General features: G+C 27.1%; 2 protein-coding genes across 6 annotated transcripts; one reads left to right on the top strand and one right to left on the bottom strand.

The window, feature by feature from the left end:
• Positions 1–10,711: 10,711 nt before the first annotated feature.
• Positions 10,712–35,965, bottom strand: LOC145832745 (uncharacterized). Of its 5 annotated transcripts, XM_082940075.1 has the most exons (37): positions 35,903–35,965; positions 35,230–35,340; positions 34,575–34,724; positions 34,169–34,318; positions 33,492–33,629; positions 32,916–33,062; positions 32,241–32,396; positions 31,540–31,695; positions 30,876–31,025; positions 30,051–30,170; positions 29,620–29,778; positions 29,301–29,450; positions 28,831–28,968; positions 28,485–28,625; positions 28,123–28,260; positions 27,552–27,689; positions 27,029–27,172; positions 26,637–26,774; positions 25,935–26,072; positions 23,723–23,860; positions 23,346–23,486; positions 23,041–23,178; positions 20,656–20,793; positions 20,334–20,474; positions 18,947–19,084; positions 18,397–18,537; positions 17,133–17,289; positions 16,442–16,566; positions 15,562–15,717; positions 14,999–15,151; positions 14,545–14,661; positions 14,107–14,270; positions 13,280–13,362; positions 12,684–12,846; positions 11,856–11,970; positions 11,332–11,495; positions 10,712–10,927 (listed from the first exon to the last, which is right to left on the bottom strand). In XM_082940075.1, exons 1-37 carry the CDS (start codon positions 35,958–35,960, stop codon positions 10,724–10,726), a joined length of 5,196 nt encoding a protein of 1,731 aa, XP_082796201.1. In that variant the 5' UTR covers positions 35,961–35,965; the 3' UTR covers positions 10,712–10,723. The 5 variants fall into 5 exon arrangements, with proteins under 5 accessions (XP_082796201.1, XP_082796202.1, XP_082796203.1 ...); XM_082940076.1 differs by lacking the exon at positions 23,041–23,178; XM_082940077.1 differs by lacking the exons at positions 25,935–26,072; positions 26,637–26,774.
• A 2,975-nt stretch (positions 35,966–38,940) lies between these two features.
• LOC145831638 (zinc transporter ZIP4-like) lies at positions 38,941–48,750 on the top strand. Its single transcript, XM_082938948.1, has 11 exons — positions 38,941–39,089; positions 40,187–40,367; positions 40,544–40,632; positions 41,066–41,213; positions 41,424–41,599; positions 41,971–42,111; positions 42,740–42,865; positions 42,923–42,989; positions 43,460–43,612; positions 47,576–47,763; positions 48,178–48,750. Exons 1-11 carry the CDS (start codon positions 38,994–38,996, stop codon positions 48,346–48,348), a joined length of 1,536 nt encoding a protein of 511 aa, XP_082795074.1. The 5' UTR covers positions 38,941–38,993; the 3' UTR covers positions 48,349–48,750.
• The last annotated feature ends 16,252 nt before the right edge of the window (positions 48,751–65,002 follow it).

Below are 65,002 nucleotides of genomic sequence, written 5' to 3'. Positions count from 1 at the left end.
AAATAAAAGCTTATTTCATTAACTTTTAGAGGTTACTGTTTATAAATATTTTTTCAAACGAGAAAACTAAAAACAATAATCCTTTTGCACTCAAAGTGTCATGTCAAAATACTATTTAATCAACTTTAAATAAGCTAGTGAACTCTACTCATTCTTCCTTAGTATGAGATATGATATGTAATTTTGTACTAAACCCTTAAATAACTAAGACTTAGTTAAAAAAAAACTAAAAACCTACGGTGGTTCACCATTTAGCATATTCTAAAAATTTTAAGTATCTGTATTTAAGACTACAAAGCATCGAAAAATCCTGAACATCACATTTTCAAGCAAGTATTCACTAACAGCTTTTATTAATCAGCTACATTGAATTAAGATTAAGTCAACAACTTTACTTAAAGAATTTCAAAATTTTATTTAAAGAAGTGATTGAATATAAGTACATTATATCAAAAACTTTAATAAGTTTTTAAAGAAACGTTAACCTATCTGAATTAAAAAAATTTTTTTTTGTTAAATTTAAATCGTTTTTATTAAAGTCTTAATAATTACCTTCTCTAAAAAACATGGAGTGTTTTAACTTTTAATCTAGATAAGAATAACAAGAATTAACAAAAACTTTAAAATCTAGTATGTACCCGATGAGAAAATATCACTAGATAATGTTCAAGCGTTTAAATGTAAACAAGTTTAGAAGAAAAACTCGAACAAATAGTAATTTAATTGTGTGTATTTTACCTTATAGCGGAACAACACAAACTAAACTAGTATTGTGGCTTCATTTCCGAAAATTAAAATTAAGAAATAATTTAAACAGTTTCGATTTTGTTTAAAATCTTTACAGCTGGTTAGGGGGCCATAAGCAGCAAAAGGGTCAGAGAGGAATCATGAGTAGTAAAGGGGCCATAATTTGAAACTTACACTAGATATTCTAGATTTGATGGTGAAGAGCAAAAAGAAAAAAAAAGTTTTAGAGTGAATTTAAGGGTAACTTTTGAAGTTATATTAGATGTTATGGGATAACATTTTCAGAAGTTTAGGGGACCATAAGCTGTAAAAGGGGGAGCCATGAGACCAGAATGTGAAACTTACACTAGATTTTCTGGAGTTGATGGTGAATAGCCAAAAAAAAGTCTTAGGAGTACTAAAGGAAAGTTTTTGAGAAATCTTGTGGAAGGGGCGCCATAGCTTTTATTATTTCTTTAAAGGGGGCCTTATGAGAAAAAAAGTTTGGGAAACCCTGGTTAAAATAATTTAAAATAAGTATTTTTTACAAAACTACAACATCCTTCTGTGTAGAATCTTATTATAAAAACCTAAATCTATATAACAACTGATGTAAGTAGCGTATTTTATTCTAAAGATTTATAAGACAAAGTTATTAAGAAAGTTAAATTTATAATAATGTGTATTTCCTACCTTGAGATTATGTAATTAAATAACAACCCCGTTTTTTTAACATATTTATTTTACAACTGGTAATAATTGATATATAATTTAAATAAAAAAAAGCTAAAGATTAAAATCTATAGGCTATAGCAAGCTTTTAATCCAGTGTACTTTATGAAAAGCTTTTAAATGGTAGAGAGATAGACTGCACTAATTTGCAATAAGTACTTTAGTTTTTAAAAGTAAATTAAACGTTTTTTTTCTGGATTAATAACTGTAAGACTTGAAATTTATTAAACTTAATAAAACGCACTAAATAAAATTTGAAAAATCAAACTGCTAAAATTTTCAAATTTTACAACTCATAGCTTTTAGTACTTTTTTAAACATTAGATCTTATTATTATCTAACTTATTATTAATAACTATTGCACACAAGCAAAAAACAATTAACAAGTTAAGTGCATCTCACAACCATCCATACCTTCAAATACAACTTGATAAAAAGAAAAAATATGTAATTGCAATTATAAAAAGCAATAAAGTCTGCATATTAACAAACTACGAAGGTAAAACAAACTACTATGATTTAAAATGTAATTAATTTATCAAATTAAATGTTTAAAGGTTTTATAAGAAAAAAAAAGAATAGTTTGTAACACAATTACAATAATAGCATATTATTACATATTGCTTAATAATTAGTTAATGAAGTACATATCTGATTAATTGGTAGATCACAAAAGAGTAATGAACAATAATAAATTTGTTGCATCAAAAAAATAAAAACAGTTGTAATGTAAAAAAATCAAAACATATTTACCAACTCTTGTTAAACACGTTTAAAATACTAGCTAAAAAATTACGATTAAAAAATATCTTAACTATTTAACAATTTGTACTAGGCTTAAAGACAATAAATTTCTCAACAAACTCTAATTGAAGTATAAAAGCTATAGTACTAAAAACTAAATTTAGTACAATACTTAATTATGAAATACTATTCTAACATCAATTACACCAAAAAAAAAATGCCTAAAAATTTATACAAACAACAACAAGCACAGTTAGTTTGAAGTTTTTATTACTAGTTTTTTTTCTGATTGCTTGGTTCTCGCGCAGTTATACACAAGTGTGTTTGAAACATTATATTCAAACAACTCTTGAGGTTGGTTATTGCTCGTTTTATCCTAATCTAGCAAAGTATCGACCTTTACCTAAACAACACACTCTTAGAGATGATTGACTGTTTCTAAAGCGTTTAACATCTATTAAAACAATTTTTGTTTTCCTACCATTGATTATGTCATCCATGGGTGATCCAAAATTTGTTGCAGTTTAAATCTTCTATGTCTTTTTTTATACAGTGCTCCTTGGATGAGGCATTTTAAATTGTACGTCAATGGCTTGTACAGAGGCAACTTCTTACGCATGACCTCATCAGCTGTTTTGAACGGATCATATACACACTCCACAATTTTATACAGGACTAACGATGCTCCCCAGAAATCCAGCTGTTCACCGTTGTAACATCTTGTTTTGAAATATTCAGGCGGATAACACAACTCCGTTCCACTCAGTACAGTGAAATCGGCAGACTGCGAAAAAAATGTTTGTGAAACTTATGACCTGCCATTGGCTAGATAATATCAATACAGTAGTTTATAATCTTAGGGTTTTATTTATTAAATTTGTAGCTGCTTTCTTTGTGATAATAAATTAATAACAATGTTTTTTTTTATATAATGAAACCTAACAAATCTTTTCAAAATCAAATAAACAAGCTTATTTAAATAGAAGTTTCTGTAAACCACAACTACACAATTACAAAAATACCTGTTTAAACGCCGCACATCCGAAGTCGATTATTTTAACATTCATAGTAAACGGATCAATAAGGATATTCTCAAGTTTAATGTCGCGATGGACAATCCCATTCGAATGTATGATTTGTAAACTTCTTATCAGCTGTTAAAATTAACTAAATCAAAAAGAACTGAAATTGTGTTTTCAAATCGTGTTTAGAAACTGTGCAAATAAACTCACGCTTTTAAACACCTTCTTAGCACAGTTTTCCGGCATTGCTCCATATTTGTGAGGGTAGTCGAACAAGCTGATGAATCCCTCAGGTTTCTCCATCACAATCAGAAACACATCCTGGTATTCAAACCAGTCTACCAAGTGCACGATACCTGTAAAAATCATGTATTTATAAAACATATATACTGTAACTGTGTTTTTTAATGACGTGCAATTGCCGCGACAAAGACTCTTGCCCCTTAAGTGGCAAGTGCTTGCAGGAGAATGTTGTTTATAAGGCGACAATCTTTAGTCAGATCGAAACCAAGGAATATATAGGATCCACAGGAGGTCAACTAAAAAAGAGATGGTATGTATACATTAGTGATATTAGGAATGAAAATAACAAAGGAACAGAACTTTCCAAGTACATTTGGAGATTAAAAAACAATGGCACTAGCTACGAAATAAGGTGGAACATCATGCATAAAGTTAGAGAAATAAAAAATATAGGTAAAATCTGCAAAACTTGCAACCTGGTAAAAATTGAAATAGCACTTGCTAATAAGAAACGAAACTTATACAAAAGACAAGAGCTCTTTTACACCTGCCAGCACTTCAAGAATTTTGTTTTAAAACTTGCCGTATTCGAAACTCGTATTACTTATTTTTGTTTTTGCTTGTACCCTTATTTGTTAAAAGCCATTTTGTTTTGTATTGTTATAAGCTAAATCTAAATTTGTATAAAGCGTATTAATTATTGTAAGTATAAATGCCATTTAAAATTTATTATATGTATTTTTGTTTTTACTTTTGTTAATTTAATTATTTAGTAATAATACTATATTGATATAGTGATTTTTAATTTAGTTTTAATTTGATTATAATGTCTTGCATTATTATATATTTTTTTAGTTATCCATCGTCTTATTTTTAATTTACTTTGCAGACCTGAAGATCCCTTAGGGGTGAAACGTCGTTGCCTTTGTGTAAATAAATAAATTTAGTAGTAGTTTTTTTATAAGAAACTAAAGTTTATTTAAGCGTTGATATTTAACAAAACAATTTTTGTTCGTATTTAAAAAAACTTGTTAACTTTAATTATAGCTTATAGGTAGTAGAGCGTCACAAATGTAGTATCGTTTAGCTTACAAAGCATATAGCTCGTCTTAAAATGAAAGCAACGCATTTTTTTAAAACTAACAATAACAGTTAAACAATTTAATGAATTTAATCCTGATGAAAAGCTAAAGAATAAAACTTCTAAATACTTAAAACTTTAAAAGCTTTAACCAAACAACAACCTTCTAATTGTTTCCCGCCAGTTGCCTGGTAATGATATACTAGCTCCTCAGGTAGTTGTTGCCCACAAAATTTAATTTCATTGTAGCATCCTCTCTCCAGCACTTTTACTGCAAATTCCCTTCCATCGTTACGTTTAGCTGAAACAATTTAAGAGTTGATAAGCTTATTTTATAACTAGAATAAGCTACATATACAATTAAAGGAAAAAAAACAAAAAAAAGGTAAATTAAAAACTAAAATAAAGCTATTTAAAACAAAAATACAAGCTTTTGTTTTCAGTAAAAAATAACGTTAAAACAATAAAAACGTTAAAACCAAATTCGAATAAAAGAAACGTAACAAAAACATCTTAAATGACATAAAAATTACATAAAATAGTCAATTTAAATTGTTTAAAGGTGTTAAAAAGAGTAAAACTATATTTGTTTTAATTACAGTCTAAATTAAAATAGTACTCTAGTTTAAAATACCTTAATTTACTTAATAAAAACATAAAAATACTTAATAATAAAAAACATGAAAAATATTCAAGTCTTAATTCTGAATTGAGAAAATTTTAAACGAACAAATCAAACCTGTGTAAACACTTCCCTGTCCGCCTCTTCCTATCTCCTCGCCAATTTTATAAAAATCCTCAAACTTGTATCCGAACCTCGACGAAACCAACCGTTTTCCATTTTCCCTCAAAAAATCTTGTCTCATTTGCTCCAACTGTCGCTGCATCATTTGCTGCTGCATCTGCTGTTGCATTCGAACCATCTCTTGCTCATGCAGCCTCTGCTGCTCTTCTTGGATGAGCTGCTCTTGTCGCTGTTGCAAACAGTTATTTTCCTTCACGATGGCGTCTAACACCTGCTCTAGCTGATTTTTCATGTCTAACACTTTCGCGTACTCTCCCAATAAAAACTCGGCGTTTTTCAGGTTTCGGTTTACTATCTCGTTCAAGTTTTGGTCCAAAAAGTTTCTTTGAGCAAACCCAACGCAGTTGTCATTCACAAAATTCGCTTCCTCTGGTCTTACTTGTGGTTTGTTATACAAGTTGAAATTAATGTGCTGGTTGTTTTCTCTTGCAGCTTTGCGAGGAACATTGTTGTTTTGCTCACCAGCACACCTTTTCAAAACTTCACAGTAATTCGGTTTGCCTTTTACTTTTTTCACGGGTGAAAAAGTAGGTTTGAATTGTTGGTTGTGACAAATCTTGTTGTTGTTTTGGTCAATGTTCTTTTTTGGCGCGTGGTAGAAATTCGGTAGTATGGTTTGTTGAATTTTTACGTCCCCAGATGGTAGTTGGTTGATGTTGGTGTTGAGGTTATTGTTGTACATATTGCTAATTGTGAATATCTTATTTAGTAATAAATTATGTTAAGATGTTTGTTATTAAGATGTTTTAGCTCATAAAATTTTAAATTGTAAAATAATTTGTTGTTATGTATTGAATAACGCAAGGGCTGAATTTTAAATAAACTGTTATTTTCTTAACTATATTTTCAAATTTATGAATAAGTGTTGTACAATGTACATGTTTATTTTTGACAGGTACTTTAAACAAAAACTACTTATATTAACTTATTTTAAATACAACTGCTTTTAATTAACGATTAGTTTGTAAACTTGCAATTTAATAACCTTTTTCTAAATAGTTTTACTATGAGTACTAATTTAAATTTTATAAGTAACTAATAAAAACATACTGACTTTAAAAATATGTATAATTGCTAATTACTACTGTTATTACAAGCTCAAGTTGTTTTTTTTATATACTAACTTTATAATAAGAACAATATAGTTAGTATCTTAAGACTAAATGTATTACTTTGAACTATGAACTATTATATTGTTTACTTAAACAATTTACAAGATAAACTTATTGTTGTTTATCGCTTAAACAGCATTGCACACTTATTTAAAAAAAAATCTCTTTAAACGATTAAAAAAATCTTGTTTCTAACAACTACATTTAATAATTAAAATTATGTTTTATATAATTAGTGTTTGTTTTTAGAACATTATATTTTTATTCTTATAAAACCAACAATAAATAATTTGAAATTTAATTTTTATAACCTACTTGACTTTGACACTATTCACAGCATAAAAAAACTCATATATTTAAAGTTGTTAATAAAAAAAATTATCTCAACATTTCTTTAAGTATTGCTCCAAAAAAACTTCTTAATGTTTGACAATACAACTCGATATAAACTTAAGTTAAAAAAAAAAACTTCAAAATAAGTAATACATTTCAAAACACTTTTAGCTAGTCTATGTATTTCAAAAACTAAAAGTTTTTTTTTTAAGTTATACTAATTCAGAATTATTCTCATATATGATATGCCTAATACCTTTTTTTTTGTAGTTTTAATTGCTATTTTTAATTAACAAAAGTTCTATGTTGTTTATATTAAGTTACAAAAAATTATCAAAACCATTAAGTCCAAAATTTAAACAAAAATTCAATTGTGTTTAAAAACTTAATGTATCTAACTCTTACTAGGTATGAAGGTTTTGGCTAAACTAAAACTTTTAGAAAAAATAAATAATATATAGTTTAATACTATTAGTAAGACTATCTTTAGTCAAATATGTTCATTAAACTTAAAATATAAAAGTTTATATAAACTCATGAAAACTGTTTGAGTACTATTTGAAGAGCATAAAATCTAAGAACTACAATCGCGTTAAAGTTATAAGTTTATTTTCAATAACCTTGAATGATTTAGCATATATTTCTTGGCTTGTAATAATCCTTTGAACAGTAAGGAAAAATTTTTTTATTGTTCCAGTTTTTAAATAGCTTGATACTTATGTTTTATTATATGATTAATAACTTAATACATGAAACATTGATTACATTAAAAACTGAAATTTGGTTTGTAATCACAATCTTTATTTTACTTTAAATAGGTTTTAAGGACCCTATTATAGCTTCTAACCTTAATTTTTCTTTAACGTCTTTTTTTAATTTACTACATCTACTTTGCACACTTTTATTTATGCAGTTTTTACTTGGTACACTCATACTTTGAAATAGTTATTTTTGCATAGACTTTAACAAGTTACTAAGTTATTAAGTTAAACATCTTACTTACAAACACTTAAAAACTATTAGTAAACAGTTTAACTTAATAGTTTAGAAAATATATAAACTTATGCTTGCAGACTATTTTTTTATACTATATCTAATTTTTATCTAAAAAGAATTCTATAAAGAAACAGTAAAAAATAAGTAAATGAATATTTAAGATATGTTCATAAAAACCTGTAGTCTTTGTAAAGTATTGAACATATTTTTTTTTGTTTTTAAAGCTTTAGGTAACTAATGTAATAAATAAAATGTAAGTAAGACTAATTAAGCAACCAAAAACCATTACAAATAATAAAGTTAAAAACATACTTTTTTTTTGTAGACTAAAAAAACTTTATAAAATTCAATAGCGTATTTAGTTTTCTTTTATACACTTTTACTATTTACAAGGTGAAAAATAAAATTATTGATTTTGTATATAACAACTTGAATAAGTTGTAATAATCAAAACTTTAATATAGGCTATTAAAAAACACAACTTTTTACGTTTAAACAATTGTAAAAAAAAGTTTAAATCAAAATTTTACAAATAAATGAGGGATAAGTTGTGTTTAGTTTACTTATAGTGTATATTCTACCAAAATTATTCAGTTTGTATAAAATTAATAATAATTAATAAAAAAAAATAAATTGTTTAACTAAAAATTTAAATTGACTTAAATACTTAAGATTTAGACTTTTAAACGTTTGCTATAATTTCCCTCAACTAAGTTTGTACTAAATGTTATACTTATTCAAGAATTGTTTACAAAAATAGCTCGTATTTATACTCTTGACAAGTTTAAAACTTGATATAAACTCTCCGGATTCGTTTGATATTCTTGTTTAAATATGCTTAGTAAATCTTATTTTTTAATAAATAAAAGTTCTAAGTTATCTTTGTTAAGTTGCAAAATTTTAAATAAAAGTTTACAATATTTAAAAAGTTTGTGCTTTTATCTCTAGCTAGATATAAAAGTTTAAACTAATATTTGTTAAAAAGTACATGATTTAAAGGTTAATGCTATAAGTAAGACTTTTTTCATCTCCATATGTTTGTTAAACTTTAAGTAATGAAAATCATTTGAGTATTACATTAAGAACTTAAAACAAAAAATTTTCAATCGAGCTAAAGTTTATACTTTATTCCAACAACCTTCTATAATTAAACTTAATTACTTGGCCTTTAAAAACGTTTAAAGTCTTTTTAGTATCAGGTTTTATAATATTACAGATTTTAAGCTAACTTAATAATTACATTTTGTTATAAAATAATGAATCATCCACATGAAAAATTGAGTTAGTTAAAAGTAAAGATTTTGCTTGTAATCCAGAAAAGTTTTATTAATGCCAACTAACTTTTAAGGACCTTATAGCTTTTAAACTTTATTTTACGGTCATTTTGTTTTTCAAAATTCTGCCTACATCTAGTTAACACTTTCTTTTTCTACCACATTTATAACTTGATATAACTGATTTTGTATAAACTTATAAAGGCTACTAGTTGGGTCTTTATTAAAGCTCTTTTTAACATTAAATGTTTTCAATAAAAAGTATAGTTAAGAACGAATTAAGTCACTTTAAAACTTTTTCTGCAAAAAAATATTTTAACTGATATTTAACAATTTTTTCTATAAATAAGCAGTTGCAAAATTGAGTAAGTTATTAAATATTAAACTCATTTTAGTATTTTGTACGTATGTTCATAAATTTGTAATAAAGTATTACATAGCTTTGTATATAATTACATTGCAATTTGTAAGCTTTAGGCAACTAAGGTAACAAATATAGTGCAAAAAATACTGGTCCAGCAACAAAACGAAATAATTGATATTGTCAGACTACAAGTTTCAAAAAAGTATTATAAAACCAAGTAGCATGTAAAACTATTTTGACAATAAAATTGTATTCAAGGTTTATTAGATTTTTGTAACTTTAACAAAACAATCAAAACTTTAAGTTATTAATATTATCTGGAATATATCATTTTAAATGTTTAAACACAAAATTTTAAAGTACTAATAACCTTTTATGCATAGTTAAGATACACAACTTAAAAAATTAAAAAATATAATTAAGTTTTAGAAAAGTTCATACAAAAAGTGAAAACTATTTTTTAAATGAAGTTAAAAACTTTGGGTCTTCATTAACAATTGACTTACTAATATAACATTATTAGAATCAATAAAATACTATAACGGCTTGAATGATAAAGAAAATAAACAATAAGTTACTAAAAAGAATAATTCTTTCGAAAACTTTACTTTAATTAAAATGATTAACATTTAAAACTCTGAGATTTAGCAAGTTTTTGTTTAGAAATTCTGTAAAATAGAATTTATACATATTTATGTTCTTTTCATTTTGTACACTTAATGTAAGATTTTCAATATTTATGATATAAAATTCAGAAAAATATATTATTTAGTTGTAAAATAAATAAAAACTTTTTTAACAGTTGTAAAGCTTTATATATATAATTACATAATAATAACTTAAAGCAAAATTTTTTTAAACTAATAAAAATTAGATTATAATTAGAAAACTTTTCAAAACTACTATATATTTTCAATAATTAATTGGTAAAAAAAGTTTAAATGTAACAATTAGTTTAACATCATTTGTTTTTGTATTGTACACTTTATGAGAGGAGTATAATAAATTTCTAAATCTCGATATAACCGTAAAAACTAGATCAAACAAATAAAACATATTTTTTTTTAAACATAACTACATAACAATATAGAAAATTTATGAAATAAACTCCTTTAATCTTTAACCTTTTAAGTTGCATTTTCAAGTTAGCCGCAGCTTTCTAAACTTTTCAATAAATTGAATTTGAAATAGTGTATTGATTAGATTTAAAAAAAATTCAAGCATGTAAAACTACGCACAATTATCTAAAATGAGCATTTTTTGAATTATTTTTTCAAAAACTAAACAGTTTCTAAATAGACTCGCAACTCTGGTAATTGCCGGAAGCCACCTGCGACCCGGTCTTTTCGTTGATCCACGACGAGAAGGCGCCCACCCTGGCGTATATTCCCGGGTAGCTCTCCCTGGCGCACTCCTTGCCCCAGCTCACCACCCCCTGCAGCGTCCACTCGCACGACCCGCACCTCTGGCACATCAGCGGTCCTCCGCTGTCTCCCTGTCAATTGTTTTTAAGTTATAAGTTTTATTATTTGCTTTTCAAAATACAATATTGTTGTTATATTTTGAAATTGTTGTCGTTGCTGTTATTATAGATGGTGATGAGTTTAGTGTTTAAACGTTTTACAGTATTTAGCTTTGAAAAACAATAAGTGTCAACGAGAAATAAACGATTTTAGTCAAATTTAATTTAAAATATAATTTAACAGCAATTGATCAAAGATACGACATCTATATTTCAATTCAATCAACATAACTCACAATAAAGGCTAATTAGAATTTTGATATAAACCAGATCATTTATTTACTTTTTTAAACATGTTTAAATTTATTAGTAGACTTAAATAAATTGTAAAAATAAATCTTACACCAATAGAAATTATAAGAAAACTGAAAAGAAACCTGGCAAGCGTCAACGCCTCCCCTAATGAAGCCGGCGCAAATCATGGTGTCCTTGTTGAAGTTGTAGCTTTCGTAGCTCCCCCTCGCCAGGCAAATCTTCGGATCCAGTATCCTTATCTCCGCCTGCATCAGCTGCGACGGTATGCTGTTAGATCCAAACTTTTCTGTACGAGTAAGAACATTTCGATTATACTTATTAAAAAAGATGAAAAAATTGTTACTTCTCAGCACTTGATACAATTTCTTTATTTACAAAAATGAGGGGCTTGGTGTGTTTCTGTGTTATTAATAATGTTGTTAAGAACACACAGTTTGTTTAAATTCAGTAAAAAAGATGATAAAAAGGTTTTTGTTAATTCGCAGTTCTTTGTACTAATGATTAGCAAAACCTAAAAGTTTTAAACATTTTTTTTAAACTGGAGGACCGTGCCTGCATAACAAACAATACATTTTTTGTTTTAAAGAGTGTTCTGAAAAGGTACCTTGATAATGATAAACTTTACAAATTGATAACTTTTACTTACGAGTACCCCACCCAGCGACGAAACACTTTGTATCTGGCGGCATAATTTCACCTTTGGGCAGGCAAATTGTCCTTATTGTTTCTGTTTCCTCGTCAGCCTCAACTGGATTGGAAAGCTAAAATAGTATTAATTATATTAAAAAATATGGATTGTTAATCAAAATTAGTTGAAAATACTAAATGTAATAAGGGTAAAAGTCTGATGTATGGCTTTTTTCAACGATATACTGTGTATAAGTTTTTAAAATGCTTTGGTTAAACCAAGTAATTGCCAAACAAGGCTCAATTAGATTAGAAGTTATTCATAACTAAATGTTTTTGAAAAGCATAATAATGGTTATGTATTGAATTATTAGTATAATGTTATTTATGGTCACTAGTTAGTGAAGCAGTTTAAATTAGAAGTTATTGCATATATTGCTTTTAATAAACTTTACTAATTATAATTGAGTTTTAAAGTTAACAAAAAAGTAAATTTTATAGTTTCAAACTTTATTTTAAAGTCAATTAATCAATATAAATAACAAAGATTAATAAATTCTACAATAACAACATCACTTAACCAATATATCATAACCAAATTATATAATTTTGATAGTGTGGATCATCTAAATAACAACTTAGAACACGATAAAGTGATTTTAGCTGCTCATGCAGAACTTTAAAAACTTTACAATTTTGCTAACTTTTAAGGAAAAGTACAGAAACTAGATGCTAACTTTTTTCACTAAAAAACAAAACTAACAAAATAAGTTCAAAATTTTTATACAAAAACGAAACCTGAGCAGGATTTAAAAACTTTTAGGAGATACAAAAAATATATAAAAACCCTCAACAGAGCGATGTCGTTTTGCGGGAACTTGTAGTTGTCTGGTATGTGAGCTTCCCTCACGTAGCTGTAGTGCGCATCCGGGAACTTGTCCATTTCAATGTCTCCTTCTTCCGACGGATCCACTCCGAACCTCAGTTTCATATTGAACACTGACATGCCCCTGTTTGTTAATTTATAAAATAAAAAACACTTTAAACAAGCATTAAGGGAGTAGGGGGGTTACCTCGATCTTATTTTGAAGAGTTTTAACTGGCTAAAAGTTTCTTTTCAAGACTTATGGTATTCAAACAATTTTTTAAAATATAATCAGTTAAAGTCGGAGACTAGAATAGGTTCTCTATAGGACGTGAAAACTAAAAGCGAAAAAAGACTGTTTCACTTTAAGTTTTTCTCCTTTAAGTGTTTCTGCGATAAATACCTCTAACTTTCAGGAAATGTTTTTTTGGAATGTTTAGAAAATAGAATAGTTTAAGTTAGTAAAAAAGTTAAAAATTAAATATTTTATGATTAAAAACACAAAATATTTTTTTGTTTTTCTACATAATTTCCTTAACTTAAAAAAAATATTAATCACAAGTATGACAATTGCTTACTGAACGCAGTGAGCTGCAGTCAACGCCCATTCGGGACTGATGAGAGTGGCAGCGCATCCAGCTCTTCCTATTTTGAACAATCCCTGTTAATATTAAATTTTGAACAATCCCTGTTAATATTAAATTTTGAGCAATCCCTGTTTATATTTAAAGTTTGAACAATCCCTGTTTATATTTAAAGTTTGAACAATCCCTGTTTGTATTTAAAGTTTGAACAATCCCTGTTTATATTTAAAGTTTGAACAATCCCTGTTAACATTAAATTTTGAACAAACCCTGTTAGTATTAATTTTTGAACAATCCCTGTTTATATTAAATTTTAAACAATCCATGTTAACATTAAACTTTGAACAATCCCTGTTAACATTAAATTTTGAACAATTCTTGTTAATATTAAATTTTGAACAATCCCTGTTAATATTATATTGTATTCTGAACAATCCTTGTTATCATTATATTATTTTCGATAAATCCCAGTTAATATTATTTTAGCTTGATTCAAGTTAGTTGTAATCCCACCATTGATACATATTTTTAAATTTGAAGTAAAAAAAAGAAGAAAACAAATACTGATCTAAATATGTAAGTATAACTAAAAGTTTCATAAAAAAAATATTAAAACTTGTTTACAAAGTTGTTTACAGTTACAATAAAGTTTTCTTTCAGGTTTTAAGACAAAACCACTTTTAATTTTTTAATTTCAACTTTATGAATTATACTAAAAAACGTTCTTTTTTTTTGAATAAACATATATTTTTTATTAAAGTATATAAAAACTTAGTGTTTGTTATTATCATTTTTATAACTTTTATTAATACAAAACAAACAATCCAGGGCCAGGTGGTGGACTGGGCCTTGGTCCCTCCCACGATGCGGCCCCCCTGCAAGTTCACCCCGCATTTTCCCGGGGCGTATTCGACCTTCCTGCAGCACGTTTCCGACTTGTACTGGTTGCTGTGGTAACGATTGTTCAACGGCGGTTTGCATGTTGCTGTGCAGAACATTCAGTGTAAAGTATTAAAAACTTATCTAAACAAAGAAGTTAATTCAAATTATGTTTTTTAAGTTTTTTGTGGATGAGGTAGGTTTTAAAAATTAAATGTCAATTTGCTAAAATCCTAAAATGAAGTACAAAATAGTTTAAAGTACATTAGGAAATGTACTTTACAACCACCGATCTATAAAAATCTTACCATTAAACGAAAACGGGCAACGGAGAAATTTGTAAAAAGAATAATTCACAATACTTTAACAATTTTACTGACGAGTTTCACAATCGTTGCTGCAGTCGCGGTAGTCCTGGATCGGTGGATACATTTGTCCCGTCATCCTCACTTCCGTGCCAAGACCGCATCTCTTCGAACAAGCGCTCCATCCGTTTACTAAGGGAGTTGTTTAACTTATTTATTCTAAACATTTTTATTTTAACATACATTTTCATGCATATATCAATGAACATTTGATAAATTTTTCTGAAATAACATGAGTATTTTAAGCATAAATAAAATAAAATAAATTTTTTTGTAAAAAAGCTTGTTAAATTTGCTTATTTTATTTTGTACTTGCAAATTCTTAAACTGTCTAAACTATACGTATGCACAATAGTTGTAACATACGTATAGTTTAAATATATCATTTTGTTGTTCTACTCTAGGCTCTTTGAACGAAAATCAAACACCTCATTCTAAACACCACACACACACATATATTTCAAACAACCTTGGCAGTTCCCTTTGAAGCATGATTTCTTTTCAACCTCGGCTTCCAAGCAAGACCCGTCAATTGGGCTGTACCCTGGACACTTTCTGCCCCTGGTGATCGTTCCCGGCCCGCAGGTGGTCGAACAAGAAGACCACGAACTCCACTCGCCACCTATAAAAAGTAAATACTAAAAAAAGTTATAACAGGTGTTATTATTGTTAATATGATGATAGCTATTAAAACATCATTGCTTAGAGCACTCTAACACTTGTTTAGTTAGTGTACAGCAGGGTTTCCTTAAGTGGTCCATGTGCCCCCATCTTAACAAGTCAGGAAGTAATAATCTGTAAAGGGCAGTGACTGTTTATGGGGCTATAATAAGGTACTAAGGTATATTTCAAGAGAAATTTGAAACTCACACTAGATATTCCTGGGTTTGTAATAACTGGGGGTAATCATCTTTTAACTTTTTGAAAAAGGGGCGCTTGTAAAAATAAATTGGAGAAACCTTATATACAGTCAAAAAAAAATTAGCTATTTAAATCAAAACTAAAAGATAAGTAATTAAAGACAGTTCTTACCAATTGGAGTGATTACAGTTTCACATTGGGGTAATCCCGGACATTTTCTAATTTCTTCGAGCGCCCAGTTGCAGATTTGGTTGTTTCCGCAAGGTCTGTTCCGACTCTGAGTTCCCTCTCCGCAAGTAGCACTGCATATGGACCATTCTGACCAATCTGTGGAAAGCATAGAATTATACGGAGTTATAGTTATTATATACATAGTTTTTGCTTTTAATTTGTCCAGTTTTGTTAAAAAAATAGCTAAATTTTGATATCTATTACAACAGTTCTTCTAATTTACTTCAGATATATAATTTTCTTTTTTTTTTTTGCTGCAATATCAAGGCACTTCGAATTGGCTGATATTTGATTTCTGTTTGTTTTAAATTTTAATTTTCAGAATATAACTTACTTTATTTTTAGTTTTAGTTTTATTTTTTTAGTTATATGTTTGAGTAAGTTTGTTTAGAAGTAGTGGTATAGATGTAAAACTTTTGGTAAAATGGGTTAGGTACAAAGGTTTAAATGCTTTTAATGTTCTGTTGCATTATTACCTTACTTCATCTGCATAATGTAACAAATAAAAAAGATAAAATCTTACTACTGCAGCTGATCCTTTTTTAATGTATCAAATATAATTTTTTAATTTTAATTTTTTAAAAAATTACTAAGAACATTTATAAAAAAAAAAACAAGATATGCTTTAGAATTATACTTTTGTTTTGAGATTGAAAAAAAATCATAATTTTTTTGAAATAATGTTCCAAAAAAATTTAGTTAAAAAAAGGAAAATTTATGAAAAGTAATTGAAACATATAGAACTAAATATGGTTACAAGTTGTATGCAAACTGTAATTCATATATACTGGTACGTAATATACATTATGCACAAACTAACTGCATGAGCAACAGACGTTACATGTTTTTCGGCAGTAGCTTGAGTAGAAATTGCACACAACATCTCTGGAAGCAGTTGCACATTGGGGAAAGTTGTTAACACATGAAGAATCCTGGCACGTACACCTGTTTTAAATAAACTTATTGAAATATGTTATGGTTTTTATGAAAAATAAATATTTTGCCCTTGAGTACATTATAGTTTGGTAGAAATTTAAAAGAATTAAAAAATTAAAAGTCTTACTTCTAATTGAAAACTGATCATTGTACAAAAAAATATTTACTAACTAGTATCGTTATACAATAAAAACGATTTTATCAACATATAATCTTTTCTTTTTAATTTGCCTCTGTAATACAGCTGTAGCTAATAATACACACAGCTAAAAACTTATTTTGTTTTTAAATTTTTTTTATTACTCATTATTTCCAATTCTAATATAAAAAAATTACATAGTTTTGTTATTTGACTTTAAGTGGGTATACTTTTACAGGTAATTTACTTTAAGTAATCTTAAATCAAGTGTATTTCTTTATGGGCTCTTTCAAGATATATTAAGATTCAGTCTACACTTTTCATGATCTTCAAAAGAGCCTTTAGCCTACTTTAGTTTAAGTATTTTAAAAACAAATTTTAATTATCTCAACTGAACAGCTGATTAAAAAAAAATATATTTCAATCAGAAACTGACGGTCTGTTATCAACATTGCAGGCTTGCGTGTTGCAAGTTTCCGTCTGCTGCAACTCCCCCTCGCATTTTCCCGCCACTGAACACGTCCTGGTGCGCTCTCGGTTGCCACCACCGCAAGTGGCCGAACACTGCCCCCACTGCGACCAAGTGGACAGCTCTGTTGCAATGACAAACGCGCGTTAAAACGTGCTAAAAGTATAACAGGTCAAATTTGTAGTTACTGTAAAACACTTTTGATGATTAAACACTTAAGTCTTACTTAACTTACTTAATTTTTTTTGTGCTATATAGGATTTAAAACTTATATGAAGTATTATTACATGTTTTGGTTTTAAGAAAACAAATAGAGAGATCTCAACTACTGGAGGAGAAATATTGAGTTTATTTTTTCAAAAATTTATTTTACAAACTAAGTTTCGGTCAAATACCTCGTCAGTGCTTAAATAAATTTAAGAAAGATATGTGACAGTCAAGGAAAATAGCATTTAAACAATTAAATTAAAATAAAACCAAATTTTTACTCAAAATTTTTACATAGGAAACTAAACAAATCAAATTTTAATATTAAGACTGAGTTTTAGGTAAATTTTAATTCTTTTTTGGTGTTCTTCTTTGATTTTTAAACTTAACTAAAATTTAAACTTTGCCACAAATTCAAACATAGTATTATAATTTAACTTGTTTTGTGTTTAGACAAAAATTTTTTTTTAATTATAAGTTTTTATATAAAGCATTTGAGTGGGATTTCAAATTTTCATAGCGATTACAAGCACAAGATTGTTTTAATTTTCAATAGTTACGTCACAATTAATTTCAACTCAATTTTAAGCTTACTTTATTAATTAAATTTTTGCTTAAGCAATGTTTACTCTGTAAATAAACTAGAAAAAAAAAGGTACATACAGCTTTTTTCATTATTATTATTATTGTTATATTGAATTTAAAACTTAACTAAAATTTAAAACTTACCTAAAACTCAGTCTTAATATTAAAAATTGATTATTTAGTTTCTTAAGTAAAAATTTTGAGTAAAAATTTGGTTTTATTTTAATTTAATTGTTTAAATGCTATAATCCATGACTGTCACATATCTTTTTTAGACTTATTTAAGCACTGACGAGGTATTTGACCAAAACTTAGTTTGTAAAATAAATTTTAGAAAAAATAAACTTATAAGAAGTATCTCAGTATAATGTGTAATTTAACGAATTTTTATAAATTTTAGACTTTCTAACTTCATATTGCATTACTTGGTTCAACCCACCTGGACAGACATCTTTTGTGCATTTTTCAGTTCTGGTGAGCAAGCTCTGATCACAAGATCCCTCGAGACATTTTCTTGTGTCTTCTCTTGTTCCTTCACCACAAGTAACTGAACATTCACCTAACTCCCAGCTACCGTATACTGTAAAAATTAATAAACTTTCTGACTCAACTTCAAATAATCATGGGTAGTGATTTTGAGATAACAAACTATTTAATTCAGTTTTAAGTTTATTTATATCAAATTTTCCAAAATTGTCTGATATACAACCTTGGAGGAGATTTTGGTTATTAGAGGGAAATATCTAGTAAAGAGTAAAAAGTTAGCTGCTAAGAGGCGATATCTTATAACAGGGGCATTTATTTTGTAAATTTCTGCAAAGTAAACGTTTTTGAAATTTATTTTGGGAAATTTTAATCTTATTCTTTAAACCATTTTTTTAACTATGTAGATTTGGAAGTGTTTCAAGGACAAAGCTGCCGGAACGCAACTAAACGCATCATTGGTATAAATGTCGAATGCGTATTAAAATGCAATCTAAAATTAGTACCTGCACAAGTAGCTTCTTCGCAACCTTCAGTTTTGGTACTTTCCCCAACACAACTTCCTTGCAAGCAACTTCTTGTATAAGTGACAGTTCCTACTCCACAGGTGACACTACATTCACCTTTTACCCATTCTGACCAAACTGTTGAGATTAATACAGCTTTTTAAAAATAAAGCTGTACATTTTTACGTTCTTGAATTAGTAAACTATCTCTAATTTGACACTATAGTACTAAGTTTTAGTTTAAAAGTACGAAAACAAAGTAGCAAGAAAAAATTTTAACGTAAAAAAGGCAATACTATTAGTTTTTAACTCTTTTGTTTTAAAACTTTTCAAAACTTGAATTTTTTTTCTAATATTTTTATCTTAATAATTAGGCTGCGAAAAATCTAAATTAGTACATAACAAACAATGTGACCGCTACTTAAACCCATTCTACAACGTTTTTGTTCAAAAATTCATAGCTTTTTGTAACACAATTGTTTTGTCATCGAGATTAAATTTATTTAAACTTTCAAAATGATTCTAAATACTAAAAAAACATTTCGCAACTCCAGTACACTTACAAATAAAGTTGAAAACTTAATAATTTAAAACTACTTAAACATGTTAGATGTTTTCAGCCTCATTAAGTACATCACATGCATATCATAAATTCTTAAAACAAACAAGCAGACTATATACATAACAGTAAGTTAAGCGTTATCTATAAATAAAGCAGCCTAACGACAACACTATTGTAATATACAAAAAATTTATGATACATAAAGTTATTTTATTTAAATAATAGCTTATATAGTTGTTAGTTTGTAGTTAGTACCACATGGTCATTCTAATAAAGCAAAAATTGACAGGAAATATTGAGTTTTTATATATCTACAGTTCACATACTAACTGTAATCAATTAAATTTAGTTACAAAGTCCTTAATTACCAAACATATAGATAAAGTTATACAATCCATGAATACTGTGAGAACCATTATACCAGAAAAAATAAAGTTTATTTATTTTAGTCAACATTAAGTTGATTTCATTACACTTAATTGTTGCCACGCTTAGAGGCAAAAGAGTCAGCCTGAATGACCAAAAATTAGCCTGAGTTTATAAAAAAACAACAAAAAATCTAGTAAAGTGAGAATCAGAAAAATTACTACCAATACTCAAGCTAGAACATTGACGAAGCATATTGATAACAAAAGAAATTATGACCATGAAAAAAAAAAGATTTTAAAGCCTTAAAAACTAGCCTCAGATTTAGGAAAAAAAACAATAAACAAGCCTGTATTAGCCTGAGTCTGTCAAATAATCTGAAAAAATACAAACTATAGTGAGTAATTTTAGTGCGTGGCAACTTTGACAAAATGAAAATTACCATGTTGTCTCACCAACCTGGGCAGATGTTTTTTGTGCATTTTTCAGTTCTGGTGAGCAAGCTCTGATCACATGATCCTTGGAGACATTTTCTTGTGTCTTCTCTTGTCCCTTCACCACAAGTAACTGAACAATCACCTAACTCCCAGCTACCGTATACTGTGTTTTTGAGATTAAGAGGCTGTTTAAATTTATTTTGGTTTATTTGAATTACTTTAAATGTGAATTAGTGTAGATTTTAGAATTGTTACAAGAAAAAAACTAAAAGATCGATGCTAATAGTACCATTATAGGAAAATAAATGCTGCAGACATTTAAGAATATAATCTAAAATTAGTACCTGCACAAGTAGCTTCTTCGCAACCTTCAGTTTTGGTACTTTCCCCAACACAACTTCCTTGCAAGCAGCTTCTTGTATAAGTGACAGTTCCCACTCCACAGGTGACACTACATTCACCTTTCACCCATTCTGACCAAACTGTTCGGAAAAATTTCATTAAATAAAGATTATCTTCAAGCAAGCTGTTACAAATACTAAAACACTCCTTGTATAGTTGTTCTGAAAATGAGTTTTGGATAATTAAAAAAAAAAAACAATAGTGTTTTGAAAATATATACTTTTTCATAAAAAACTAAATTTACTAGTGTATGAATTTACTTCGAAGATACTTCTAACGCATACAGAATTACAACTTTAATTGTACTTCCAAGTTAAACTTCAAGGGTTTATTAGATTTTAAGCAGCCTCTCTCTTTAAAACAGGGTTTCCCAAAGTGAGCCAAGTGGCCCCTTAGGGGCCATTACAGAAATTTAGGGCACCATTAGCAGTAAAGGGCCACAGAATTAGGTCAGAGTTAGAAACTTATTCTAGATATACTGGAGTTGATGATAAAGAGCAAAAAAAAGGTCTCTGTCATTTTTAATGGTAGCTGTGTGAGAAATATTGTTGGAGGGGGCCATAGCTTTTTTAATAACTTAAAGGGGGCTTTAAAAAAAAAAGGTAAACCTTGAGTTTAAAGTAACAAAGGTTTTATAAAATATTTGAGCGTGTTTAGTTTTACCACAATATTTGTTACAACTATCATTAAATATGCTTGTATACTAACGACCTAAACAGAAGTTATAAAATATAACTTCATGAATATGTAAGAAAATTTATAAGTGATTTTTTAATACAATTCTTTATTTTACTTAAAATTTTTAAATAATATCTTATGATTATAGAATAAAAAAGTTTATAAAAAGGGACTTGCAGAAAGTCGGAAGGTTCGATTTTTGTTATCTAAATTGATAACTATTTAATGAAACTATATAACAATTAAACACTGGTTGGTACAGTAGCTAAAGAAAAAAAAATAATATTTTAATAAAAACAAAACATAATTTTCTATTAACTGATTAGCTTAGAGGAAATTACAATTCTGATGAAACCGTTCAGTAAGCATAATAATACAATTTTTAAGCAAAAATTATTTTTTAAGTTTATTTTTGACTTAAAAGTTAATTCTTAAAATAGTTCTTGTATAGACTAACGACTGATAATTGTTTATTTTTATTGTGTTTTTTGAAATTTGACTTAAACTTATCTTTTTACTGATGTTTTAAAACCTAAAATGTTTTTGAAAAAACTTCATGCACTTAAATTTTCTTGAGCCATTATCAAAAAAATCATTTAAAAAACGCTGATTTTAAGAATTAACAATTCTACTTAAATTGATTAAGCTTTAGTTTAAAAGTAATTTCTGCAAATTTTAGAAGTTTATCTTTAAACATAAAAGATAAAGTTTTTATAACATTTTTAGATACACCACTCCATATATAAATTGATAATTAATATAAAAAACAAGTATTTAAGAAAAACATATTAAAATTTTCAAGCTTAAAAAGTGTAAACATTTAAGTGTACAACACACCCTCAGTTTACGAAATAGACTGTCCATTTTCAAACTAAGTTAATTTGCAGGTTAATCTAAACCAAAGTTTCTCAAACTGGGTCAAGTTTACAGAAGTTAAGGGGGCCAAAGAGGAGCCACGAAATCATCAATTAAAACTTACACTAAATATTTTGGAGTTGATGGTGAAGAACAAAAAAAAGTTCTTAGGCGTTTTTAATGGGAGTTTTGAAACTTACAGTAGATATTATGGAAACATTTAGAAAATCTAGGGGGCCACAAGCCGTAAAAGGGGGAGCTACAACACCATAAATTGAAACTAACACTAGATATTCTGGAGTTGATGAGGAGATGCAAAAAAAAAAATTTAGCAGTTTTAATGGTAGTTTTTAGAGAAATCTTGTTTAAGGGTGCCATAGCTTTTTAAATTTCTTTACAGGGGGTCTTTTTGAAAATGTTTGAGAAATTCTGATCTAAACAGATCATAGTCATTATAAACGAAGCTACTAATTACAGCATTGAATGCTTTAAAGTGTTTTTAATTTAGTTTGTTAACGCTAGGCGCATACCAATCTAATTGTAAAAAATATATAGTACTTACAAAAGCTAAGTATACAAAAATTTAGATTATGTATATTCATTTGCTGCAAATTATGATAACACTGCTGCTAAATCTACTGAAAATCATACGACGTAAATTGTTGAGAATCTTAAAAATTATTACCAAAGTGTGAGATAAAAAAAGCAGTTTTATTCTCAATTTCATCAAAAATTTATACTTATAGAAACATTAACGCTTTTTATACAAAAAAAAGATTATAAGTAATTTCTACCTGGGCAAACTACTTCTTCACAATCTTCAGTTTTGGTACTTTCCCCAACACAACTTCCTTCTAAGCAACTTCTTGTATAAGTGACAGTTCCTTTTCCACAGGTGACACTACATTCACCTTTCACCCAATCTGACCAAACTGTTAAAACAATAAAACAAACTATTTTTTTCACCATGATCCCATTACAAAATGTTAATTTGTCAACTATGAGTTTATTTCTGTGTTAAAATAAATAAGTTTACGTTGTAAACTAAGATAATAACCATTTGTATTGTAATTAAATTTATATTTTTTGTCTCACCAACCTGGGCAGATGTCTTTTGTGCATTTTTCAGTTCTAGTGAGCAAGCTCTGATCACATGATCCTTGGAGACAATTTCTTTTGTCTTCTCTTGTTCCTTCACCACAAGTAACTGAACAATCACCTAACTCCCAGCTTCCGTATACTGTAATTACATAAAAATTATCTAACTAAACTGCTCTTTTATTGAACAAAAAAGTATAGGTTTTATGTCAAAAACTTTACGATGAAAATGTTTATTCAAAACAACTTTGAAATTTGTTAAATCTACCAAAAACAATTCTTTAAGGGATTCACAAAACAGTGAGTTAGACTAACATAGAAAACAGCAATTTAAACTGCAACTTAACTAAAAGTTACAAAAATTTATACAAAATTCACCTGCACAAGTAGCTTCTTCACAATCTTCAGTTTTGGTACTTTCCCCAACACAACTTCCTTGCAAGCAACTTCTTGTATAAGTGACAGTTCCTTTTCCACAGGTAACACTACATTCACCTTTCACCCATTCTGACCAAACTGTTAAAATAATAAAGTTTAAAAAAAGTTTTTTTTTGTAAAAACATAGTACATTGATTCCACGCTTATCAAGGCCTTGCTTATCCGTTTCCTCGCTAATCCGGCCAGTTTCAGTCCAAAAGTTAATTTTTTAATTAATTCAGAAAAAACAATGTTTCCACATAAAACTTAAAGCCAATAATTCAATTGTTCAAAGTGTGATTTGTTCTTGTTAAATTGTTTTTAGACTGTATAAAAGTTCTGTTTTGGTTATTTTTAGTTTGTTTAATTTTTTAGCTTGTTGAAAAAAACTGAAATATTTAAATTTAACAAAACAAAATTAGAGTGCATTTTATTATAAGCATATCTAAACATAAGAGAGGTAGACAGTTTAAAGAAAAAATGATGGTTTTTTTATTTGCCAAAGGCTAATCTAGCCATAATTAAAAAAAAGGATTAGGAGAAAGCACTGTATTCACTTATTAGCTTATACCTTTTAAGTAAGACAATTTTTTTGTAAATACTAATGATAAAAAGTAAAAAAAAGGGTTTTTCAGCAAATATAGCAGTAGATATAAGAATAAAAATTTTACTGCTTGCTAATATATCAAATAAAAAAACACTAATCTGCTTATCAGTTAAGTTTTTATATATTAAAAGGCTTCAAAGTGTTTAATCATATAATAGTGCATAAAACTCAAAATTACAGTTTATAGATGCAATTAATGACTTTGAGTGTCACTTTAAACTAGTCCAGCTGTATTCAAAAATGGCTAAAACATATAGCTTAAGTTAATAGTTAGGTTGATTTTTTTTGCAACCTAAGCATTGTTTTCTTAAACCTCTAACAAGCAATATGTTTACTAAATATCACATATAAAGTATATGACTTCATTATGAGTATAATGTTTACATGTAGCTTTTATGTAGTATCAAAGGTACTTTAAAACAGTTTTTTAATTAATTTTCTTGTTACTTGTCCATAAACTAAATGTTTTTAAAATTATAAACTAAGAATCATTGGCTGTAAATTTTTACTACTTTGGTTATTTTAACTAACTATAAAAAACTTGGTTGAAGACAATGTAAAATTAGAATCAATTACCTCAGCACTGGTATTACAAACTATAAAACTTGAAAAATAACAAAATCTTCACAGCTTTAACAAAACAACTGAGTAAAACATTTGATGTCCTAACTTCACTAAATATTAAATACAAGCTAACTTACTCTTCTTTTTAGAATATAGTTCTGGTTGAAAACTGAAACCTTAATTTTTTCAAAGTTACCCAACTTATAAAATAACAAAAACAAACAAAGTTTATTTATAAAATTTAAGTTATAGTATGTACTCTTAAGGGGAATCGGTCAAATATGCACGGAGACTTTTTTGCACAAAGGGGTCAAATATGCACAAAGAGATGCTTTTGCACTAAGTAACATTTTTGAACAAAGACACACTTTTACACAAAGGGTCATTTTTGCACGAGAATACTACCAACTCTTTTAAATTAAAGTTGAAGTAAATTCACCTGTTATTTATTGAATAAAACCAAAAAAGTTAATAATCTAAAATATAAAAACTTAACTATTCTTCATGGTTTATTGATTTAAAGTCAATCTATAGAGATAAAGCCTGTATCTGTGGGTGGATTTAGTAATTAGGATATCATATTTAGAAAGGAAAGTTTCACAAACTTACAGAATTAACAATTGTTTATTAATTAACTTGAAGTAAGATTAGGCTTCAAAAAAGTCTTCAATAGTAAACATACAAACTTTCATTACTATATGTACTGTACAGTAACTTTTCTAAAAATAAGGTTATAATTCAAAACTGCACTCTAACTGTCCTCAAATATAACGTTTATAAAACTAGCATGAGTTTTTAAATGAATTTTAACAAGTTCATAGATGTATCTATACAAATTGGAATGTCCTGAGTTGTTGCTTTACTAAAATATTTAGAAAATAAACAATTATATATTATTTTTCTAATTTAAATTAAACCACCTTAAAATAAAATTTATTACTAACACTCTAGTTAAAAACATTATTTTTTATAAAAAGAATTCAAAAAGAAACATTTTACTACCTGGACAAACTTCTTCTTCACAGCTTTCAGTTTTTGTACTGTCTCCAACACAACTTCCTTGCAAACAGCTTCTTGTAAAAGTGACAGTTCCCGATCCACAGGTGACACTACAATCACCCTCTGACCATTCTGACCAAACTGATGAGTAATATTTTTAAATATTCAATGTGAAAAAGAAAATAATAATTAAGATTAACATTCTTTTCACAAAAACTTGAAATAGTTATTTTATAAATTCTTAAAGTATGAACTCAATTTTTTTTTCTAACCAAATATTTTCAACTAACTTTAAAGAAAGATAATGACAGTTTTTTAAAGAAGCTTTAAATTAAAACTAAAAAATGTATATGTAGAACAATTTATTAATTTTTGTAAAAATTTTAAAGTTTAAAAATAATTTACCGTCATGATTGGGTTTTGAGCAAACGGCCTCAAATATTGAAATAATATTTTGGTAATTTCTTAGCCAAAAAAATTCCTATTTTTGGTAATTTCCTACCCATAAGTTTTAGTTTAAAAAATCAAAAGAATAATGGTTTTAAGAAAAACAAAAGTACTTTTGTTATTCAGTTTAATTTCAATACAAGTGTTCAGTTTGATAGATTTTTAATATAACAGAATAAAGTCAACAAAAATATCTTAAATTACAAAATTGTATTACTTTAATTTAACAATTTAATTTTATATTTGAGTTGAATTAACCTGGGCAAACTACTTCTTCACAATCTTCAGTTTTGGTACTTTCCCCAACGCAACTTCCTTGCAAGCAACTTCTTGTAAAAGTGACAGTTCCTTTTCCACAGGTGACACTACATTCACCTTTCACCCATTCTGACCAAACTGATTTATACAAGATGTTAGCTAAGCTGATACTCGTTCTTAACTTTTATTTTTAAATAAAACAAAAAAGTATAAAAATATCATTAGTGCCACGCATAACACGTTTATACATCTTCATATAACATTTGATTAACTTATTCAGATAAAATAAAAGTCTTACCAATTAACAATTTACTATCCAAAATAAAAATCACATAGTTCTTATACTAAACAAATAAGAGTTAAATTTAAAACAGATTTGTTCTCAAACGAACCAGGACATAGATCAAGTTGGCAGTCGACAGTCCTGGTTGTTTCTCCTTCGCAATCTCCACTGATGCATGATCTGGTGTCGGTTCTCACAGCCTGCCCACAAGTGGCAGAACATTGTCCCAGCTCCCATTTGCCCCAAACTGCATCTGCAACACAAAAGCGAACTAGAAAAAGGATTTTCTTTTTTGAATTTAGATTTATAATACAGTACAGGCACAAGTCGTAAAACTTTAAAGTAAAAGTGCTTACTAATTTTGCTTAAAAGGTCTTAAAGTTAAAGTAAACACATTTAATTTGAAATAAAAAATATTTTTGTTTCAAAATGTTTCATCACGTTTTACCTATTTGACTACTAGTTTAGACCTTTTGTTTTTTCCAGTGTTTGCTACACGTATTACTTATCTAGTTTAGAAAGTAAAGGTTCAAACAATTTAGTCTCAACACTAATTACAACCGTTGGTTACAGTATCTTTTAAAAAAGAAACAAATTATTTAGTTTTAGCTTTTTTTTTTCAAATTTCTAACCCGGGCAATCGGCCTCGTAGCAGTCTTCAGTTTTTTTGATCTGTCCCTCGCAAGATCCCTGCAAACAGTTCCTGGTGGCCTCTTTGGTTCCCGGTCCGCAAGTTACGCTGCACGGTCCGTACATCCACGCGCCCCAAACTAAAGCACATATATATATATATATATATATAGTTGCTGAATCATATATAGTTGTACTAATGATTGAGGTTAGTTTTTATACAGTTGTTAACGATATATATTTAAGCTAAAAGATAACTTGTAATACTAACTTTAGCTTTTTTTAAAGACGAACTAAAAACATTTTAATGTTACGGTTTATTGGACTACAGCTGTTTTACTACTTTAGAACTAAGCCGATTAGAAGAATTAAAACATTAACATCATCGGAGTCTAATCAACAGTACTGATTAATACTGATTTTTTTTAAATTTAAATCCTTTCTATGAACTAAAACCTTTTTGAATACAATTAAAAGTTACTAAAAAGTTTCTTTATACTTTATAAAACTTAAAGTAAAACTACAACAACCATTGAAAGAATTTTGATCACAATAAAACGCATTAAAACCAACCTGGGCAAACTATTTCTTCGCAATCTTCAGTTTTTGTACTTTCTCCAACACAACTACCTTCTAAGCAACTTCTTGTAAAAGTGACAGTTCCTTTTCCACAGGTGACACTACATTCACCTTTTACCCATTCTGACCAAACTGTTAAAAAGTTTGCTGATACCTACAACTAACGTTAACTAGTTAGATTTATTTCTTTTTTCAGAAGTTTTGCGCAGGTTTGTATTGCGTTTGTTAGTTGCTAAAATATTTACTAACAAAAATTGCCTGAGTATAACTTTTGCTATTTCTAGCAACTTAATTCGCTTAATTTACCATGCAAAAATAGCAATCATCAAATATTTATAATTTGTCTTCTCGCCAACCTGGGCAGATGTCTTTTGTGCATTTTTCAGTTCTAGTGAGCAAGCTCTGATCACATGATCCTTGGAGACAATTTCTTTTGTCTTCTCTAGTTCCTTCACCACAAGTAACTGAACAATCACCTAACTCCCAGCTACCGTACACTGTTTTTGTTGTTTGTGTATCGCTTTTTTTTTCAATTTAAAAACATATTACATTAACCTACAAAAATAAAGTCCTAATTTATTAATTTACTATAAATAAAATAAAATTTAAATTTAATAAAGGTTAAAGAGTGTTTTAATTCTTTTTTTTATAATCACTATGAAAAATTGATTCTTACTTTTGTAAAAAGTTTTTATTACAAACCTGCGCAAGCCCCTTGTTCACAATTTTCAGTCTTGGTGCTTTCCCCAACACAGTTACCCTGCAAGCAGGTCCTAGTTGAAGTTTTGGTACCTTGTCCGCAAGTCACACTGCAATCCCCTTCTTCCCATTCTGACCAAACTGTAATTGAACAGTGCGTTGATTGGATTTAACGAAAACTATTTTATAAGTTTCACACTAAGACTTACACTGCAGAATTAATAGTTTTTAGTTTGAAATGTTTATTCATTAAATAGAGTAGTTGTATTATTTTCAATAGTCTTAATATTTTTTTCTTAACTTGTAGTTATTTAAAGTTTTCTGAAGAAGAAACAACAAAGTTATTCTGAATAAAAATATAAGCTAAGCAGGAAAGCAAATCTATGTATCAGTTTAATTAAGTTAGATTATTTCAATTAATTATTTCGAATTAGAAAATTTTTCTATGAATATTTATTGTGATTGCCACAAACCTGGGCACACTTCATCCTGACAAGGCTGCTGACGGGTGCTGGCTCCCTCGCAATTTCCATAGAAACAAGTCCTCGTGTCCTGGCGGGTTCCTTCTCCACAGGTAGCGCTGCACTGCCCTATCACCCACTCGCCCCATTTGAAATCTTCAACTGAAATGATTTGTATATTGTAGTATACTTAAGATTTATAGGGATACTTTCAGACATTTCATAAAAGTGCAGATAGGTCCAAGTATTAAAAAAAGGGATATATAAGTTGACAAAAATGTTTGTTTTAATACTATATGCTAAGCTTATTACAATATCAAATTGTTCAAACCTATGCAATCAGGCAAGTTGTACTTGCAAGGTACCACTCTCTTTTCAGGTCCTGGGCAACTTCCCTTGAAACACTCTCGTGTTTGGGGCATCACCGCAAAATCACCGCATGTGGCGCTGCAGTCACCGTCCACCCAGTCGCCCCAAATGTACGAAGCACCTTTGTTACGTCATAAAAACGTCAAAAATTAAAATTGGCACAAAAAGTTTAAGCAAAGTTGTACAAAGTTTTGACTCCTTAGACCAAATATACAAAGCACTTTTCTTTTTTCATTAACTTACTACTCGAAGTGCAAAAAACAGTAAACAAATGTGCGTAAATAGCTTGCTCAAAAAAATTAAGGAAAGTTGTACAAATTTAGATTCTTTAGATTTTAGATGGAATTATGCTTTTTTATATAAATTTGTTTCAATAGTTTCTCATAAACTTACCACTTGAAATGCAAAATCCGCAAGTTTTAGGACAGTTGGCCCTCATGATATTGATGTACATGCTGTTTCGGCACAAGTTCGCGAACAATGTGCACCTGCTGGTAGAATCCCGGCAGTTGTCTGTTCGTTAATCGTAATAGCATTAACTTTATACTAACAAATATTGATCTTTGTAAAAAGAAAAAGGGCTCAAAATGTTTTATTGAGTAATTAGAGGCGGTTACATGACAATTCAAATTCGGACAACTCAAATTCCGACAATTCAAACTCTCAAAAAAAAATTTATAAGACTATATCATAAAAAGTAAACTATATTTGATAAAAATAAAAATTATCTATGTAGATCTTATTAAAATCAACAAGCTACTTTTTCTTTTTTACTAAATTTCAAACATTTTTTAAGATATTTTAAATATAATAAAAATAACTATATATTTTACTCTATTTAAGCTATATCTCAAAAATTATTTAATGATTTGCAAAAAGAAAAAAACTACTTGTAGATATTAAAAGAATCTGCATATATATTTTTTATGTTTAACAAATATACATTACTTTTATAATTTTGGCCTTTTCAACATTTTTTTAAGAATTTGAATTGTCGGAATTTGAGTTGTCCGAATTTGAATAGTCGTGCACCCATTAGAGGCAATCGAACATATTTTCAAAAACAATTAAAAAAAACAGCTAACATGATAACGTTGTAAACAATAAATATTAAAAGTGTTTGCTAAGTTTTTTTCAAAGGTCTGATACGTAGCTTAAGTATTAAAAAGTGGTCTAACTATATAATTCTTATACCGTTATGACGTAACACAACAATACCTTGACAGTCTTGTTGGTAACACTGGACGGTCCTGACGCTGTCGCCGAAGCATTGACCTTGCTGGCACATCCTAGTGTCCGTTCTGCTGCCCACACCGCAAGTTTGACTGCAGCTTCCCTGTATCCAGTCACTCCATACCGCGTCGACATCTAATGCATACTTGTAATTATTTGGTACTGTTTTACCGTTAGCCTGCTCGGAAACAATGAAGGCAAGCAAAGGATAAATACAAAAACGTGTTGTATGATTTTGAAAAAAATTAACAGTATATAAAGTTTTTGATTGTTTTTAGACTATATAATATACTTAAATGCTTTTATTGATTTTTAAATTTTACCATATTTTCTTAGCCTCTCGTAATCGGTACATTTGCGACGTCATTTCTACTAAAGCAAAAATTACTAACATTAACTAAAATAAAGAGCAAAAACAGCAACTGTCCATTTAAAAACACTATTAAAAAACAAAGTTTCCATGCTCTCCTAAAATTAAAGCTTTTTAAAATAAAACACACAAAAATAACTAATGATACAAACTTTATTAAGCATATAAAAACAAGGCTAACTATAAAACCTTTTTGTTAGCTTTTACTAACTAACTTTACCAAATACTAAACTTATACTAAGCAATCTGTCTAATAACAAAAATTTTAAAATCAAATACCATTGCAATCTGCCTTCTGACATTGAGAAGTTCTTGTGTCATCCCCAACACAACTTCCTTGTTGACAGGTTCTCGTATCAACTCTGGTACCAGTTCCACAAGTTACACTACATTGTCCTTCAATCCAATCGCTCCAAATTGGTGTGGTCACTGCCTCTGTTGATTTTAATTATTTTTTCCCATAAAACTGTTTAAAGTATGGTTTTTTTGGCGTATTACAAACTTTAAATCTTATTTTAAAATAAAAGTATTAAGCTATTGTGAACAGAAGATACCAAAATTTATTTATGTCAGTTTCGTTGATTATGAATAATTTTAAAGTTCCAACCTTTTTTTATTTGTAAACGCTTTCAAAAAAATATTTTTTATTGAGAAGCAAAACAGTTTACAAACCAACAATATAAAATCTATAATAGAAAAATAAATATTCATTGAAAAATTAGTAAAATGTTATTTAAAAACATTTTCACCTTTAAAACTGTTTTATGTTTGTTTGTTGTACACCAATTTTTAAAGCAAAGCAAAAAAATACACTTTATTGAATGAGCCAATCAAAGATATAAATTAAATCTTACGTCAAAAATACTAAACATACTACAAAATTTGTCAACGATAAATTTTGGGTAAGTTAATGACTGAGAAAAAAAGTTTTATTTTAAATATATTAAACCAAAATCTAATTTTATTGTTAATCTAGTCACCTTCACATTTAGGTTTCTGACATTGAGAAGTTCTTGTGTCGTCCCCAACACAACTTCCTTGTTGACAGGTTCTCGTATCAACTCTGGTACCAGTTCCACAAGTTACACTACATTGTCCTTCAATCCAATCGCTCCAAATTGGTGTGGTCACTGCCTCTGTTGATTTTTTCGTTAAAACATTAATCATTACCAATAAATTATATATTATAAAAACCTTATTTTTGTATAGTGTTTTTAAAGCTTACTCATAACTTTCAAAGTATAGAGCGTTAGCAGTGCATTGAAGACACTTAAAAGTAGTTTATGTTAAGTGTTTAATTTTTAGCGTATTCGAAATTTTTAACTTATGAAAAATCATTTTTCTATCAAAAAAAAACTAAGAAACCTATAAGATATAATAAATACTTTTGTTTTATGAAATTCCTTAAGTTGTTTATGATATAAAATTATAGTTTAGCTAAAAAATTGGTTTTGTGCTTGTTTGTTGTATTTATCTTCTTTAGTATACTTGCCAAGGAAAGAAACAAAAAAGATATTTTCTGTTAATTTTAAACAAGTTTTACTTTAGTATAAGTTATATCTAAATATTTCTAAGATATATGCATTACAAAAAAAATGTTTAAAACATTTATATTTCAAAAAATAAAACTTTGTTCTATCTTTAAATTTAGTTACCTTCACATTTAGGTTTCTGACATTGAGAAGTTCTTGTGTCGTCCCCAACACAACTTCCTTGTTGACAGGTTCTCGTATCAACTCTGGTACCAGTTCCACAAGTTACACTACATTGTCCTTCAATCCAATCGCTCCAAATTGGTGGGACTATAAAGTTTTAAGCTTTTAAGTTAATTACAAAATTGATGTTAAACATAAAAGTTTCATTTTAAAATCAGAAGAAAGCAAAATACTAGAGCAATTTCTTATTTTTATTAACTCTTTACGACTAAGTTTTATGAAAAAAGTATATTTGTAAAGAAAATAAATCATAATTTTAGCTTTCAAATGGTTTGATTAAAAGGTTTAAAAATAGAGCATCATCGCCCCTTAAGTAAGACTTTGACTATCAGGGGACAAAAACTAGTAAAAACAAGAAAAAAGTAAACAGGTAATTGACTAGTAAAGAAGTAAGAATAATTAAAGAAAAGGGGAAGGTTTCTATGTTTCTGCCAAGTAGGTGGTTTTGGAGTGAGATTAGAAAATGTGATATAAAGAAAATTATAAATGCACAACTTTGCAAGTTTTCAAACTAACCGAAGCAGTCTTGTTTTTTGCACTGTTCAGTTTTGATGCTGTCACCCTCGCAGCTTCCTTGCAAGCAAGTTCTTTGTGACGTCACTGTTCCAGATCCGCACGTCACGCTGCATTCCCCCTCAACCCACTCCGACCATTCTGCGTTGAAATAAAAAATTAAGCCAAATTGTACGAAACAAAATTGTTCAAAAAAACTAGAGTTGATGCCATTTGTTAGTAAATGGTAGGTTTTATGATAAAATATTAAAGTCCCGTGTGGTTCGTGGTTCCAGTTGATAATTTTTACTTTTGTGTCGAGAAGTTTTCTTTTGAGTTATTTATAAAAAAATAAGTGTTTAATTTCTATTTTTTTTTTTATTTTTTTATAAAATATGAAAAGGTTTGAATTATTTTTTAAATTATTATGATTTATGCTAACATTAAACTGTTACGTTTTACTGCAAAAAAAACTTTAACAACGTAACATCTTTTAACTATAAGTTTTTTAAAAGCGATGAAAGTATACACTCTATTTACGACATAGTAATTATTGCACAAAAACATATGTATAGTTTTGCTTAAAAAAGAATTAATCGGATCCTTCAAAGAAAGTTGCGATTTTAAACTATTTTTATGTACGTTATTTTTTACATTTTCATAGTTATACAACAATAAAATCAAAAAAGCAAATTAAATACTGTAACAAGGTCCACTGTCGCACGATTCTGTCCTCACTTTCAAGTAATCCCTGCAAATTCCTCTCACACACTCCCTGGTGTCTTGCCTCACTCCCATGCCGCAAGTGACCGAACATTCACCCTCCTTCCACGGTCCGTACTCCGCTTTGCCTATTTTTAATTAGTAATTATAGGATGGTTTTTTGTTTTGTAATTTTTTTTTATATATCTATAAAGTTTTCTTTATAGATAACAATTTAGATAAACAAATAATTTAGATAAAAACTAAAACAGCGACAGTGTTCAACTTAAAATAAAAACTCAACCGATTAAAACTAACAGATAAAGTTTTTGTTTTTTAAACAAATTATCAAAAACGTCATCAACTAAGTATAACAAGCAAATAATATATCACATCACAACAAACCGCTTCCGCATGGGTGCTCGTTGCAGTCGAATCTCTTCGTTGATTGGCCGGCGCACCACCCCTTCTCCGGGCATTGCCTCGTCCAAGTCTGGTATCCGCCGCCGCACCCGCGGCTGCACCGCCCCACCGACCACGTGGACCACTCCGGCTCTGTGACGTCATAAACGAATGATGAGTATATATATATGGTATATATACGAGTTAAAGTTTACTGAAACGTCCTTGAGCTATAATTTTTTGTTTTTTGTTTATTTTAAGAAAAGATTGAAAATATAATGTTTTCTTTTATTAATCGATATATCTAGCAAAATTTAGAAAAACAATGATTGAAAAAAAAAATAACGCACAAAGTTTGTAAAATTAAATTTTTTCGTTCAAAATAGTTTTTTTAGTATACAGCTAATTATACAAGAAAATAATTACTTTTGTATTAATAAAATGTAAGATTGTTTACAAAGATAAATTGTAAAACAAACACTCGTATCAAATTAAGTATAACATAAAATGATAAAATATATAGTTAACGGCAGGAAAAAGTAAGTAACCAGAAAATCGAACTAAAACTGGTCAAAAATTAAACGTTAAGTAGCTTACAAAGAAAAAAAAAGTAGAAAACAAAAACTAATTCTGATAAAATTTTGTTACAAAAACTCACTTGTGTCGCACAGAAGACAAGTTCTTCTGCAAGAAAGTTTTTCGAAATCGGTCGGAGGTTCTTGCCTACATTTTGCACCTCTTGAACACCAGCTGTATTTGTCGGTGCATTCTGAAGTTATAAAAGTTTTTCGAATTTAAGTAGTTTGTAAGTATTGTTTGTAGTTTTTTTTTACTGCTATGAAAATAAACTGGCTTTCATACATTAAAATTGCTGTAAACAATAATTAGTTACAAAATATTTTTTTTAATGTTTTTATTAAAACTAATCAATCTAGAACTAATTTTTATTACTTGATACTGGAATTTCAATAAATATTTTGCTAAAAGCATACAACGACTGCGTTATAAACCACATGTTTCAGTTTTTCGTTTTATGTCTGTTGCGTCATTTTTAATTATTGGTAAAATTTTTGTTGCAAACTGTTTACAAAAGTATAAACTTATTTAACGTTTAAACACGAATAATCGATATTTAATTACTTTGTGTTCTCAAATTAAAATACACTTTTCCATATTTTGAAATGTATTATTAAATTATTTTTATATCAAAAATAGCTTGATAATACTTTTTAAGCTCTACTAAAAGTTTTTTTAAGCACATGCATATAACAAATAATTTAAAAAAAATCAATTACATAAATTTAATTAAATTCAAAGTTTTAATAACTTACTGTATCTAGCATGGACTGAAACTGCTACGCCTAAAATCAGCAGGAATATCTTTATCATAGTTTTTCTCTGTAAAAATTTTGTTAACTGTTGAAATTGTTTTTTCTAAAATAAAGCTTTTGTTTCTTATAGTAACATACAAAAGTAAACATACTTAAACAACAATGAATGACCATGAATTAGTCATACTGAAATCAAACATAGCTTTAGTAGTTTAGCTTTAAAGCTGTCAGTAATGACAATTTACTTACTTAAATAGCTTAGAAGTCTCACTTATATACTCTTTTAAACTTTGACCGCTAAATCAAGTATTTTTTGCTTTTTTAAAACCTCTGAACAAAGTATGAATTGAGAAAAAAGTAATTAAATATACGTTTTTTAAACTATGTAATACATTTATTTTTTCAAAAGAACAAAATACCCTGCTTATAATAAAGCTATTTTCTGATATAAAAAATCAAAACCAGTAACGCTGACCACAATCGAAACTTCAACTAACGAGACTTAAATAATTACAAATTTTTTTTTAAAGTCAACTGTCTTTAGAAACAATTACATAGCTGTGCGGTTGCATAGGAAATATGAATCATTTAAAGATAAACACATTTCACAAAGTCCGGAAAAGATTGAAAATAACCACACCAATATAATCAATTGTCAACAAAGTTTAAAATGAGTTTAACAAGCTTTTTTTTTTTTTTGCTAAGTTTTTTTTTAAATTTATAAAAACGTTTTTTTAGCAGACTGCGTAATGCTAACACGTATTTTTAAATTAAATTTCAGCTTTTTATACACTAACAAATATTAAACTAGTTTCACATCTATTTTAAATAAAAACATATATAAAACAAAAACACTTTCTAGTTAAATTAAAACAAAAATAAAACTTTGAGTGAACTGCTTTGTTGTGTCCACCCACAATGTAAAAATGTTTTATTTCAACATAAATTTTTTAAAAGTAACTATATTTTTCTTTGTTGTGTTTTTATTAGTGATGACTTTTACTGCATTTCTAGTGTTTAAAATCTCCTCAACATAATAATTTTACAAAGTTGATACCTTATGTTTAACATACCACACTAGGTTTTTGAATAAATCATTTTAATTTAAAGCTATTTTACTTTGTAAAATGATAAAATTCTAAGCTTAACCATGACAACTAGTTTGTATACAACATGTAATAAGTTTTGCTTTACTTATATGTTTATTTAAAAATATCTTACTCATTTTTAGTTGTGCTTAAGTTTTTAGTTTTGTAAAATAACCTTATTATCAAGTATATATAGTATTATAAAATTTATGCAACATGTTTTTCTATATTTTTTTTTTCATAAATTTTACTAAGTTGTACCAAGTTTAGCATAATTTATCGTTTTATATTTTTTTTAATGCAGAATCGCAGTTTGATAGTCTGTTCAGCGGCGAAACTTAGTAACTGTCTGTATTTGAAAAAAGTATTGCTCAAGAAAAAAAAAACTTATCACAAACTTAACTAAAATCTTAACTTTAAAGTTTTACAAAAGCTTGTTATTCCACTAACTTCTGCTGCAAATAACTTTTATTATTGTCACCTTATTGAAACATTGTGCCTTTTTCTCGCTTCTGTCAGCCTGGGGGCCTCATACGTAACAGCTGATCGCTGGAAACGTTCTATTTCTCGTCTAATCGCAACTTACAAGCTCTTCGTGACTTAATTGTGTTTGCGGAACATAATTGATAAACATGAACTGGTGTTGTATAAAACGTGCGAAGAGCTAGGTAGTAGATTTCGTGTTAGTTTGAGTATATCTAAAATATGTTGGTGTAAAGTCAAATAAAACATAATGACCAGGAAAAATTAAAAATTTGAATAAAAATTTATACTTTCTCTTGCTTTGCACAAAATTAATTTAGCTTTTAATACAGTGGTAAATGCGATTTGTAAGTAAAATACTCGATTATTACACAATTAACTCTTAAAATGAAAAAATACAGTTGATCAAAATTAGTTGGTTAAAAAACAATTTTTTTTAAACTAATTATAAATACTCCAACGAAAATTACACCATAGTTTAAGATACACAGATGTTTTATTTTAGTCAGTTTATTAGTAATTAAAATCGTATTTGTTAAACTAATTTTATTTAGATATACAGCATGAGTTTTTAGTTTTCATTTATACAATTTTTTGGTAACCAAAAACAATTATAAATTTAAAACTACGATAAATTAAGCAGGTTGTTAGATTGTTATTTTTTAATGTTTATAATATTGAAATACTATCATAACAAATACAAACAATGCTAAAAACTAGTTAACGTAGAAAGTTGTCTATTATGTCATTATAGAAATTCTTATACGTATAAAGTATGTTTTAGTAATTGAAAAACTTAAAACAAAATTTTTTTATTTCGATAGTTTTATGACCTTAGCAATACATTATACTGTATCTATGGTGTATGACTCAATAACTGAAAACATTTTGTGAACTTTAAACTAGTTTTTTTAATCGATTGTTTTTTAGACGTTCAATAGACTAAATAAAAAAGTTAAAGACCAAAAAATAGATAACCTTTAAGTTTGTACGACCTTAAGATAAGGTTATTTTAATTATTACAATTTACTTATTCAATTTTCTTTAATTTAGACTCATGGTATTTGTTTTTATTTTTTACGAACCAGACTACGTGCTACAACACATTTATTAACTGTATAAGATTTAAATAAGTGAGTTTGCATATTATTTAACGGTTTTAACTGCATTTTTATTAAACGTTTTTAATTAACTTAAATTTTTGTTACAACGATTAATTGCCAATGGTGTTAGTAAAACTTGAAGTTTTTTATGCCTTACTCTTCAACAAATCACAAGATTTTTATATATGTCATTACTATTGTTACCAGGTCGCGAGTTGTTATGAAACGCACAACATTCTCATTAATAACAATTGAATTGAGATCACTTTTAGGCTGATGAGCTTACGTTTTGTCAAGTGCGGCTGAGAGGTTATTACGAATTTGTTGCCAAAAATATCGATTGCTATTTGTATATAATACACGTTTTCATGCAAATTCATGAAGCAAATTTTCACATGAAAAACATTATTGCAAAAAATGGATTCGTTACTTTGCTGGATTTATTTGTGCTCCTTAGTCGTTTTTCGTAAAACAGAAGCCTTGGACTTCACAAAGAATGCGACCAAAACAGAAGTAAGTTTTTTTTTTAATTTTGGTTAATCAGTAGCATTAAATTCTTGATACGGTTTTTAACACTTGAAGAAACCTTCAACATTTTTGAAAACACCATTTTATTGAATTTTTGCAATTTTCTATTAAAGTTTTAAGTGTAAAAATAATTCATTAATTATTTAGTTTCTGCACAAAAACTTAAAACTAAAAACATATTAAGTTGGTTGTTTTTATGAAACTTTATTAAAACATATTTCTAATATGTAAACCTTTTTTAAAAGGCTTATACTTTGTAAAATTTTTAACAATTTAGATATAATTGCATTGTTTAGTTTCTTTTGTTATGTTAAAATAAGCTAGAACGTTACAAAAAGAAATACAGTATGAATGTGTTAGTATCTTTGTCTCGTAAAAACTTAAAATTTCAAACAACCTAAGTATTAAGAAAGCTTTGTAGTTTGAGTCTAATAATGATTGTTATGACATTATTATTAAGCAACCCCTGTCTAAAAATTCCACAAATAAATTTTTAAATTTACTTTAAAACTGTTTTAATTGAGAAGTTTTTAATATAAAGTTCATTATTGAAAACAAATTTAATAGTTTTGTTTTGACACTAATACCACTTAAAAGAGGAATTCGTTCGACCAGTTTGTATTTGCAAATTTTACAATAAAAGAAATATTAATAAAAAATGTTATCCATACCTGAGAAAAATCAGTTTATACACAATTATCAAAACCAAATTTCTTGATTATAAGGGCATACTTAATAAACATTGGAATGTGATACAAAAAAAGAAAGTTTTTTGGAGAAAAGATCTGAAACATTCCAAAATTTTTATTTTCAGATATTCGGAAGTAAAAAAGACAAGTCAAAAATTAATAATTTGTGCTCAAAAGTTTAACAATTACTTATAAGTATTTTTGCTGATCAACTTAAGATTTGTTGTTTTACCTTTGAGTTGACATATTTAAAAGAAGCAAGATATTTATAACTTTTTGCTTCTTTAAAACGAAAAGTTTGCGGTACAAACGTTAAACGTTAAAATAAAACCTCATGGTTAAACATTTATTATCTTGTTCGTGATAATTGAGCAAACCAATTAACATTTTTAGGCATGCAAAACGATTGCCGATGTAACGCCTAACGAATGCACCAAAAGCACGAAGGGAATAAGAGAAGTTAAAACCGAAGTGCGAAAAATAATGAACATGAAAACCTGCTCTTTACCCGATTTAAAGCAGATTACAAGCCGATATTTCAATTCTTTAAACTTTGGTTCTGATAATAGGAACGGTTAGAATTTTTATGAGAAAGTATTATAGTATAAAATCTAAACGTTAAGATTTGGTATATTGAGTAAAGCATTATAACTTTGAGAGAAATAATGTTATAAACTTTTACTTTAAATTATTAAGTTTAACTTGTTTTAAACTTTAATGTAATTTACTAGCTTGAAAAATACTTTGTAGATATAGAAAAAGTTAATGAGCTCATCAATACATTGAAAGGAAACAGCTTAAGAAAACGAAAAAGTAGATTGAAGATAAATAGCTATGAAGTAAGTTATTTTTAAACGAGGTTTATAGTAACATCAATGTTAAAGTTGTCACAAACATGTATTTTGTTGTTTTAAGCATTTTGTTATGTCTTTCATTAAACCTAACTTTTACTACACTACAAAAAAAATATTTTCCTAGTATACTATTATATCTTTCATTATGATTAAACAAATCGTCTGTTGAAAATGTTATTAAACTTTTAAAAGACTTGAGAATATTAGCTTATTTTAAACACTTAAAACAGTTTTTGCGTTCACTCTGATATGGGAAAAACTTATATACAAATAGGCAAGTAACTAATATACAAAGTAGTTTATAACTATACATCAATTAGCTAGATATAGATTAATAAAGATTAATAGATAAACTTTAATTGACCACTTTACAAGCAAATGTAAAAATGATTTGAAAACAATTTAAGACTATAAACAGGATGTTGTTTCAAAAAGTATACCTATGACAAGAACGAACTTCGAAGAAGTGTGCCCGTTTATAATTTGGAATAGTATTTATAAAACAAACAATCACAAAACCACGCATAAAACAATCAGTACTAACGTTCAAGAGTTGAAACAAAAAAGTTAGTCGGTGTAATAGACAGCAGAACCTAAAGAATAAAAACTATAAAGTTGTAATAAATGTTTTGCTTAAAGTTAAATTTATAAAACCATTGAAATTGTTCATCGACTAAGCCTAACTAGCTTTCAGTTAATTAACAGATTAACATTGTTATTAATTAAATTCATACAATTTAATAGCTAGTACAGAATTGTAAATAAATATGTAACAGAATTCATGTACGTATCAATCTTACTGGCAATAGTGAGTTTCGTCGTCACAATGTTTCTGCTCTTCTTCAAAGAACGCAAGATTTCACCCAACAAGGGTCATTGCTACACTCAGTTCTTTGTTTCGTTCAGCATCGGAACTTTGTCGGGAGACGCCATTATGCACGTGTTACCTAAAGTTTGATGTTAAGTGTAATTAAACAATAAATCTGGTCTTATTTTGAATTTTAAAACACAGTAACTAATGTTAAATAACTAACAATTAGAATTTAGTTTTTAAGTCAAAATGTTACTTTTAAAGTATAAGTTATTAATTTAAACTTTTTTTTTAAATTCCGGCATACCATAGATATTTTATAGTAAGTCTGGTCCGCTGACCGAAAAAATTATCCGCCTTTAATAAATATCACATTTGTGGAAGTAAAGTAAATACATAAAATAAGAAAACTAGAAGCGATCGAAGCTGTTAAGCTTGTTTTGTAATTATCAAAATAACAAGAGTATAAGTTTGTTTATGCTCAATTTTAATTGTAATATTGAAAAACACAGGTAATTAACCCGGAGACGCACCACAATGGAAACCACGCGCTCATTCAAAAAGATATAATCAAAATGATAGGGGTGATCGGTGGAATTTACTTTTGTTATCTCATTGAAAGTCTTGCAAGACTGTACACTCAACTCTGCTGTGTGAGTGAGTGATTTTATTGCTTTGTTGTAGTATAACGTTTAAATGTAAGTATTTTTAAAAATATAGTCAATAGTTTTTTTAGTTGTTTACCTTTTAACTTTATACTAAGTTTTAAGTTGCTTAAATTGATAAAACTAATGAACAAACTAACGATTTTGTAAAAAGTAACTTTAAAATAATTTTAAAACAAAAAAAACTTTGGAAATATACTACTTACTAATATAGGTTTTTTGACGATAATAATATAAGGAAGATTGAGTAAAAATAAGTTATGATTGTTTTAGGTTTTAAAACAATAACGCAAAAAATTAAGCTTTAAAAATCAAATTATTTAAAACTACTAAAAACATGTTTTGCAATTAGTGACTAAAAGCTTTCAAAGTATTGAAAAATATATTTAGTAAGCGTTATTGAACTATCATACAAACGACACACTAAAAAGATTAAATGCTATTGTAATCTGTTAAGTACATCACAACAAAAAAACTATTCACTTTTGCTGTTTTACACGCGATAAGTAAACACTCAGAATATAAACGACCCGACAAGTGGTCTGATATTTCAGCCAATGTCACGTTCAACAGTTTAAATTGTAACTAAACATAAATAAATATATATATATTGCAGGATCATGTATCATTGCAAACTAGGGTTAGAGAAACTAGAGTAAACACTTTAAAGCTTTCAAAGATACCAAAAGACAACGAAAATACAGAAGTTAGCGCAGTCAATGCAGAAGAGCAATGTGGAAATGTTTGTGCTTTTAATTAAGCATAATTATAATGTTTTTAATTATATAAAATATTTTAGGTGGTTGAAACTAACTTTGAAGAAAGCTGGTCGGAAACACAACAACCAGTTAATGATAAAATTTGTGGTCAGTTAAAGTGACTAGTATCTATAAAACTAGCTGTAAAAAATAATTTTACATAGGGTTTTATTTTCTACGTTGCGTAAAATAACTTTTAGCCTAAAAAAACCTTAGAAACATCATTGATTAAAAAATTTAGTCAATTGTCAATTTTTAGTAAGTATGTATTACACTAAAAAAAAGTATTTTATACTAATTGTATATTTCATTTATTTCAAAAAAAAAAAGAAGAAAAATTATACTTTTTAATGTTTAATGAAATTTGACTAGTATTTAGTTTATGTTATTAAACTAAATTTATAATAATCTATAAGTAAAAATTACTATTTTTATTTTTTCATGTTAACTTAAATTAAGTGTAATAGTAATTTTTGTCTTTTACAAGCTTTAGAAGATTTGTCAACCGTTTGAACTAATTTAAACTGCTAAATTCTTTAAAAGTTAAAACATTTAAATTAAAGTATTTATATATTCAGGTATCACAGAAGTAGACATGATGGTATTATTGGGCGACATCTTACACAACTTCGGGGATGGGATCGCGTTAGGGGCGGCTTTCTCGGTTAATTGGACAACTGGTTTCGGCACCGCAGTTGCTCTGTTGAGCCAGGAAATTCCGCACGAAATAGGTTAGTTTAGATCAGGGTTTCCCAAACTCAATTACTATATCGCCCCCTTTTCAGAAATTTGAAAAATAATCGCCCCCCACGATTTTAAAAAGTAGTTTTTCTCTTGAGTACAAACTTTTGAGCCTAAAAATTTGTGTTCGATATGTAATTTAGTCTGGTATTTCTTATGCACGCACTTTTGGGCTGTGTTTAAAGTAGTTTAAAGGGCTTGGGATATTAAGTTACAGTTGTTTTCTTATAAGCCCAGTAAAGTGTCTTAAATTACTTAAATTTTAAAAAGCCTTGTTTAATCAGTAATCAATCCTGATTAAATATGAACTGTTTTGAAATTAATAAAACTTTTAGGGTTGTTGTGGACAACTTTTGTAGTCAGCAATTCATGTTTACTAAAAAATATTTTCTTGTTTCAACTCGTTAAAAAAATGTAATTGCAGGCTGCATATTTTAAAAAAATAACAAAGAGAAAATTAAAAAGCTCGAGCATAATTGTAATAAAATGATTTACTATTATTGTGATCTAGGAAATACTTAAGTAACTGAAAACCAAATTGAAATTCTATTTCAAAATCATAAGCATCAAAAAACTAAATTTTGTTTATTTTGCACAAGTAGTTTTCAAGTTACTTAGCGGATCGAAATTTGATTGGATCTGGACCGTACGCTACCCATCTGAAATCTTAACTGAAACCTGACATTATAACTATCTCTCATTTAACGAATTTTGGACATTTAGAAGTGAATACTAAGTAACTTATTTAAGCCGCACAAAATACTTCAATTATTTTATAAGTAGGCATGTTCTAAAATTAAATACCAGAGATTAAAAAACTATAAAAGAATGAACAGATTATTTTACACATAGTAAAATAAATATTAAACCACCATTGCTGATCTAGTTTTAGGAAGTTTGACCAACTGGCTCATTATCTCATGAAAAGTGGTTTTATCAATAGCTTCTTTTAATGCAGTAAAAATATTTATTTCAATGCTAAGATATATAATAAGCAAGTTAGTTGTAAAATTAAAAATTTAATTTTAAACATTTTAAACAATATTTTTTGTAGTAGTTAACCATTAAATAGTATTTGACTTGGAATAACCTTTAAGAAACTAAACCTTAATTTCAACATTTTTTTTCTTAATTTAAATTCCAAAAAAATCAAATGTTTTACAGTTAGTTCTGGGAACAGAAAGTAATCAATTAAAAAATTCTTTAAATTATGTTAAAACTTTGTTTTGTCACTGTAGCAGTCTTTTTGATGGCTTATTTAAAACTGTTTAATTTTATTTTTTCTCTAGTTATTAGCGTATAATAGTTTACCAGAAGAAAATAGTGAAAAACTAAAAGCTATTGTTGAATTATTAAAATAAACAACATATTCTAATAGCTAATATATTAAAAAATAAGATAAAACAAAAACAGTTGTATTAATAGTTTAAAATTATTTAATATATAGATTTTCTTACAATAATAAATCAATTAGAAAATAAATTTGAGTTTAACAATTTTTTAAATAAAAAATTTGAAGTCATTTCAAATAGAGACATCAAATCTATACTCTTTTAAAACCAAAAAATATTTTTTGAAATAAAAACTTAAATGGTTATCATTTTTTTTATACAGATTAAACGAGTAATCACAAAAATATGTTAAATAAATTTCTTTCAAACAAATACTTTAACCACTATACTATAAAAACTTTTAGTGTAATGTAAATCGACAAATATAAATTACAAAATTAACCAGGTCAAAACAAAGCTATTAACATATTTAAAACATAAACCATTTTATAAATACAGTCGACTTCCTCTTCAGTTCGCATTTTGAACAAAATCAAAAAGTTTAACCTCAAAAATTGTTACCATTTTTTATACAAAATGATAAATTTAAATATGTTATATGCAATAACGTTATGAATAAATATGAAATCAATTAAAACATAAAACAAACATTCATAAAAAAAAAATATCTATATAAGCTATTAAATATTGTGTACTTTTTGTTTTATTAATACTTAGTTAGTAATAGATTTTATTTAAGTTAAATTTAGGAAAATATAAATTTGAACTTTTTTTTTGGTTAAAAAGTGCGAACTCAAGAGGAAGTCTACCGTAATTAATATATATTAGGAATTATGCAAACCTGTTATAGAATAAATAACTTAGAATAATTTTTAATATAAAAAGACTACTTAAATACAATACAAACTAGGTTAAATAAGAAGTATTTTAAAAGATCAAATAAATAAATAAACCTTTCATAAAATAATGTCTGCTACTGAATTCTAATATAATGCGAAGGATGAGGTTCATGAATGCTTGCAAATCTTTCTAATCTGATTCTAAATCAGTCAAATAAAGCCTCAAGTCACCTCCTTTACAAATATCTAGATTAGATATTTTGCTCAAGATGTTGATAACTAAACTAAAAGCTTTCTCAACAACATAACTAGAAGGAAAAACTATACACAACAATCTAAATTCCTCTCAAATGATTGGATACTTTTGCCTTAGTTTTTGTTGAGTCCAAAAGCTTTCATATCGTTCTTTGGAAAAAATTACTTTAAGTTCAAGGCCAGTTTGTAAGTCTGAGAAGGTTTCCTGTGAGTCGTTTTATTCAAAAAGATCTGTCACGAAAAGGATCTATATTTTTATCTACATGATAGCTTTTTTGTGTCGAATTGAAATTTTACTACTTAATATGTTGAAATTGTTAAAAGTTCCAGATTTTAGATTTTTTTTTGCGTAAATTGTCAAATTCCAGGTTTTTAGGTAAATTGGCAACCCTGTATAGTTTTATTTCTTAGTCTAACTTAATAACTTTTCAAAAAACAATTGGAAGTATTATGAGGTTTAGTTAATATAGAAAACATAGATTTTTACAAAGCATTTATGATCCTAAATAACATGTATTTCAGGTTAAAAATAGGGAGAGGAATTCCGATCGTCTATGATCTATGTAATTGTTAAATAAGAAAATATATGTAATTAACATGAAAGTAGGAGCCATAAGTACTTGATTTTTTTCTCTATATTTCACATAAACACAATAAACTTTTTTGTTTAAGTTTTACCTCAGGGTCAAATATTTAATAGCAAGTTAAAATTAGTAAAATAGCAAGATATAAAGTAAAAATTTTATGACAACCCAAAATTTTAAAATCGCCCCCTTTTCGCCCCCTTACTAGTTATCGCCCACCCTTTCGCCCCCTTACTAATTATCGCCCCCCGAATTACTAAAATCGCCCCCAGGGGGGCGATATCGCCCACTTTGGGAAACCCTGGTTTAGATGCTTTATTCTTTTAAAATTTGTGTTATTTAAAACAAAATTGATTATTAATAAATAAACAGGCATTACTAAGCTAAATAAAATAGTTAGAGATAGATTAATTTCTATGCTGTATTCTCGTAAAAGTTTAATAAGCTGTTTTTATTCTTTTTTAAGTTATAATAAGTATACATTTACTTTAAAACCATTTAAATTTTAATTTGGACAGCTTAAACAGTCGAAAACAACAAAGATATACTACAAGAAATTAAATATGTTTTCTGTTTAAGTTTGAACAATATTCATAGAAATATGTGTAGAAGGAACATATTTTATTGAGATTTAAGTTTTTTAAAGTAATTAAATACTGGCGTGGTCAACGTACGGCTTGCGTGATAGATCCGGCCAAGCAAAACTTTTTAGTTCACGACGTGTTTTTAGCTTGTAAAATAAAACTTGTCTAGAACAAAATTTAGCTTTTTTATTACGTTTAAAAAAATCTAAACTTACTTTGATTTGAAAAACACAAAGTGCTCGTACTTTAACTTTTATTTTATGAAAGTTATATTTTAAAGAGTTTGATAATTTTCAAAGTATAAATGTTTCAAAACTATGTTTTTATGAAGACTTTTTAAATAACTAATTCGGCTTTAGAACGATTTACCCACTCCTAACTCACCACAAAAACTTTCAGGCGGTTTCGCTGTTTACTTGAAGCACGGCATGTCGAAAGCGAAAGCGGTGCTGCTCAACCTGTTCGCTGATGTTTTCTCAGTCGCGGGGGTTTACCTCGGAATCCACGTGTCTGAGGACGGTCACTGTCCAGTGAGCACGCTTGCCGCAATCACCGGAATATTCATCTATCTGGCCCTCGTCCACTTGGTGCGTTGTTTGTTTTTAATTTATAGTACTTTTTTTCATAATTACTTTTCCACAGTTTTATAAATTTTCTTCTTTTTCGTTCTGTATTGTTTCTTATATGTTTTTGTAAGTTTGAATAATTAATAGAGACCAGGGTTTTCTAAACTCTTTTTTTATAGTCGTTCTCTAGGCAGAAAAAAATTATCGCTCCCTTTTATTAGATATCGTTCATTTACCAGCTAATTATCCATTTAAATGTTGGCCGTTTTTATAATCAATATTATTTGATAACCCTTTGATATTGACCACTTTGGAAAGCCATGGTTTAGAATTGATTTTAAAAGTTTTTTATTTGATGGCAGCTGAAAAACTCGTTTGGATTTTTTTCAAATTTATACTTTGATTAGTTACATTCTATATTAATACAATAAACAGATGCACGAAACTTTGGATCACTGCGAAGTAAGATCAGAAAAAGCCAAGAAAATCTTTCTGGTTCATCACGTGGGCTTGTTGCTAGGGTGGGCCCTGCTTGCATTGGTTGCTATACACGAAAATGACATCATAAAATGGTGTCAGTTTGTAAACAACCAATTATTTATGTAGTCTTCTGTACATAAAGTTTCTACTATCAAGTAATTTAGTCTTAGAAAAAAAATTATATCTTTTATACTTTTGTTCGAGTTTTATACAAAACGCAACTTTTTATTTTTTCTCATAATAATAATAATAATGTTATTTAAAGTAAAATTGTCACTTTTTATTATAGTTTTCTTCAAGTCTAGCTACTACAAATTTTAATCTGAACAAAGCTAGTTCTTTAAACTCATAGCTACTGTTTTAATTTCAAAATGATTATAAAAAATTATTGTAAAATATTGCTTGAAAATTTATTTAAGTAGTACAATTGTTATAAACCTAATATCACTTACTTTTTTTGTGTTATTTCATTAACAAACAATTTAATACAAATGCTTATCATTTGAAAATTTTGATAAAAAAATACAGTAAGCCTTACTTTTTAAAGTGATTTGTTTGTTTTTATTTTAAACTATAAATTATTTTTATGTTTGTTCCAAAGTGTAAAACTGTTACGTTTTAAGAATAGACAACATTATAATAGTACATTTTTGTTACTGCTTAATATTAATAAAAAGTACTCGACAATTTACGATTACTTTAAAGTTAACTATATTTAAATTTAGTTACTTTTTTAGCTTGTTTAAATATTTCAAAATGTGATTAGAATAAATATCATCCAAGCTTCTTTTTGTTATATTTTCGTTGGCTTAATTTAATTTATATAGTTTATGGTTAAAGCTTTAAAGTAAAGCTATTAATTATAAAAGACATTTCTACCACAAGTCCTTTGCTTAAACTTTACAAACCAAAATAAAAATGTTGTTGAATTTGTTACTTTTAAATTTTACAGTTAATTCATTTTAACTAAATCAACTAAAAAACTTAACTAATTTTTTTATTGTTTAGTATTTCTATAGTTACAAGTTTATAAAAGTTTATTTAAAGTTAACTAGTATAAAAATAAAAACAAACTAAGATTCATTGAAATATAGTTTAACAAATACCACAAATACAAGTTATAGGTAACGAACATTGATTTAAGTTTAAGTGCTCAAATGAGAACTTAATTAACTTCGGTTGTTTCTGAGTTTGTCGTTGCAAGGTAAACTGTATCCACTGAAATTTCTTGACAATTTTCAACTTGCCCGCCATCTACAATTCTTTCCAGCCTTTCCATTGCCACTTCCTCCAATGTTTCATTGACTTCTGTCCTGTTTTCGTCTACAACAAACATGGAGTAGAAATACAAGCTCATGAACAAATAATACACGAGTATGGCAACGCTCATGCCGAACGTTGTTGAAATAGGTAGCTGTTTCGTCGACACTTTGTAGTTGATGCCGACGAACAGTGAAAACGTTAAAATTTCAACCACAAGAAGGAGGTAACTGAGATTTGTGTTTCTTCTGTAGCTTCTAAAAAGAAGTGATTTTTTGATTACTTCTTGTCTTTGACTGTAGTCCAAACTAAAGTTTCCGAATAGATCCAAAAGCGGGTGAATTATTAAATACATTGTTGTAAGTTATCTGGAAAGTTATATTACTGTATGTTTTTGTTGAATAAAAAAAGTAATACAATGAAAACAACATTAACATATATAATAAATTATCACACTTAATTTTAGAGAAGTTTGAAAAACAAAAACAGTGAAATAAGTCGAATTTAAATACATTAGTTATTATAAGTGTCTTGGACAAAAATTACATAGTTTGAAAAAAATTACGATACAAAAACAGTTTTAAAAGTATTAAAGCTTAGGATAGAAATTCAAAGTCAGTTACAAAACAGTAGCGGTATTAAAACCCTACAAAACCATTATTTCAATCTTAATTAAATTTTGCTACAAAATTATAACAAACAAGTGTTTTCAACATGTACAAAAAACTTTAGGCCGCTGCACAGCAAAAAAAAAAACACACAAGTCAGTTATTAGTAGTATCTGAGTTTGTTTCAATAAGATCACTTGTAAAGTGATCCGTAGGCACCGAAATTTCTTGGGAATTTTCAACTTCTTCACTCATCCCAACACTTTCCAACCTTTCAACTGCTTCTTCGTCCGAAACTTCAGCAGCTCTTCTTCTGTTTCTGTAGTCTTCTTTGTCGAAATACTCGTAACAGCAAAGGCTGAACGGGCCGCAAATGAAGCAGAACACGACGAAGTGCGTCACAAGCATCTTGCACACGTTGTAAGAGGTGTACTCGTTTGTTGAAAGTTTGTATTTAGAATGAAGAAAAGCTATAGACGCAACGATTTCCACGAACAAAAGAGTATAACTGAGTTTCGTGTTCCTGCGGCAGCTTTTGAAACAAAGCGATTTTTTAATCATATCAAGTCTCTCAGTGTAGTTGAGGTCAAAATATCCGAAAAGGTCGAAAAATGGAAGTAGTACCAAATACATATTTGATAAATATCAGTGTCTAAAGCACATATTAAACTATAAAATATATCAAATTTTTGAATTTTAAAACAATCAATAAAATATACGTAATAAAATCAACAATAAAAAAAATATATATTAATAATTAAAATAAAATTTATAATGATTCTATTAACTAAATAAAAAACTGTATTATTTTGTATACAGTTTTTAAATTTGAAATATTATAACTGTTGTAACTCTCTGAAATAAAAATTTACTTCAAATGTTTCAAAAAATATTAAATCTGTTCTATAATAATTTTAATTATTTTTTTAGAGTCTTAATTTTAAAATTTAGTTAATAGGTAATCTACAAGTTAAAAAAAAATTAAAAAAGTCTGAAGTTGAAAAGGTATTTTTTTACTTTTTATTATTTACGAAGTTAAATCAACTTTACAACAATTTTTTTAAAACTATAAATCCAATACTAACTTTTAAAACTATAACTAAAAAGAGTTAAAGATAATAGATAAGTGTATACAAACTATATTTTGTTTAGCAAAATAGTTTTTAAATAGTATTATGTTGATCTTTTTAGAACTAAAGTAGAATTTAAAGAATTAAAGTTATATTAAAAAGAATTAAAATTTGTCTTTTTATACCTATCTATATAAGAACATAAGTATTATTTTTAATTTTGATTTATTATTTAATAAGGTTTCTGTAGATTTTAATGTTTTAAAGTTTACAGTAATATTTTAATATATACTTTACTATATACAATAAGTAGTTTATCCTCTGCTTAACTTATGTTTACTTTCGTAACATGACTAGGAGTTTATCTATCTAAATAAAACAAAAACTGCGTACCAAAAGCTTTATAATCTTGTTTATCTTTTAAAAAGTTTAGTAATTAATCGTTGAATTTAAATTAAGTTGAAACTTAATTGAGATTTTACAGAAACAAGTGCACTTGTAATTTTGCATTTAAGTGTACTAGATGTAAAACTGTACTAGATATTTATAATATTAAATTGAAACAAAATTGTACTAACGAATTCTAAGTTCTGTTATCGTGTTTTTAATTATTTTAAAGTAATATAAAAGTACTAGTTAATATAATTAAGTGACTAAAAATAAAGACAACGCTGTTTAAACTACAAGTTAAAATATTGTTTTTAATTCAGTGATTTTAATTGTTTGCAATTAAAACTACAGTTTATGTGAACTAACCAAACTAGTAAAAACTGTATACTAAAGTTTTTTTAACTTTTCGCTTAATATTTTTTTTTATGAGATACATAACTATTAGGTATAAAAAGTTATTCAAAAAGAATAATTAGTTAAGCCTGAAAGTAACAGTATATAAGTGTCTAAAATCATATACACAAACAATATTTAATTTAGTGTCTTAAAATAAAATAAAAACAGTGATTATAAGCTATGACCTCTATAAAAATCTAGTTAGCATAGAAATATTTTAAGGATTTTTGTTATAACATAAAAAATAAATGATTTTGTGTACAATAACCAATAGCGGTTTCAACTACTTTACATCCGTTTATTATTTATTGCAAAAAGAAAAAAAACTAAAAGCAAATAAAAGCAAACTGTTTATAAAATATCTTTTAGTGTTTGTAAAGAAGATTTTTGATTTAAGACACTACTAGAAGCTTGGTTTGTGAAAAAGTATTGAAGTTGAAAGAAAAAAATGCCTAAATTAAAGTGTGTTATGTAGATCTAGATATAAGCAAAATTTAAGTACAACATCTTGAAGTAAAAATAAAATTTAGAAGCCCTAAGGTCTTAATAAGTAGGTCAAAATAATAAATTTTCTGAGATTACATACAAAACTTAATTTTGTAAAGTAATTAAAGCCTTATGTAGCTAAGTCCTTGATCATATAATAAAACATAAATATTAATCTTTTAAAATACTGGATAATACTAAAATACGTTGCTAAACATTTAATGGATTTTTACAAACCAAGAGACATAAGTATAACAAACCACAAGTAAGACAAGGGGAAGCGAATTTTGTGAATGACAATTGCGTTGGGTTTGCTAAAAAGAAACTTTTTGGACCAAGCAAACGAGCTGGTGAAGCTAAACCAGAGAAACGCCTATTGATTAGTTATTATTCAATTAGTTTTTTTTCAAATTTTGTTTTATGAAGTATTTTTATGTTTTTATTTAGTAAAATGTGACTTTTCAAACTAGTGTACTACTTAATCTTAGACTTTAAGCAAATATACCTTTGATCTCTTTTAACTCGTATAAACAATTTATGGCTCGTGGTGACATGTGCTTGTTGTTTTTTTTTGAATATTTTTTTACATTTCTTATACTAGATTCATTTTTCAATCAAAAAACAGATTTTTACTTAAGTGAAAAACTATCAAATAAATAGTACAGTGCTTTAAAAGATTTTATCTTATTTTCCCAAATAGTTTCATACTATTACTTATTTTACCTTTTTTTTTATATTTTGCTTAATATTCATGTTTAGCTTATTTTAGTGAAAAATGAAACTTATTAAATTTTGAAATTTTTCAGCTAAACATAGTGATGAAAGGAAATTCGCAGTGAAAGTGCTGAAGAGAGGTAATTACAAGGAAACAAGTTTTTATGGGCAACAACTACCTGGAGAGTTGGTGTATCATTACCAGGCAACTGGCGGGAAATAACTAGAAGGTTGTTGTTTGGTTAAAGTTTTGTAAAAAGCTAAATAATTAGATATTTTACTTCTTAAGCTTTTAATAAGAATAAATATATGTTGCTTGTTTTCATAGTAAAATTAACTCTCTTTCTATAAAATTCACCAATCATATATGAGACGAGGTTTAATCTTTGTAAGCTTTAAATAGTTAACTACACTAGATTAGGACACTCTAGTTCTTTAAAGCTATCATTAAAGTTAACAAGTTGTTCGAAAACTAACAAAAACATGTTTTTATATCTCAAAGCTTAACTAAAGCTTAAATAGTTTTCTTATATGTTTATAATATTAAATGTATCGTCCGCTTGATAGACTGGTACGAATACCAGGATGTGTTTCTGATTGTGATGGAGAAAGCTGAGGGGTTCATCAGCTTGTTCGACTACCCTCACAAATATGGTGCAATGCCAAAAAACTATGCCAAGAAGGTGTTATGTAGCGTGAGTTTATTTTCTATTTTTTTGAACAGATAAATACAATTTGAAAATTTTTTTTTCAAATCAATCAGCTATTCCAGCTGATAATAAATTTACAAATCAAACACTCCAATAGGATTGTTCATCTCAACATTAAACTTGAAAATACTCTGATTAAAATGATCGACTTTGGATGTGCAGCTTTTAAACAGGTAAGCTAGAGTTGTGTAGTACTAGTTAACGAAAACGTCAGTGTAAATAAGCTTGATTATGAGATTCTTTAATTGATTTAATGTATTTTATTACAAAGTAAATTAAATACACATTTTCGATATTAAAGTAATAAGAAAAATAAGTATCTGATAATAATTTAATAAAAATAACTTAAAAAGAGTATACAATATCTTGATTAAACTATCTAGCTCAATATTAGGTCACAAACTTGATAAATATTTTTTTTGGCAGTCTAAAGATTTTACTGCATTTAGTGTAACGGTAACATGTTACCCGCCTGAATATTTCCAAACAAGATGTTATAACGGTGAAGAGCTAGATTTCTGGGGAGCAGCGTTGGTCTAATACAAGATTGTAGAGTATGTATATGATCCGTTTACGACAGCTAATGACGCCATGTAAAAAAAGTTACCTGTTTGCAACCGAAATACTTCTAATCTTTACAGATGTTTCACCAAGGAGCACTGTATAAAAATCGTAAAGAAGATTTAATTTCGAAACGGTATGGGAACACAAATGGATGCCTAAAAAACAAAAAGTAGAAAAGGAGTTTGTATTGTGCTAAAAAGATGTTAAAAGCTGCAGAAATAGATAGTTTTATCTAAGAGTGTACTGTTTAGATAAATTAAGTAGATACTTTGCTTGAATAGGACCAAAAATAATAATACCAACCTTCAGTTTTTTTCTGATAAATTTTCTTAAACACACATGTATAAAGCTACGCCAGAACAAAGCTAACTAAAAAAACGAACATAATTTATCTACCTTTGCCTATAGTTGTTTATATAAACTTTTATGCATTTTTTATTGACGTAATCAATGTTAATTGTTTGAGTATTGCAAAGCTAAATATAGCTTATTGTTTTACAATTTGTTTAGAGTGTATTAAACAGATAACTAACTTTATAGTTACTACTAAATAGTTAAACACTTAAGTGAATTTTTAGTCACAGTTTTATAGCCGTAGAAATACATAACATAACTTTACTTAAACGTATTAGGAACAACTAATAAACATATTTTTGTCTTACTAAATAAGGACTGATTTTAATTTAGATTTCTACAAGTTAATGATTATTAGAATAATCTTAATTAATTTACATAAACTTCTGCAATATATGTTTTTGCTTTGTGTGTGTAACTTTTTTTTAATTAGATTTTTCTCTGCCTTATAACACTGTTATATTACCTTAATAAATATAATAGTTTAGTTTAATTAAGTTTAGATGATTAACGAATAACAGCCTATTTACTTATTATATGTCTATCATTTAAAAGCTTTTTATAAAAAAATACTGGACTAAAAGCTTATTCTTATAAGATATGCTTTAAAGTTTTAAAGTATCTTATAAAGTTTAAATTTAACATCAAGCACTAACAATTGTAAAACAAATCTGTTTAAAAGATTTTATTGTTTAAAATACCTAAACTAAGTAAAATAAAACACAATTTTGTTAATTTATACTTTTTCATTAACTTCATTTTTCATTAATTTTACCCTAATTCAGTTAATTTAATCTCTTTGTAAAAGTAAACAAACGTAAGTAATTAAAGTTAAAAAAAATAAGTTTTGATTTTTTGGAACATTTATATAAGCGAAGTATAAAAGTATTTTATAAATTAAACTTTTAAATAAGATTTCTCCATAAGTATTTTGTAGTTTTGTAAGCAACATCTTATACTTATATCTGTAAGCAATTTAAACAATATTAAAGCAGCTATAGGTTTTAAATCTTGGAAATTAAGCTTCAATATAATAGTCAGTAAAAAAAGACTCACAACAACTTAAATTCTAATGTGTAAGTTTTTCTTCTAAGCTAAGATACATTTATATGCTAAATTAAATGTAGTACCATTTTTATTTGGTAATTACTGTATTAAGAATAAATAAATGTTGCTTATATAGAATAAAAATAAAGCATTCAAAATTTTTTTATAATTCAGACAAACTAGTTTGAATTTAAGTTTAAATTTGACAAATTAACAAGCATTTGATTTATATTAAACTTGAAATAAATGCAAATGAATATTTAGAAAGAATATACAGAAGTACCTTTATAATTTGGAACTACAGTACAATTCTATTGAGATAATTTTTAATTATTATTATATTTATTATATTTTAAGAGATGCCTATATAATTATTTAAGTATCTAAAGCATCAGCCAAGTTAATGTAAAATGAAAACTCAAAAAAAAACTACACAATTTAAATAAAATAACTTTTAGTAGAACGTTGAAAAAAAAATATAACAAGAACTGTTAGTAAGCACATTAAGTGGAGTTGATTTATATAAAACATAAGTCTTAGAACTATAAGAAAAATATAACTTTTACTAAAAAAATTAATTTGAAGATTTTCACAGAAACTTTTTTATTCATAAAATATATCAGTTTATCTAGTATAATTTTTTCAAGCTTTAATATTGTTGTAAAAATCATTATGAAAAATCTGTTAAACGATTTTTTGGAAATCTACAATATTAAGAAACTTTAGAAACTCTTTATGTTTTTTAACCTCAACTAGTTTCAATTGAAACACATCTTGACACTTTATCCTGAGGCTGCCCGACGATGTTCAACTTGTTTTGCAAGTCATCACACTTTTTTTCAAGCTTTTTAGTTTGCCTTTTGTAACCAACAGCAAAAAATGCGCAGAAAAGGGCCATAAAAGCAGCGAACAAAGTGACATTAGAGACTGCCATGTTTTCATGCATGTTGTTGTCATCTTCTTGGACAAGTGACTCGGCTGAAGCTTTTTCAGCTGGTTTCAAGCAAATGTACTTGGCACGTATCGGACGGCAATCAGAGGACATGTGAGTATAGAAGGACTGTTTTTCCTCTTCGATCCACGGGTTGTAAAGAGCGATAGTGCAATTTTCTGTTATGTCGTCATAATAATCAGGGGTGAGATCTTCGTAAAGCTTGCTGTGCTTTCTTTCGTTCCACTTCACACCGTTTGAGAAAACTTTCTCCAAACCGCCCTGATCAGTATCAGTTATTTCAAGTCCAATGTGATAATCTTCGAAGTAGTAAGAGCTAATGGGGCATTCAGGGCCTTCGTTGTTCTTGTTGAAATGCTTTCTAAGCCTTCTCGCATCTCTTTTGTTTGTTATTGGAGCGAGTATTTGGCCCATCTTTTTGCATTTCTGCTCAGCTTGGCACTTTGAAAGATTCTCATTATAAATGGTGAATGTTCCAGTCGGTGTGGTTAAGGAATATGAACAAGGCATTCTACTTATTTTTCTAAAACTTTTATTCATTGTTAGCTATTTTACTCTTATTTATTTTTTAACAAATATTCAAAAAGAAAAAAAGGGTCTTTTTTTGTTTATTTTAAAGTGCTTTTATCCTTAATAAACTGTTTTTAAGAAAACTATCAAAACACAAGAGTTTAAAAACTGAAATAAAAAGTACAAAACTTCATTATAAATACTAAGATATATAAAAACGCTTTAAGTCTTAATTATTAAAAAGTGTATTATATTTACGCGTTATTCCTGATTTAGTAGGATAGAGCAAAGTACTTAATTATAAAAATACTTTCAAGTTTGTGGACATGAAATTTTGAGATCGGAAAGTTTGTTTCTTTAGTTTTCTTGTTTAAAAAAAATACTTATAAGCAGTAAGCTCTAACATTTTATCAAATTAACTTTTATTTTGTAAAAACATCTAAATCTAAACTAAACACTCTTCTAGTTTTTAATTGTTTATTTCATTGCTTGTATTCCGATTCTTGTTAAAAATATCTTGTAAACTGTGATTCTTAAAATACTTTCTAAGTTTAAATGTTGTATAAATAAATGTCAGAAACTTTATGTAAAGTTAGTTAAAGTAAAACTCATAAATTTTTCATGGCCGCTGAACAGAAGTTAGTCGGTATATAAATCAAAAGCTGACAAAAATAAAATTTAATATATAATTTAAGAGCAATTGAAGTATCTTCTGTATAAAACCTGACTAGCACAACCACAACTTACAGCTATATTTAAAAATTTTATTTTTATTAGAACTGAATTGAAAAAATAATGTTAAAACTATTTAAAAAAAAATATTGTAAAAGTCTAAATTCAACTTAAAGCAAAAAAAGCAAAAAGCAACTTCAAGCAACAAAAAGCGGCTTACAGTGTATAAACTTTTATACAGTTTTTTTTTTCTTCAGGTTTATTCCTACAACCTATGATTTAAAGCTTTAAATCTTAGATTTACAATAAGGTTGTTATAAATTGTTAATATTTGAATTATTCAAGGCCATAACTCTACTCTAAAGCTGTATGTAAAAATCTATTTTCAAATTTCTTTGTACAATTTTGAAGATTCTCATCATGATTAAATATTTCTTAGATAGTTTTTTCAATTAAGATAGTTAGGTTTTTAAAGCTAAACATTTGAGTTCGTAAACTATTTTTAAAATGAAGCAGCGAGGTTTTATACTAAAAAATCATTTAAATATGCAACGTGTCTTCAGCGAGAAGAAATATCAGCAGTTTCTATTATGACGTAATTTTAAATGCAGCCCATGTTTTACACATAATTCAAATGTTTAAATAGCCTGTTTAATATGAAATTGCTATAATTAAAACAACTAACCTTATGGATGCTATAATGTTATGACACTATTTACAAAAGTACATATGCAACTATAAGCCAATTAAAACTTCGGGAAAAGGACTATTAAACTGTTAGTTATTCAACTTGTTGTTTCAAAATACGTTTTATTTTAATAGCTTGACATGCTACTTTAAAATTAATTTAGTAAGGAAAGCTAGCTCAAGTGTTTTTAATAATAACCAGACCAAAAATAACTTCACTTTTATTGTAATAGCCTAACATATGGGTGTATTTTAATACTAATTTGCTTAAAACAAAAACTTATGAATGTTTGAAACAAGTTTTACTAAAATATATTTATAGAAATTTTTGTTTAGGTAGGAAAATAAAGTGGTTCTTTAATATGATCTCGAAGTAGTATTCTAAACTAGTTTGTTATTCTATTGAGAAATGTTTAATATTTTGCAAAACTTGTTATGCTAATAAAAAAACCCAAGTAGTTTTTTTTCTTTGGGTTGTTGACTTTTTAAAAATGTAAATTTTAAATTTTTAAATTAAAAAACTACTAGTAACAAAAGCTTTATAGAGCAACTGTAAAACAAAAAAAACAGAAGATGTTTCTATATATACTGTATAATTTTGATAAACTAAACTTTTGTTTATAAAATGCGAGTAAAATTTCATAAGACTAATTCAAACTAATAGATAGTATATTTTGTATTAATTTCTTAGTTCTAGTTTAGACAAAAGACTTCTTGTGGGACTAAAATTTGACTTACAATTATAAATATTATAAATAAACATTATATTATTGAGCGTTTTATATTGTCGCTTAATAAACAATATTACAATATCATAAAAATTTCATGTTTTCAACATTTTTAGGTCCAGTCTAAATACTATCTAATAACTGTTACCTTATTTAGTAATAACATAAATTTTATAACTAGGTATACAAAAATTTTAAATGTCAATAAAGCAACCAAGCTCAAATTCCCACCTCAATAATAACTATATATTGCTTGTTTGACTTTCATAATAAGAGCTTCAGAAGTGTTAAATATCTTCAGCAGTTTTTATTTATTTTCTAATGGTAAAAAACACCAGTTTCAAACTCTACTCTTTGCAACGATAAGCTTTGTCTGGGCAAAAGCGAGTGAGTTACAACTTGTGTAATTTTACCTGCCATATTCTTCTTTAAAGTAACCAAAAACAAAAATAAACATTATTTTATTTAAATAAAAACCCTAAGTTTCACGCCATTCGTAGAACACTCACAAGGCTAAATTCTCATCAAGAAATTCACAAAGTGTGGGAAAGTTATGAAGCTCAATTCCCAAAGCAAGTACTGGATCTACAAAAAAAAATCACATCAATAATCCAACTAATTGGCCACTACCACCAGAGTGAATAACAACAAAGACTGTCAAAAATAGATCATAGTGACTTAAAGTAGATTGAGCAAAATAGGTCAAAAAAATATGAAACTTAACTTATTTTGTTAATATATTTTAAAGTTTAAGTTCTTAATTCCAATAGTTAACAATTATCAACTAAAATTTTACTTTAATGGTTGATTTTATAGTTACTTAATTTGATTTAACTTAAAAATTATGTGTGTACTCATATGCAAAATATTATTTCTTAGTTTTCATAGTAGGCTTAATTTGATTTCTATTTTTTTTTTTTTGAATTTTAGACATATTTCAGCTGTTAGATTGTAATTATAAAGGATAACTCTTTTTGTCCTTTAAAGATCAGTAGCTATAAGCTTTATTACATTTTCTTAAATTTTGAAACAAACATAATTTTTCCTTGTATGAGAAAATAACTTTTTATTTTTTTTACAAAAACTTTATGAAAACTTAGGTATATAATAACCTATAAAGTTATAGTGTGTTTAAGCTAAACATTCCTTAAAAACAAGTTAAAAGATAAAAAAAACTAATTTAAACTTATTTAAGTTATATCAACAAATAAAATATATTTAAGCATACTTACTTTAAAGTTTTTAAACTAAAATAAAAAGTGATCAAAACTAAAGTTATTACCTAAATCTAACTCTTAACTTTTAAAGTATTAAAAAACAAGACATTATGTGTCTCACACTACAAACTGATAACTATGTTATTGCTATGATGCAGTAGTAGCTATATAAAGCAAGTATACACGTCAGCATCAAATAGCCAACGTAAGATATAAGTTAAAAAGCATACGTGTGAGTAGAAAATGGTGTTTTTATAAACACTTGTATGCCAGCTAATATTTTGTTTTTGACAGAATAATGTTGAAAATCTTTATCTATTTCGAGTTAGCTATGGCTTATTTGTTTTGTTCAACTTAGAATAAAGTTTTATAAAACCAATATTTAAACCTTACTTTTTTTAAATAATTTGCGAACATAAAAAAAAAAACATTTTAAAATATGTACATTAGTTTTATTTGTACATGAAAAACATATGATGACTATTTTTCAAATATATTATAAATATTACATTATGATCTGACGGTAATAAAATAACATTATAAAATCGCAATAGTTTTATTTACACTGCTAACAACGACGGTTCTTAAACTATCAAAAACCTGAGCACATAAAACTGTTTTATTAATTTGTTTTGGACTGCATGTTTATTTTGTTTCTCAAATTTTATTTATTTATTGAAATGTGCGATAAATAAAATAAAAAACTTGTATATATTTTGTATGCTTAGAGCATATATATATTTTTTTTTTATTGTGAGTGTTTTTGTACTATCCGTAATTTACGATATATTGCTAACATATTTTATATTTTTTAGGCGAAATGACTTTAAATCTGCATTTTGATAGGTATTTTTAGTTATTTTAATCTCAATAAGAATATTTAGTTTGTATAAACTAGGTATAAATTTTTAACATATATTAGTCAAATATTTCAAACAATTGTGATATTATTTAAATAAACCTCTCTTAAGTTTGTAAAAGATTAAATATAGTCTATTGAGATGCAAAACTACCTAAAACTAGAAACAATTATTCAAGGTCTTGTTCTTATAGAAAAATCTTGTACAAATTATTTTAAGCAATATTATTTTTTACAGCTTTATTTTAAAATTGTTAAAGATAAAACTTTGAAAGCTGAAAAATGAATTCGTCGTATAGCTTGTGAGTTTCTTATAAATGTTTACATAAATAAGTAACATTTATAGAAAATTGTTTTTTTAATACTTTAAAGTTTTGATTTAACTAAATATTGTACTTTATCTAAATATATCTACGTTATTAATCACTTTGTCAAAATAGTTTACTACACATAGTTAATTAATTATTTTTTCGTCTACTGTAAAAAAATGTTTTTATAGTTTAAATAAGTATTTTATCAAATAAAACAAACTTTTTTTTCAATGTTCATTAAATGCTCGGTAATAAACAGCACACTGATTTAATATTTTATCTTTATTTTTCATATTATACAATTTATACTAAACAAATCGGTTTTAAGAAGAAAACTTGGCTATAACTAATTTTAACAACAAAATGTAATTTACAGAAATTAAGTCTGTTGACTTTGTTTAATAACACCAGATAAACAAAACAAATCTCTTGTAAACCTTCTATTTTCAATTTAGTTACGACTTTGACGTTTAATTTAGGCGGTGGTTTGTTTGTGTACAGGTCCGGCAGATAATAAACAAGCAAGAATACCTTTATAAGCTTGGCAAACAATACTTTCAACAGCAAGAGCCGTTCAAATTTATTTAGTATAATTTAGTTATTTTTATAAATTTTTAGGAAAAATAATGCGATTTATTCTATAGTTTTTTAATTAGTAGTCTGTAAAATACAACCGAATTAAAAACAATTGCCTAGCCTATTCATTGCCTCTACTTTTAATCTCTACTTTCAATCGTTTATGATAAATATAGTTTAGTGTTAGTTAAATATGTTGCAAAAAATTTAGAATATTTTTCTCAATAAATTTTTGTCTTAAGTTAATTTTTATACTTAGATAATTTGTTTTTTTGTTTAGATATAGGTTATAGCATTCGATACTTTATAAACAAAGCCCTGTTTTATACTAGTTATATTATTATGTTTGTATATTAAAACTTTGGTTGTTTTTTGTATTAGATGTAAACTTGATGTAAATTTAGTTTATAAGTAAACACCGAGATAAATTTATGTTAAGTAGTTTTTTAGCTGCAGAAGCTAAGCCTAACACATAACATTCTGCAGTTATAATTAAAAAAAAAACACATTTTTAATTACCAAATATACATAACTTGTTTTATCTTAGCATACGATTTCTTTTTTATTTACTGTCTAGTAAACAGAAAAGGTTTCGCTATAACTTTTAAATAAAATTTATAGGAAAGGAATATTTATTCTTAATTTTAAATAAAACAATCTCTTTAACAGGCTGTTACTTTATTCGTTGTGGATTTCGATGCTATTTCCAAAGTTTTGTTTTTGTACAAACAATAAAACTAAAGGTATCTAATTTAGTATTGTAGTAGATATTTTAAATGTATGGCTTGAACAACTGTTTATGTTTTTATAAAAACAAAGTTGATATATTTAAAGTTTGATAAAAGTGTTATTTGTGGAACCCACAATGAAGTGTTTTAAATGGTAAACAACAACCTAAATTAAGTTTTGTAAGAAAAAAAGGTTTTCAATTCTTTTGTAGTGTAAAGTTTTAGATAGTTTTAAAACAACTATTAATTGTACCACTTCACGTATTTTTTAAAACTGTACTTAAAACCGTTAGTTTCATAACTTTTAGCATGAAAAAACCAGGTTTAATATTAACAGATTGTCAAACTTACAATATTGTTGAAGTGGGTGCTAATGAAACGGGTTATGACGTGTGTAGTAAAAGGCAAATGAAAGTTGCTTTTTTATCGAAAGATTTAAAGTTTTTCTTCAGGAGATGTCATAAAAACAAAGAAAACGAATTGATTCAAATTGATCATGACAACAACAACAGCACAAAATGTACAAAACATGTTCTTGTGAGCCGGAACAAACTCTTTCCAACAACTAAATGCTTGTCAGCTGATAAAAAAGTTAAAGTCGTTTGTCTTAAGGAACAGTCTGCACAAAACGAGACAGTAAGTGGAGAACTCAGCAAGAAACCGGACTGGATATCTATATGGTTACCATCAGTGTTTGGATTTGTTTTCTCGTGCATTCTATGGCACCACAAGCAAAAAATCATGGTAAGTGTTCAAGTCTTATTAAATATGATAAAGAGCTCTTATGCTAAGGTAAAAACAAAAAATTTGCACAAAAAAGTTCAATGGTTTTTAAATTATTCTCTAATAAAAATTCTTTGATTATGAAAAGCTAGTTGCTAATAGTTGTTATGTAAATAAATCCAAATAGTTTTTATAAAGTAAATAATTAAATTTTAGGTTGCAGTCTGGTTTTGTATACAAAACAACTGTCTTGGTCCTGAGTTTGTAAGTTTTGTCAAATAAGTTAAATAAATAAACATTTAGTCAAATAAATTAATAAAAAACTTAACACTATTTTAAAAACGTATAAATCATATGATGATCTCATAATAGCTTATACTTGATACAAGCAATTTATATATTTTATTTAGTTACTTGTTTTTAAGTTTATAAAATTCAATTTTCAGACTAAAAGAAGGCATGGTAAATTTGAAAGAAGATCTTTTAGTTTTCAGCTAGATAAGATACTCGGAAAAGTTAGTTTAATTAACACTCTTTTAATATTGCTTTAATAAATTAAACGAAAAACTCTTTAATTAAAATTATATTAAAATAACTCTTGTTTTAGAATTTGATAGTTTGTCTTTTAATTATTCACTTTTGAGTTTAAGAATAACTTTTAAAACATAATTCATATGATAATAATAGTATGATATAAGTTTTTAAGTAAATTTATTGAACTTATATTCAAAATTAACTAAGTTTTATATTATGTTTTTCTTTTTTTTTAATAAACTTGTTGTGTGGTTTAAAACATTCTAAAACGTAAGTAATGCTAACGTATATCAAATAAAATGCTAAAAATTTAAAGAGCCTTTTTTGGCTATTAATTTTAATTTAAAAAATTATAGTTTTGCAAAAAACAAATAAAACAATAAATTTATTTACCTTAAATTTTTCGTAAAGATCAAAGAGCATGTGACTCCAACTAATAGTGCAGTATTTAAACATATCAATAATTGAGCATATTGTACAAATTGTAACAACATTTATAATTGTTTTGAAATAATTTAAACGTGCAGTTCTTATAATTATCTACAGAAGATTTACTAATTAATATATTTGAACCTAGTTTGAATAATCAGCTTGGTCTTGATAAAGGATAAAGAGAGTAACTGTAATCGTAATTAAATAATCCATTTTGATTTTATTTGTTTTTTGTTTAAAAAATCAATTTTT

This window comes from Thalia democratica, chromosome 3, assembly GCF_965202585.1.
Source record: "Thalia democratica chromosome 3, ktThaDemo2.hap1.1, whole genome shotgun sequence".
NCBI classification, from domain to species: Eukaryota; Metazoa; Chordata; class Thaliacea; order Salpida; family Salpidae; genus Thalia; species Thalia democratica.
This window is presented reverse-complemented; position numbering and strand designations above follow the sequence as displayed.

Coding starts and splice junctions, on each gene's coding strand:
- LOC145831638 (XM_082938948.1), top strand. CDS start 38,994: ATGGATTCGTTACTTTGCTGGATTTATTTGTGCTCCTTAGTCGTTTTT. Junction 39,090..40,186: donor AGAATGCGACCAAAACAGAA/GTAAGTTTTTTT, acceptor TAACATTTTTAG/GCATGCAAAACGATTGCCGA. Junction 40,368..40,543: donor TGGTTCTGATAATAGGAACG/GTTAGAATTTTT, acceptor AATACTTTGTAG/ATATAGAAAAAGTTAATGAG.
- LOC145832745 (XM_082940075.1), bottom strand. CDS start 35,960: ATGATAAAGATATTCCTGCTGATTTTAGGCGTAGCAGTTTCAGTCCAT. Junction 32,397..32,915: donor TCAGAAACCTAAATGTGAAG/GTAACTAAATTT, acceptor AAAAATCAACAG/AGGCAGTGACCACACCAATT. Junction 15,718..16,441: donor TAACGTCTGTTGCTCATGCA/GTTAGTTTGTGC, acceptor TGCTTTCCACAG/ATTGGTCAGAATGGTCCATA.